This window comes from Ylistrum balloti, unplaced genomic scaffold (genome assembly GCF_031769215.1).
Source record: "Ylistrum balloti isolate Yb309-2 unplaced genomic scaffold, AGI_CSIRO_Ybal_v1 Utg369712, whole genome shotgun sequence".
In the NCBI taxonomy this organism is placed as follows: domain Eukaryota; kingdom Metazoa; phylum Mollusca; class Bivalvia; order Pectinida; family Pectinidae; genus Ylistrum; species Ylistrum balloti.
Genome location: NW_026781937.1, coordinates 758,806 through 830,894, shown reverse-complemented (window position 1 = coordinate 830,894; position 72,089 = coordinate 758,806). Strand labels below are relative to the sequence as shown.

The 72,089-nt window shown below is 34.0% G+C and overlaps 3 protein-coding genes across 3 annotated transcripts in view; all 3 read right to left on the bottom strand.

Annotated features, from left to right (window-relative positions):
* LOC132565307 (fibropellin-1-like) overlaps positions 1 to 2,647 on the bottom strand; it is a 43,335-nt gene extending 40,688 nt beyond the window's left edge. The window contains exons 1-2 of the mRNA XM_060229945.1: positions 2,582 to 2,647; positions 2,293 to 2,352 (exon numbers count right to left, since the gene is read on the bottom strand). Of these exons, the coding sequence (XP_060085928.1) occupies positions 2,293 to 2,352; positions 2,582 to 2,647 (126 nt within the window). The remainder of the gene's footprint in view (positions 1 to 2,292; positions 2,353 to 2,581) is intronic.
* A 29,049-nt stretch (positions 2,648 to 31,696) lies between these two features.
* On the bottom strand, positions 31,697 to 48,843 carry LOC132565319 (uncharacterized). The gene is made up of 9 exons (XM_060229958.1): positions 48,779 to 48,843; positions 45,439 to 45,565; positions 40,742 to 40,874; positions 40,227 to 40,299; positions 38,615 to 38,708; positions 37,517 to 37,635; positions 36,046 to 36,230; positions 35,458 to 35,534; positions 31,697 to 33,187 (listed from the first exon to the last, which is right to left on the bottom strand). Exons 2-9 carry the CDS (start codon positions 45,556 to 45,558, stop codon positions 32,954 to 32,956), a joined length of 1,035 nt encoding a protein of 344 aa, XP_060085941.1. The 5' UTR covers positions 45,559 to 45,565; positions 48,779 to 48,843; the 3' UTR covers positions 31,697 to 32,953.
* A 9,592-nt stretch (positions 48,844 to 58,435) lies between these two features.
* LOC132565306 (collagen alpha-1(I) chain-like) lies at positions 58,436 to 62,733 on the bottom strand. Its single transcript, XM_060229944.1, has 2 exons — positions 62,628 to 62,733; positions 58,436 to 58,764 (listed from the first exon to the last, which is right to left on the bottom strand). The coding sequence occupies exons 1-2, from the start codon at positions 62,731 to 62,733 to the stop codon at positions 58,436 to 58,438; spliced, it is 435 nt and encodes a 144-aa protein (XP_060085927.1).
* Positions 62,734 to 72,089: the final 9,356 nt, after the last annotated feature.

Below are 72,089 nucleotides of genomic sequence, written 5' to 3'. Positions count from 1 at the left end.
CCGATCGATGGCCGAATGAAAAATGGACTATGCAATTTTGCTCCTATAGTGCCACCTAATACATATATACCATTTTTCACGAAAATCAGACAATATCTAAAATTTGACCAAATTTTGACCACAGATGACCGATCGATGGCCGAATGAAAAACGGACAACGCCATTTTGCTCCTATAGTGCCACCTAATACATCTATACCAATTTTCACGAAAATCAGACAATATCTAAAATTTGGCCAAATTTTGACCACAGCTGACCGCTCAGATGACCGATCGATGGCCGAATGAAAAATGGACTACGCCATTTTGCTCCTATATTCCCACCTAATACATAAATAATAATGTTCACGAAATATCGGATAATATTTAAAATTTGGCCAAATTTTGACCACAGCTGACCGATCAGATGGCCGAATGAAAAATGGACTATGCCATTTTGCTCCTATAGTGCCACCTAATACATCTATACCAATTTTCACGAAAGTCGGATAATATCTATAATTTGGCCAAATTTTGACCACAGCTGACCGCTCAGATGACCGATCGATGGCCGAATGAAAAATGGACCATGCCATTTTGCTCCTATAGTGCCACCTAATACATCTATACCAATTTTCACGAAAATCAGACAATATCTAAAATTTGGCCAAATTTTGACCACAGCTGACCGCTCAGATGACCGATCGATGGCCGAATGAAAAATGGACTATGCCATTTTGCTCCTATAGTGCCACCTAATACATATATACCATTTTTCACGAAAATCAGACAATATCTAAAATTTGACCAAATTTTGACCACAGATGACCGATCGATGGCCGAATGAAAAACGGACAACGCCATTTTGCTCCTATAGTGAAAATCGGACAATATCTAAAATTTGGCCAAATTTTCACTACAGTTGACCGCTCAGATGGCCGAATGAAAAATGGACTATGTCATTTTGCTCCTATAGTGCCACCTAATACATATATACTAATTTTCACGAAAATCGGATAATATCTAAAATTTGGCCAAATTTTGACCACAGCTGACCGTTCAGATGACCGATCGATGGCCGAATGAAAAATGGACCATGCCATTTTGCTCCTATAGTGCCACCTAATACATCTATACCAATTTTCACGAAAATCGGATAATATCTAAAATTTGGCCAAATTTTGACCACAGCTGACCGTTCAGATGACCGATCGATGGCCGAATGAAAAACGGACAACGCCATTTTGCTCCTATAGTGCCACCTGATACATATATACAAATTTTCACGAAAATCGGATAATATCTAAAACTTTGGACAAATTTAGACCACAGCTGACCGATCAGATGACCGATCGATGGCCGAATGAAAAATGGACAACACCATTTTGCTCCTATAGTGCCACCTAATACATATATACAAATTTTCACGAAAATCGGACAATATCTAAAATTTGGCCAAATTTTCACTACAGTTGACCGCTCAGATGGCCGAATATAATATTAAAGATGATCAAATTTATACATTTTTCTGTCTTGTCTATCTTTGTAAGCTGAGAGACACAATCTGTGTCAAAGGCAAAAGTTTGTTTGAACGATTTGTATTTCTCTTATCTTTTAAGATGAATGATCTCATTTTGATCGAGCTGTAAATGCCTTTTTGCAATTTAAAATTCGTGTACTTACTTAATTGGGTGTCATCGTATGGGATTGTGAGACCCCATGGTCTTTCTTCTGTATGAAATAGTCTCTTACTGTGGCTTCCTGTGATCTCCTTGTAAATTTACGAAAAAAAAGCATTATTATCATGGATAAAAATTATTACACAGAAAAACAAAATCATTTTGGGCTAATACGTGCACTAAGCGATTACAAAAAGTACTAGTTGACGTGGAAATTTGTCCATGTGGTTTGTATCTAAAGCGGAAAATTCAAAATTGTAAATAGAAGATGATGTTGATATTACATCAATATTTCTTGGTGACTTAGTTTATTGGAGACAAAGAGTCAAATGGTTAAATGCTGTATGAAAATATAATTAAAACAAGCAACAAGTTCTTATAGGGCAACATTTTCTCCCGGTAGGTATATATCAAAAGAACAGAATTTCTTATATTGCAATCTGAAAGAAAACTACGTGTGACACTGTCAGCGTTATGAGACGAATGACAAGTACTAACCGTATCAGGATATATCAGAACAAATCGACAGGACTTTCGGCTGTATCATAAGCAAATGTACACTAAGGTAGAAAATAGTGTAACGAATTGGCAATACGATTAACGCAAAATATCGAATATGGCAACTTCATACGTACCTTTTTCGGTATATGCTCATCTTTGAATTGTGGATCCGAGCCAAAATTATACTTGACTGCCTTGATAAAAAAAGCAGAACATAAATGATTTTTACGTAAAATTGTAACGTCAGCAACGAAATCGTTCGATACATTTGAAATGTATTTTCACAGTCAAAGAAACATTGATATCGGTTTCATTAGAGACAAAAATGAACAGCGAATAGCAACTCTATATAAAATCCAACATGCATCATTAAATCTAGAACTTTAGTCATAATAATATCATCGAAGAAGGGAAGAAACATACCTTATGGCACTTTTCATCCTTACATACCAGCTCACTTTTCAACTTGTTAATCTCCGTGTCATTCATCTGGACAGAATATGGGTCAAAAATTGCCTTTAATGATTTCATACAAAACCACGATCAAAAATTTTAATAACAAATATTTCAATTCCTTGGTGACAGAAAAGACAACTTCAGTTTCAAAACTTTTTAAAGATCATTCTTTTTTACAAGATTTATCTTGATTAGAACTAGGTTATACCTCAAATCATATAAATTACAAGCAATGGAAAAAGGCGTGTTTTGTTTCATAAACATAAAAGCCATCACCTGTTCAATGGTGGGTATTTCTGAATTCATCGATCTTTCCATCATGATATTCTCAATGGCTTCTTCAAGTTCTCGTTCAACGTTCCGTAATTCTACTTAAAAGGAAAATGGTTTATAAAACAACACAAAAAGTAGCAGATATTAAAAGAGGAAGAAAATTCTCTGGAGACATTAACCCTACAATAACATACACAGAGTAAAAGCATGACATGATCTCTACAGTAACACAAGCAGAGTAAAGATAAGGTTAACGCTACAGTAACATCAACAGCGTCAACAACAGTAAATTTAACACTACAGTAGTACGACGTAATACAAAATAACACATACGTGAATTTAACCCTACAGTAACACCAAAAAAAAAAAAACAAAAACAAAAACCGCTAACCCTACAGTAACAACAACAAAAACAAAAAAGTAACGCTAACCCTACAGGATCACCAACAAAATAACAAAACGTGACTTTAACCCTACAGTAACACCAACAAAATAACAAAAAAGTGACTTTAATCCTACAGTAACACCAACAAAATAACAAAAAAGTGACTTTAACCCTACAGTATCACCAACAAAATAACAAAAAGTGACTTTAATCCTACAGTGACACCAACAAAATAACAAAAAGTGACTTTAATCCTACAGTAACACCAACAAAATAACAAAAAGTGACTTTAATCCTACAGTAACACCAACAAAATAACAAAAAGTGACTTTAACCCTACAGTTACACCAACAAAATAACTAAAAAGTGACTTTAATCCTACAGTAACACCAACAAAATAACAAAAAGTGACTTTAATCCTACAGTAACACCAACAAAATAACAAAAAAGTGACTTTAATCCTACAGTAACACCAACAAAATAACAAAAAAGTGACTTTAACCCTACAGTATCACCAACAAAATAACAAAAAGTGACTTTAACAACAACAATAACAAAAAGTGACTTTAATCCTACAGTAACACACCAACAAAATAACAAAAAGTGACAAAATAACAAAAAAATAACAAAAAAGTGACTTTAATCCTACAGTAACACCAACAAAATAACAAAAAAGTGACTTTAATCCTACAGTAACACCAACAAAATAACAAAAAAGTGACTTTAATCCTACAGTAACACCAACAAAATAACAAAAAAGTGACTTTAATCCTACAGTAACACCAACAAAATAACAAAAAAGTGACTTTAATCCTACAGTAACACCAACAAAATAACAAAAAAGTGACTTTAACCCTACAGTAACACCAACAAAATAACAAAAAAGTGACTTTAATCCTACAATAACACCAACAAAATAACAAAAAAGTGACTTTAACCCTACAGTAACACCAACAAAATAACAAAAAAGTGACTTTAATCCTACAGTAACACCAACAAACTAACAAAAAAGTGACTTTAACCCTACAGTAACACCAACAAAATAACAAAAAAGTGACTTTAACCCTACAGTAACACCAACAAAATAACAAAAAAGTGACTTTAACCCTACAGTAACACTAATAAAATAACAAAAAAAGTGACTTTAATCCTACAGTAACACCAACAAAATAACAAAAAGTGACTTTAACTACAGTTACACCAACAAAATAACAAAAAAGTGACTTTAACCCTACAGTAACACCAACAAAATAACAAAAAGTGACTTTAACCTACAGTAACACCAACAAAATAACAAAAAACACCAACAAAATAACAAAAAAGACTTTAACCTACAGTAACACCAACAAAATAACAAAAAAGTGACTTTAACTCTACAGTAACACCAACAAAATAACAAACAATTGAATTTAATCATACAGTAACACCAACAAAATAACAAAAAGTGACACCAACAAAATAACAAAAAGTGACTTTAACACACCAACAAAATAACAAAAAGGGACTTTAACCCTACAGTAACACCAACAAAATAACTAAAAAGTGACTTTAACTCTACAGTTACACCAACAAAATAACAAAAAAGTGACTTTAACCCTAGAGTATCACCAACAATATTACAAAAAGTGACTTTAACACCAACAATATACAAAAAGTGACTAACTCTACAGTTACACCAACAAAATAACAAAAAGTGACTTTAACCCTACAGTAACACCAACAAAATAACTAAAAAGTGACTTTAACTCTACAGTTACACCAACAAAATAACAAAAAAGTGACTTTAACCCTAGAGTATCACCAACAATATTAATAAAAAGTGACTTTAACTCTACAGTTACACCAACAAAATAACAAAAAGGGACTTTAACCCTACAGTAACACCAACAAAATTTAAAAATCTTACACCAACAAAATAACAAAAAGGGACTTTAACCCTACAGTAACACCAACAAAATAACTAAAAAGTGACTTTAACTCTACAGTTACACCAACAAAATAACAAAAAGGGACTTTAACCCTACAGTATCACCAACAAAATAACAAAAAGTGACTTTAACTCTACAGTTACACCAACAAAATAACAAAAAGGGACTTTAACCCTACAGTAACACCAACAAAATAACTAAAAAGTGACTTTAACTCTACAGTTACACCAACAAAATAACAAAAAAGTGACTTTAACCCTACAACCCTACAGTCAACAAAATACTTTAACCCTACAAAAACAAAATAACAAAAAGTGACTTTAATCCTCCAGTAACACCATAAAATAACAAAAAAGTGACTTTAATCCTACAGTAACACCAACAAAATAACAAAAAAGTGACTTTAACCCTACAGTAACACCAACAAAATAACAAAAAAGTGACTTTAACCCTACAGTAACACCAACAAAATAACAAAAAAGTGACTTTAACCCTACAGTAACACCAACAAAATAACAAAAAAGTGCCTTTAATCCTACAGTAACACCAACAAAATAACAAAAAAAAAGTGACTTTAACTCTACAGTAACACCAACAAAATAACAAAAAAGTGACTTTAACCCTACAGTTACATCAACAAAATAACAAAAAGTGACTTTAACCCTACAGTAACACTAATAAAATAACAAAAAAAGTGACTTTAACCCTACAGTAACACTAATAAAATAACAAAAAAGTGACTTTAATCCTACAGTAACACCAACAAAATAACAAAAAAAGTGACTTTAACCCTAGAGTATCACCAACAAAATAACAAAAAAGTGACTTTAACCCTACAGTAACACCAACAAGATAACAAAAAAGTGACTTTAACTCTACAGTTACACCAACAAAATAACAAAAAGGGACTTTAACCCTACAGTATCACCAACAAAATAACAAAAAGTGACTTTAACCCTACAGTAACACTAATAAAATAACAAAAAAAGTGACTTTAACCCTACAGTAACACCAACAAGATAACAAAAAAGTGACTTTAACCCTACAGTAACACCAACAAAATAACAAAAAAAGTGACTTTAACCCTAGAGTATCACCAACAAAATAACAAAAAAGTGACTTTAATCCTACAGTAACACCAACAAAATAACAAAAAAGTGACTTTAACCCTACAGTAACACTAATAAAATAACAAAAAAAGTGACTTTAACCCTACAGTAACACTAATAAAATAACAAAAAAGTGACTTTAATCCTACAGTAACACCAACAAAATAACAAAAAAGTAACACCAACAAAATAACAAAAGTGACTTTAACCCTACAGTAACACCAACAAGATAACAAAAAAGTGACTTTAATCCTACAGTTACACCAACAAAATAACAAAAAGTGACTTTAATCCTACAGTAACACCAACAAGATAACAAAAAAGTGACTTTAATCCTACAGTAACACCAACAAAATAACAAAAAAGTGACTTTAACCCTACAGTAACACCAACAAAATAACAAAAAAGTGACTTTAATCCTACAGTAACACCAACAAAATAACAAAAAAGTGACTTTAATCCTACAGTAACACCAACAAAATAACAAAAAAGTGACTTTAACCCTACAGTTACATCAACAAAATAACAAAAAGTGACTTTAATCCTACAGTAACACCAACAAAATAACAAAAAAGTGACTTTAATCCTACAGTTACACCAACAAAATAACAAAAAGTGACTTTAATCCTACAGTAACACCAACAAAATAACAAAAAAGTGACTTTAATCCTACAGTTACACCAACAAAATAACAAAAAGTGACTTTAATCCTACAGTAACACCAACAAAATAACAAAAAGTGACTTTAATCCTACAGTAACACCAACAAAATAACAAAAAAGTGACTTTAATCCTACAGTAACACCAACAAAATAACAAAAAAGTGACTTTAATCCTACAGTAACACCAACAAAATAACAAAAAAGTGACTTTAATCCTACAGTTACACCAACAAAATAACAAAAAGTGACTTTAATCCTACAGTAACACCAACAAAATAACAAAAAGTGACTTTAATCCTACAGTAACACCAACAAAATAACAAAAAGTGACTTTAATCCTACAGTAACACCAACAAAATAACAAAAAAGTAACAAAAAGTGACTTTAATCCTACAGTTACACCAACAAAATAACAAAAAGGGACTTTAACCCTACAGTAACACCAACAAAATAACTAAAAAGTGACTTTAACTCTACAGTTACACCAACAAAATAACAAAAAGTGACTTTAACCCTACAGTAACACCAACAAAATAACAAAAAGTGACTTTAATCCTACAGTAACACCAAAAAAATAACAAAAAGTGACTTTAACCCTACAGTAACACCAATACAATATCAAAAAGTTACTTTAACCCTACAGTATCAGCAATTTAAATAACACAATTACGGAAAACAGTGAAGTTTAAGCACGCCAGGGGCTCGCCTCTTTTCATTCTTAACCCTTGCCATATTACTTTTTTTTTTTTTAGATATTGATAGTGCATTCTCTGTATATTTGCCTAATGATACACAAGCTTTATATAAGGCGTCAGGTTTAATTCTGTCGAGTTCCACATTTCCTTAATATAACTTTAATGAGAGATTGGGGATTTCTTATTTATCTTTTATCATTTCAACTTAAATCTTTAAATCAAATACAGCTTTTCATGTCATGACCATCAATATCTATAATCCAATGAAAAGCAATTTGGTATTAACCATTGGAGTCAACATGATGCATTTGAATAAATGTTTTATATATAAAGTATAGAAGGGTTTTGTTTAAATTACTATAATATACTAGAATGTATACAACTTTATACAATAACGAAATCGTCATGTAAGAGTTTACAAACAGCGATAAAATATTTGCGAACTCTTTTGTCTTGTTGTATTTGCTATACTCTAAACATACCATTGTTAGCTGCTGTTTGGTGAGATAAAACAAAGTTCAGAACTACCAGTAAGTTACGGATAAACATTGAATAAAACAAAAATAGTGGCATTGATAACGTTATCTGTTTTGCTTCGCAGTTACCAAAGAACAATGATATTTCGCTTGAAGTCGTTTTACAAGTACAGATATGATTTTTTTCAAATTCATTATTCATTTGTTTTCTCATTATTCATCTGTTTGTTTTCTTAGCTTGTCCGCTTTCTATTTTTAACTGCAGACAAACAATGTAAAAGAATAATACTGTGTAATAGCCGTACACAATATCAGGTTACCAAGGTTACATCATCAACAGAAGACTTGTGTGTACCTATCAAAACGTCTTAGAAATATTGACTACCTTGTAGTGAGTTTTAATTGTCATGTTTATTTTAACCGTCTTTGATGTATGTTTTGTCTTAATTTTCTTAAGTGTCTTAATCGACTTAATTTGTTTTGTCTGAATTGCCTATACTGTCTTAATTGTTAATTGTAAATCAATGATTATCCAAAGATGACATAAAAAAAATATATTATAATGTTCCATAGCTATCAGACTAACTGATATATATCAGTGTATGATATGCAAATAAATGTGTAACTTCAAATATGATTGGACGTAAACTATTAAGTGTTTTGGGTTTTTTTTCTCGGACGATAATGATTCGAAGACGGCACAACAGAGCACGGAGCACTTACCTGCATTCAATGTACATTAACATAAATGGATTTAACCTCTGTGTCCCTAAAAACTAACATATTGCCCTAAAAACTAACATATTGCCGCAAGGTGATATATGTTGTACATTTTAATATCGAGATCCTGTTTACTTGTATATCAATACATTATCTATGTACCAGAACGCGAAAGGCAAAGAGAAATAAATCCCACTTTCCTTTTTTTAACAGAAAACGACAATGTCATTATCAAAACAACATCATCGTCCTATTTTATACAGCTGCTAATTGAAACTTTGGCCATGAGAACAGTAGGCCAATAGAAATTATTAAAAGGAAAGGAATTCAACTATAACTATTATAATATGTATACTTTCCCTATTACCTGCACACTTAGAAACTATTATAATGTACATAATTTATCTATTATCTGTAATAGTAATAACTATATTACAGTGTGTGTATATTTTCTGTTACCTGCACACGTGATAACTATTATAATTTGTAGACTGTCCCTGTTACCTGAACACGCGTTAACTATTATAATTTGTAGACTGTCCCTGTTACCTGTGCACGTGATAACTTTATAATGTGTACACTTTCCCTGTTACCTGCGCAGGTGATAACTTTATAAAGAGTATACTTTCCCTCTTACCTGCGCACGTGATAAATATTATAATGTGTATACTTTCCCTGTTACCTGCGCACGTGATAACTTTATAAAGAGTATACTTTCCCTCTTACCTGCGCACGTGATAACTTTATAATGTGTATACTTTCCCTCTTACCTGCTCACGTGATAACTATTTAAATGTCTACACTTTCCCTTTTACCTGCGCTCATGATAACTTTATAATGTGTATACTTTCCATATTACCTATTATAGCGTGTATATATTTTCTTGTTATATGAGCAATCGATAGGGAAAATATACACATTATAGTTATCATGTAATCACTTAATAGAAAAAGTATACTCATATTAACTCCATAACTGTATGTTTACAAAAGCATGTTTTCTAAACGTAACTAACACCAATAGATAAATGGAGAAATCGATGCTTTGATACGTAAGAAATAAATACATGCCAAGGTCATTTGGTGCTAGTGACTCACTTCTTGTAAGATCGTTTTATTTCAAACAAAGGTAATATTGTTTTTCCTAATGAATTCACACAGAAAATTAAAAGAAAAACAGTTGTATTAAAAAAAACAAAAACAAAACAAAACAAAAAAAGACAAAAAAAAAAAAAAAAACAAAACAAAAAAACAAGATTGAAAAAGAAACAAAATATTATCATATCACTTTGATGATTGGATCTCGCGTAGGGTACCGACCCGGCGAAGACCGATATACGTTTGTCTGTGTAGTTTTCGGAGCTCAATGAACTATAGTGTACCGACTACATTAAACCTTATATCAATCACAATACCATTTAATTTTTAGACCGGAGTCACTGTTAGAAGTTTCAGAAATGTTTTGTTCACTTGTTCATCTGTCATGTCATTTTTCTAACTTAAAAGTAATCAACAACGGTAACCGCAGTTATGTAGAGGCATTGTGAAGATATCTGTCAAAGTAACATCTTTAAAATACTACAAAAGTTATGATAAATCATAAATTATTGTGAACCGAGAGGATATCAAGAATGTTTTAAAAAGATAATTTGAGATTAAAAATTTGTATAATCTACAGTTTTCTATGGAGAAAAATGTAAGTTTCAGATAATTCATGCCTTCAATTTCCATTTATGTAGATGTATTTCACACACGGAACGGTTAGCATTATAATGCATTAAGATGTTGTTTGTTAAATCGATACATGGGTAGACATCTTGGTCATTTAATGGCGCCTCGTACCAACAGATCTGGACACATGTATTTAAGCAAATGCTTTTGAACCTGTGGTGTTAGCTTTTAATGTTTTGATCTTGCAAAGACTGAAATTGAAATGTAGCTTATTAAAGCCTCATGAATATACATGTGTACCTGATGTTTTATTTGATTTCATTCAGTATTGATTGAATATTCTGAATCTAATTGCATTATTTGAGGAACACCCCCCCTCCCCCTTCCAATTAGTGTTTGATCCATTCCACTTCTTTAATATATCTTACTTGTCTCCTGAGATTTATCGATTTAGGCTATGATCCTCAATGACGCGTCCCAGAATGACGAAACAACTTTATAGTGTAATCCATTTAACTCTATTGTAATTGATTCTAGATTTAGGTCCTTAGCATCAATGACGCGTTATGTGTCGATATTGAAGGAAAACATATTTTTATGTAGTAGCACATTTATTTGTACAGAATGCGTTTTGTTTTAGCTACAAAATAGAAAATCATTTAGGAAAGATTCCTCGTGACGGCAAGCATAAGAAATAATACAATAAAGACATTATCTTTTTTGCCATATGTTTATTGATGCCACTCAAGATATGTCCTTATGTACATAGAATGTCTTAGGGTCTCAGTTCCTTAGGCGAAATAGACACATTCAGCTTAATTTGTGCGTAAGTGTCTCAAGAAAAGATGTGCAAATTATTTTATTAATGCTAATGTGCGTACAGTCTTTAAAGTTTTAAATATAGCGAGGGTTTTTAGTGTAGATTCAAACCGTTGTTGTAGGGGAAATGTCACTTGGTTGCGCAGGTGACCCTTTTCGCGTCGATTTAGTGCATTGAATCCCGTATTTTAAGTTCACGACGAGCACGCTAACACATCACAACTTCTCTGGCGTTTACCTACTGTATTTAAGTGGTTTATCAAGAAAACAAATGGGGCAAAGCCACCATTGGCCGGGTTGCGGGATGAGTGCAATGTTATATATCGTGCTCAAAACAACGTTTCAGCCAATAAGAGGCTATCGCGCTCAAAAACAATATCTCAACCAATAAGAGGCAAAGGCTGCCATCTTGGATTTTCCACGCTAGACTTTTGAAAATGACTAAGTTCCAAAGCCCAGAAAAACAAAATAAAAACGTTCGGAATGAATCCTAAATTAATAGGTGCACATCTTCAACATATATGTAAATATCCTACAAAGTTTCAAGCTTCCATGTCAAAAACTCTAGGAGGAGTTGATTCTACAAAACTGGTACCCCTTTTCCCTGCCACACTGCAGAAAATGACTAAGTTCCAAAGCCCGGAAAATCAAGAAAAATGTCCGGAATGAACCCATAATAGGAGGTGCACATGTGCAACATATATTTATATATTATACAAAGTTTCAATTTTCTACGTCAAAAACTCTAGGAGGAGTTGATTCTACAAAACTGGTACCCCTTTTCCCGCCCGCCCGACATTCACCATACTATAATCCTTATTTGCACTATGTGCAACCCGACTTATTAAATTTTACGTTGATACCTTTACCAAATGTAAAATGTGTGAATATTTAAAGTGAATCATATTTTTGTATATAATGTAATGTTTACATAATGATGTATCATAGCGAAATGAAGTGTTTTTCCCTTTTTTATTTTGAAATGGAAGTCATAACGAGACACGAGTGGTCAAAATAGTAGGCGTATTTAAATATATTTTTTAAAAAAAACATTCATCAAGTGTAATACATGTAGCAAAATCCTCAACGTTGTGCCTAAGTTCACATTTTTCTGTTTAAAGCCATTCATATTATTTCAAGAAAACAAAGTTATTTGAAAATTAAGATTTAAAACTGGTGAGGTCAATTTTTGAAGTATTGGATTACGTTGTGTTTGGTTTCATCTCAGGAAATTGATAAAACCACACAAAGATGTAAATTGAATAAATAAATAAGCAAAATGTAGGTTTGATCTTTGAAATATAGTTCTGGCGAAAAAGGAAAAGAAAACTTACCTCCCTTGTTTTCGTGTGATATCGGCGACCCTTGTACTACAAACAGCACACAGACACATGTTACCAAGAACATGTTGATCTTTCCACGGTCGTGCATTGGTCTCGCGGAAAGTGACCACGCTACCCGTTCCCATGCCTTAATAAAGCGGTTCTATCTTTTAATTTACGTCACTAAAGGCGTGAGCTTCATTTTGATTGGTGTAAAAAACAAATGTTTTAACTGTTTTGCCGATTTTAAGGAATCATGCTTCACTGATTTAATAAAAAGTATCTATATCAACAACTTGGAATTACCAGTAATGGAAGATGGACGGAATAACACCACCTGACTGTATAAGAACTAGACGCTATCTTTATAATCAGGCTTTCTCTTTAAAACTCCGCATAGAGTATTTTCTAATTAATTACATGGATTTCTAGTCTAGAGTATCTGAGAGTGAAAACTACACAGACATATCTACAGGACGATAATTAAAACTCGGCTTTATTGAAACTAAGACAAACAATGAAGAAATGAAAGATTTACGTGAAGATCCTTAATAAACAAAATAAAAGGATAAGATAGTATTGGACAGGTCTTTTTAAAGTCATCAATTAATTTTAACAGAACATTCTGCTTGATCATCGTCCCGAATATCTTAGTTTTTGTGAGGGACAGATTATTTTTCATTCTTTATTATATACAGACAATGTTTATATAAAAGGACAGAAAACACACCTAAATCCGTGCGAGCATTCAAGCATGAATCTATTTTTCAATGAGAAATATTCTTTCAGCGATACGAAGCTGGACGTGTTTGCTTGTTTAAACATATCTTATTGCCGTTAAGCAAAAGGATTGGGCACAAGTTACAATAACATCATTAACGGCCTTTCCTTTAGAAGAAAAAAACAATTACATATACACATTTCAAGATGGGTCAAAATAATGACATACATAGCATTTTTAATTAAAAGAGAGAGAGAGAGAGAGAGAGATTTACTCAAATTTCATGGCTAAATAAATACATTCTTACAAAATACATCTTAAATATATCTTACGCTATATTTTACATTTAACCGCACCAACCGAATCATGTTATCACACAACACAAGCATTCTCGCAAGCCATGAAAATTCGGACACCAAATCAAATCAGACTGATTGAAAAGAAATTATTGTGCAATTTCATATAAAGACACAAGAACATGGAACGTGGTCTATCAAAACAGGCGAGTACTCAATATGTACTGTTGGACATATATAAATAAATCCTTATTATCATCACTTGAGTAGTCTTCATGGTCAAATAATAATTTATCTAAACTACATTTATGAAGGTTTCTGAAAATGGCCAGACGTTGGTCGTTATATCTACCACATGCAAAGAAGAAATGATAAGCATTTTCACAAGGATATCCACATGCACAAGAAGGAGAGTCGATCAGATTACTGTTGAAGAGATCTTCATTTAAAAGGATGCATTTATGGCGAAGTTTGGTTAATAAAATATTTAGCTTACGATCTCCAACTAGGTAGTAATCAGGTATATCAAATGTTTCATTTTGTTGAGAGACGGTCTTTGAAGATCTTAAACCAGGTCGCAGTTTTAATATTAGTGTCTAGAGCATTCCACAACCTTAACATAGAAGGTATAAAAGAATTGAGTGTAAATTGTAAACAAAAATTAGGAATGGAATAATTTTCAGAGTTTCTCAAGTGGTATTGAGTTAATGAAGGTACTAATGGGGGAAGAAGGTCTGTTAAATATGAGGGAATCATATTGTGAATTTTATAGAAAAGTTGAAGTTTGCGGCGAGTGCGTCGTTTAGATAAGACTTCCCAGCCAGTTTCAAAATAAATAACAAATTATGACAGACCAGTGAAAATACACTCCGCTTCAAGCTGTAGGTTTTCCAGTTTTTCAGCATCCGCAATCGTAAATCCGTCCAAAACTTCACAATATTCGAGTCGAGGCATGTTAAAAGTAAAATAGATTTTATTTCTTTAAGTCTTGCGATTCAAAGTATATTTTAACTTACGAAGTATCCCAATATGCTTCGTGACATTTTTTACAAATATTATCAATATGATGAGTCCATTCAAAACCAACATCTAGGAAAATTGCCTTAATGTTTATGATCTTCAATAAAATCGTTACCAACATTATTAAAAACTAAATTTATGTCAAGTTCCGTACTGGTATTTGAAATAAGAAGTGCATCCGTTTTATCGGGATTAAACTTTACAAGCCAATTTTCTGCCCAGTTTTGAATTGTTTCAAGATTTCTGTTAGTGGTGGTCTCCAGTTCGATTGGGGGTGGGAAAAGATAGAAAGGGAAGTATCATCAGCAAATTGACGGGAAAAACTGTCAACATTATCCGTTATATCATTTATATATAAAAGAAAAAGAATTGGAAATAAGACAGAACCCTGTGGTACACCAGCATTTGTTGGTTTAATACGAGAAGTCACATTATAAATAAAACCTTTTTGGGGACGATTATGAACGTAATCAGATAGCCAGTTTAAGAGGGTTTTAGTGATTCCATAGCTTTTTTATATATGTACCAGACCTGCATGTCAAATACGATCAAGACAGGTATGTTTACGGTTTCTAAATTTTGACATACATTATGATAAATTTCAATAAGTTGATAAACTGTTGAATGACCTGGCTGGAATTCAGATTGGTATTTATATATTAATGAATTGTCTATTAAATAATAGTCTAATAATTAATTTGATACGCCTTAACGTTAGTGTAATAAATTAATTCTGCTATTTTTCTCGCCAAGATGTTTTCAGCGTGTCGACGTTATATGATGCTTCAATGATATTTTTTATTTTGACGTGTATAAAAAAGTTTGACTTTATTTTGCTCGGGTGCGTTGAAGTCATTCTTGATATTTTTATTTTGACGTATATAAAAAGTTACGCTTTAATGTTAATGTAAATCCACGTAGTACCAAGCACTTCGATATATCCTTTCATTTTCAAAATGTCAACATCTTTTAAATCTATGAAAACATCTTTATAAAATTAACAGGAAACATAAGTGAAAACTTTACAAGATGTTTATCAACGACAAATTGACATGAACGGTGATCAGTTGGTGAATAATGACAACTTATAGATAAATGGCAGGAAAGTTAAGTGTCACTCCGGGCAGTGGCGGAACACATGGCGACCTAAGTAAGTTCCTTTATATAAATGAATGACCGTCATTGCGAAAGCATTCGCTCATACTAGACGAATTTAAAATACCTTACACGAGGAAAGGGTCCATTTTCATATACATTGAATGCAGTGATCCGTGTCGACCCGTTACAACGAATGGACGGCGTCCACATCTTAATACTATTAACCAGGGTCATAACCATTCATGCTATTTTTATCTCAACACGTTTACAAAGAATGATGTCAAGAGATATACAACAGCTTTTAAAATTAAATTGTATTAAAGAGATTTAAAGAACCTGGTTTAAATATTTACTCCATAATTCGACGAGACACCATCGATTTTTTTTAAATGAAGGTACATTCTTTAAAAAAAAAAAGGATTCGTTTCATTGATAAAACAATGTGTCGAAAAATTAATTTCGACGATAAGCGACTTCCTTCATTTCCTAATGCAGAGCATTCCAATATATTATGTTATTCGTCTTCTTTGTCTCTTTCATTATAATTTTTTAATGGAAAGTCAACAATTATTCAATGTCTACTTTTGATACGCTCAGTCAATGCAGTTGAATCATAATTTTCTTCAGTTATGATAGTTACTAGTTTAAAGAGTTAATTAAACTCTTTAACCTCTGTTAACTTTTTCCAATGAATGTCGATATCATGAAAATGTCTACTGACATCTCCATACACCATTAAATCGGGAGAAGAGGACTAAAGATTAAGTGACAACTTTAAATGTACCATTTAATCTGGAGGTGAGGACTTCAGATAAAATAACAACTTCAAATGCACTATTAAATTGGGAGTAGAGGACTTAAGATAAAGTGGCAACTTTAATGTACCATTAGATTGGAAGTAGAGGATTTTGAAATGAAGTAACAACTTCAATGTACCATTAGATCAGGAGGTGAGGACTTAAGATAAAGTGACAACTTTAAATGTGCCATTAAATCGGGAGTAGAGGACTTAAGATAAGGTGGCAATTTCAATGTACCATTAAATCGGGAGTAGAGGATTTAAGATAAAGTGACAACTTTAATGTACCATTAGATTGGGAGTCGAGGATTTAAAATGAAGTAACAACTTCAATGTGCCATTAAATCGGGAGTAAAAGACTTAAGATAAGGTGACAATTTCAATGTACCATTAAATCGGGAGAAGAGGACTTAAGATAAGGTGACAACTTTAATGTACCATTAAATCGGGAGTAGAGGATTTAAGATAAAGTGACAACTTTAATGTACCATTAGATTGGGAGTAGAGGATTTAAAATGAAGTAACAACTTCAATGTGCCATTAAATCGGGAGTAGAGGACTTAAGATAAGGTGACAACTTTAATGTACTATTAAATCGGGAGTAGAGGATTTAAGATAAAGTGACAACTTTAATGTACCATTAGATTGGGAGTAGAGGATTTAAAATGAAGTAAAAACTTCAATGAGCCATTAAATCGGGAGTAGAGGACTTAAGATAAGGTGACAATTTCAATGTACCATTAAATCGGGAGTAGAGGACTTAAGATAAGGTGACAACTTTAATGTACTATTAAATCGGGAGTAGAGGATTTAAGATAAAGTGACAACTTTAATGTACCATTAGATTGGGAGTAGAGGATTTAAAATGAAGTAACAACTTCGTTGTACCATTAAATCGGGAGTAGAGGACTTAAGATGTACTATTCACGTTCGTTTGTGTAATCAACCTTTTTAAATACTTCACACAAAACTTGTGTTACTATTTAAGTTGACACTGAGTTGTTAGGTTATGTAATCAACCTTTTAAATACTTTCAGCTCTTAAAACACTACCTGACTGAAAGAATAAAGTACCTTGGTAACTAAGATATTTCACGATATCTATGGCCTTACGATCGAAATTGAATTTCAAATTACCTATAGTATTCTTTGGTTTAAACAATATTTCATTTTCAGATTTTCATTTACAACATACACATACACAAATTATAAAATTGAAAATTGATCTGGCAACAAGATTATAAATCTTATATTAAGCCATCTCCAAATAGTATTCTTTGCCGACGAAATATCTTTGCATTTGATTTTTGTACATTTACAATCAAATTCTTCTTGTTGCAGTATTTTCTGAAATTATTTTGTTTTGTAGATCATGTGAGCTTTCAGCTAAGAATTCAATAGCATATAGTAGATGGAATGACTTTGAGTGCATTCTAAGGTTGTCTCCCAGTTACTTAGATTTGTAGTAATAAACACCTATTGTTCTTTAGAAAAACTATAAATAGAAAAGAAATGATGACAGATTTTCACTTTGCCTTTCCACATTTTCACACTTACAGAAGTTTGCAGTTTCTCCATTTTGAATTTACGGTATACTTATTAACAATAATTGTATGCATGTTCACATCAGCATTGATTACAAATAATTCATCATAATACCTCACGCCTAACGGTATCCAATGCCTTCTCAAAAACAATGAAGGAACAATATATATATTTTTTATTAGATTTCATCAATTTAAATAGAATAGTTATAAATAAGATGCTGTCATTAGTAGAATGTTCCACTCCTTCAATTGCACATGTTGGTAAAACAGAAATGTCATACATAATTTTTGGTAGGATCTTTAGGTAAAATGAAATGTTAACATATATGATATTGTCTAAAGTACATAATCAGGTAATTGTTAGGTGTGTATGTAAACTTGTTTGTTATTGTCTGATGTATTTGTATGTAACGAGAAATTATTGTGTGTATATGTAAACGTGTATGCTGCAGAGTGTATTGTTTATTTGTGTATATGAACTGACTAGAAATTTATATGAACTAATTAAGTAGTATATTATAAAAAAAAAATGTCCTTTTTTATTGTTTGAGTAGATGTATTTGTTCATATTTGTGATTGTGTGAGTTTTGAATGAAAGGGAGACGAATGTATGTGATGTGTAATGTAGTTTATAAAAAAGGAATGGAATGGAGATATAAAAGGAATGGAATGGAGATAGTAGTAAAGTTTATGGTTTGTTTATATTGTCAGTGTGAATGGCAAGTGTGACGAGTGAGAGCCCTCCTGTGTGGGTATGTGTTGTAATGTTAATGTTTATTTTGTCAATAAAATTTGTAAAAAAAAAAAAAAAATGTTCCACTCCAAAACCCTGCTTGACTTTCATCACACAGAAATTCTCGAAGAGACTGGGTAACCTGTTGGTAAGAATAGGCATAAATACTTAAACAACTCACAGTGGTTATAGGACGATAATTTATTGGATCTGATAATAGTAATATTAACTTCTACCAAAATAATTAGGGACGTCTTTTATTGAAAACAAAAATCGAAAAAAAGTTTTTTATTTAACGTTAACATGACATCTTTGGTAGCTTTAATGTATTTATTTTAAATATGGTCATTTGTTGGATTTATAAAACTATCATACACTTTTCTATTTCAGAATATTGTCTCAATAAGTCTTAGTTGATCTTTTACAAACCATGACCTCCGAGCACCTGTCATCCTATGTTATTTCAAGGACATGCCCATTTCAGAGATTTTATTACTATCACTTCGTGTTATTTAAACATCTGTAATGTGTGGCAAAACATCAAATTCCGTAACGCCAGATTTACTTCTTTTTTTAAGGTTTAGTTTTCTCACAAGCCGAAAGGCACAAAATGATACAAATGTATTTTACGTCAACAAACTTTCGAGACGGTTATCAAATAAAACACTATGATAGATACATTATAATTCCTGTCGCGAGAATCTTAATATTGACATTTGTAAAATCAATGGTTTTAGTAAACACATTAACTAAATAACATATCCGCAGGATAAAACATGATGATTTCTCCCGAGTAGACAGGGATAGTGTTTTCAGATAACTCAGTCACGTTCTACGTAATCAACAAGTACAAGTTCAAATGGGTTTAACCTGCCTTCTCGATAACTTCAACACCACCATGTTTCTGCACGTACAATGTCCAGCTCTGCAACACTGGTCATTCTTCTGTCCACGACAACGTCTCAGGAATGAAAGAAACTACCTAATTTCTTCTCCAATTGCATTCCTTAATGGTACATTGTCTCCATCCCTCCTTTGTGCCCTGGAAGTCTTGCATTTACTGTGATCTGGTGATATGGAACTGTATCCCGGTCCTTTATGTACTAGTTCGTCGTCTTCGTCTATATTTTCTAATGCAGAGAGTATTTTTGCATTTGTTCATCTTAATATTCAAAGTCTTAAACAAAAAACTTGACATACTTTACACCGAGTTAAATAACATAACGATTTTAACCTTTACCGAAACATGGTTACTCTGACCCCTTCTGCTATTGTCATCCTGAACATCCTGGGGCGGGGGAGGTATATCTATATCTGTTTCTGTTAAAAGTTCCATTTCTGTTAAGCAGACATCAGACTTAGAACTAAATACTATTGAATATTATATGGTACGTTTTATAGACCTCCAAATTCTCCTGTCCAGTTATGGTCACATTTTTCACATTCTATTGAAAGTGCCTGCAATACAGATATTTCTAGCATTGTTTTAACAGGTGACTTCAATGCTAATATCCTAGTTGGTCATCAATCCTCTCACCTGCGTGACGTTCCTATTTGTTTTTATCTATCTCAACTTGTAGAATCCCCATTATTTTACACGAAAGCGTCTGGGTCATTGTTAGATATCATTTGCGCAAGCACATACACCATTATTAATAATTATTATGTCGATAAAAGTTTGCTAAACCAACCAAAAAATATCACTGTCCGATCCACTGTTATTTCAACATTTCTAAACCAGTACAGCAAGTATTTAAGCGAAATATTTAACTATGATTTATTTGGGAAAAATTAAGTTCAATTAACTGGAATACATTTAATGATATTAACGAAGCAGTCGCGGACAATTCTCAGGTATTATGCTTAACACTGCCAAATCATGTATTCCTAATAAAGAAATTTTTATTGGATCAAACGAAACTCATTGGCTATCTAATGATATACGAACACTTATCCGTAAACGTAGCAAGCTCACCAAAAAGCTAAACACACCTCTTCTAAACTGGGCTAGTTTTCTACAACTTTGTAACAGGTGTGTTAACGCAATTAAGCATACTAAATTAACCTTCTTCTCTAACCTATGTAGCGATCTTCGGAAACCTTCTAACTTAACAGATAAACAGTAAAAGTTCTACTTCCCAACTCTGGTAAATTCTCTACACCAACGCTACGTCACAATAACAATGTAATATCTGACGAATTAGAGAAAGTTTGTTTATTTAACGAATTTTTCTGTGCTTAGTCTACAGTTGAAGTCTCTAATATAAACCTTCCTATCATTGAAGAAAATGCAATACCTATCTCTCAGATGTTAATATCACTATAGATGATGCCATGGATGCCATGCAAACTATGGATCATTCTAAGGCCATCGGCTCTGATTTAATTAATCCTCGTCTGTTAAAAGAATCTATTGACATGAAATACAACCCTCTGAAAAATTTATTTAACATGTTAATTAACTGTGGGGTGTTCCCATCCACATGGAAATTAGCTAAAGTCTCCCCCGTTCACACAAAAGATAACAAGGCTATATTAACTACCTTTAGAACTATTTCATTGCTATCAGTCATCGGTAATTTAGTGGAAAGATGCGTCTTTAGAAATGTATATATCACCTTGCACACCGATTCCCTCTTTTCTCCTAACAAGTCGGGCTTAATGCATGGCGGCTCACCAACGAATCATCTCCTTTAGATCATTCATGAAGTATATGTAGCCTTATATAATGGAAAAGGTAAACGTAAGATTTTCTTTGACATTAGTAAAACTATCGACCGAGTTTGGCATAAATGTTTTCTTTGTAAATTATCGTGTTATAGATTCGGAATTCTCTGTTGGTCTAGTTTGAAAATTATCTATCCAATCGTATGCAAAGAGATATCATCAACAGTAAAAAATCAATCTGGTTAACTATTAAGGCCGGTGTTTCCAAGGGCTCAATTCTTGGTCCTCTTTTGTTTGTAATTTATATAAAAAATATTGATAAAGACATAGAGACTGAAATCAAGCTATTTGTTGATGACACCTCTCTTTACGTAACTGTGGACACATCCAGAATTAGCGCCTAAATCCTAAATCAAGATCTGAATAAAATTTTTAAGTGTTCGCAGAGAAGGTTCGTTGACTGTTACCACTCCAAAACTGAGACCCTACTCATTAGAAAAAAAAACATCAAAACTTTTTTGGCCTAGGTTAGAATACGGTGATACGATATGGGATTGTCGTACCAAAGTCCAAACGGAATTATTAGAAAATATCCAATTAGAAGCAGCCAGGAAAGTCACTGGAGGCGCCAGACAAACAAGTAGGGTAAGGTTGTATATTGAAACAGGGTGGGTACCCTCGTGGAAAGACGGAAACATCACAAGCTTATACCATTTTTTAAAGAAAAAAAGGGTGTACAGTTTAGCCCCACAATATCTCTTACCCAGTATTCTTACCCAGCGTAATCAAATTATCATAACCATGATACTCGTATTAGAAATAATTTTCGTCCCCTGATGAGCCATACAAGTTTCTTTAGCAAGTCCTTCTTACCATCTGTCATTTCTAGTTGGAATTCTTTGCCAGGTCTTGTCAAGAACAACCCCACTATTTATAAACTTTAAAAAAATCTACGGATGACCGCCCAAACAATTCCAATTTACTTATACATTGGAACCAGAATTGGTCAGATACATCACACTAGACTACGTATGGTGTGTAGTTTCTTTAAGTTTTATTTGCACAGAAGAAATCTTATTGATAATTCTCTCTCGTGTATGGGAGCAAATGAAACTAATGAACACATTTATTACATTGTCGTCTCTTCTTTCAACTGCGTTTATAAATATTCAATGGAATCCATAATTCACTCACAACTGACCTACTATTGCTCGGGAACGAAGAGCTTACTGCTAAAGAAAATTGTGCACAAAATTTCATCCTTCGGTCTGAAAGGTTGGCTAACTTAGAACTTTGTTTGAGTGCGTGAACTATCAAAGATATCAGATCTTCTTTATATAAATTGGCATGGACAACATGTCCCCCTCCCTCCCCACTATCTACCTGTTCTCATATTATTCCATACCGTATTAAGATGTCTCATGTTTATCCTATAGTATTTACGAAAGCGTGTCGTCATGCCTTTATTTAATTAACTACGAACTCCAGAAAACGAATTTATATAAATCAATGATTTGTTTCCAAACTTATTCCAGATATGTCTTATATCTATTGTCTTGTGAGCATCACATGATGGAATGAAATAAAGTTTGTACTGAACACGAAAATACATATATGTCAACATTAAGGTAATAAAAAGTTTAAATTTATAAAACTAAGGCAAAATAAGACCAAAACATAAATATGCAAAGACAGTCATGGAATAGTAAATTTAGAATAAGACCAGGTGTTCCAGAAGAGTAAGCGTCCATTGCTTCAACCTCCATGTAAATCTTTGGCAGTCCGCTCCGTCTTTCTAGGCCTCATCACACATGCTTATTATGCCATTGTGGTATTTTGTCCCCGGATCATTTTACCATGCTGCACATTACCATGCCACACCGGAGGAAGGACGCTAGCTGTTTTACTTAGTAATTTGGTTGTTTGACATAGTAATGTCGCCATCTTACCTACATCTCTTAAAAGGAAATATGGAGGAAGCGATACCTGTGATTTTAACTCTTTCATTCCAGTATAGGTTGATGTATCGATACGCCGACTAGGTTGTTGTGCGGGAGTTGTCTCCCTTATATTCATTTCACTACGTATTTGGCTCTAAAATGATACATTTTCATTAATCCACCTTTATTGAATAATTTGACATGTTGTAAAAGTATTTTCATAGTTTGGATTCAGTGTCATTAGATGGATTTGATATGGAGCTATTTGGCTGTTGTCTTGTCATAATTAAATTAATTTATTGATCAACAGTTACTATTAGTTACACATTATTTAGTAAGCAAATAATAGTTTCTATTTGTCTCTTGTGTATTTGGATAAGAAGTATTCTGGTCCTCAGATCACTAACGAATGAGAATGTTGACATGTCATCCGTCGACTAGTGCTGGCTTAATTTGAAATAGTATTGATTCTGTAATCTATATTTCGCTGAAAGGAAAAATCCCAAAATCCAAACGGATTTTTTCTTAGATTTATATCGAAATGGTCTGTTGTTCCTTTGTTTTCATTTGACAAAACTATTAAAATACATACGGAAACGGGTTTGACGGGTTTGCTTTTAGTAATCATAGTACGTTGTTAGGAAGTATTTTATTGTATGGACATTGGACTCTTCGTAAACTACATATTTGAAAGATAATAAACCATTATGCTTTCAAATGTAATATTATACAGTTATTGACTGGGGTGAGGGCAACAGATGATCTATTAGACCCGAAGGCAAACTGTTGCCCAAGGCCGAAGGCCGAGGGAAACAGTTTGCTGAGGGTTCAACATATCATCTGAGCCCTCAACCCCAGTCAATAACTGTTTTGTTATATCCTTCACAAAGATGACGTAAAAGTACTACAACACAAACCATATTTCACGATCGTCTAAGATTCGCTGTATTTCCTCCTCCGATGCCAGACCGAATCTGTTTGCGTCACTAGGCCTACTGGTTGTCATTTTGTTGTGCAGACGATGAGAGAAGATAACTCTAATGTAAACAAAACATCGTGATCACTCGGGCGTACTCGTATGTTTCCGTAAAGCGGTCAACAGTCGATTTTAATAGTCCATTTGGACTGGTGAACAAAACAGTTAAACTTTTGACATTTCTTTCTCTATATGAATATATAGGAACTGAATCTACAGGGTATAACGAAATAAATTTATTACAAGAGTACATCAATTAATATCCAAATATAAGTATACCATATATATTCTAAAATATACAAGATGTTTTATCATTACATGTGTCTATATCATATTAAATATTGATAAATATAGATAACATAGAGACAAGGATTGACCAAAAACATTACAAATCTAAAGCTAGTGACAGAGACCTCTATATCAATTGACAATAGTGTCGCTGTCCGACATATTTCCATTTTTGTGTAAAAATGTCATCAGTTAATTGTGTACAACTCGGTATGGTAAAGAAAGAGACCAGGTTTCATTATGTACGTAAGTACAGTATCCGGGAACATTTATAACAAACAATTAAACGATATCTCAAGCCTATTATTTGACTTTCTTATAATATACCATGATTAAAGGACAAGGGCGGTATTTAAAAACAAAACAAAAAGTCTAATCTATTAAATGAGTAGGTTCACGTGTTGTTGTTTCTTTTCTTTTTGTAGCAAAATGCTTTAAAAAACTATCATTTATCAATCTGTGAGTTATTTAACCATGTTTTAGTAAATGACAAAATATTGCATCTTTGCTGTTCAGTAATAGATAGATCCAGCTAAAGTCAAAGACTCTGAGCAGTGAACATGATGATTAGCGATTCTAATAGGGTCAATACAACTAGGACAAAATATAAACAAAAGAAAGATTTACACGGAGACTCATGAAAAAGTACAACGAGAATAAGAGCAGGTTTTCCAGGTGTTCGCCCTTTCGTTACTTACTTGGATTAGCCAAGGCTTACATGGTCGGTATCGTCGATAAAGTAGAAGACGCTCACTATTCCAGAACACTTGGTCTTATTCTCCTTGTATATCTTCAATTATAGATAAGTTGACATGCTGGTTTTCTCTCTGTGTGTTTCGTTAATATCGCTCCATAGTGATCAATGCAAAGATGATACATATGATGTCGGTAGATTGGTGTTACAGACAATGTATAACTACATTGATGCAGTTTTCAGAGTTCTTTTGTTTTTGTATGCATGATTTAAATAACATATTACCTTAACCTGAATAAAATACAGTTTTAACTAACTTAACTTTAACTTTAAATATGTACAGAAGGAATAATGTACTAATATGTATGATCTACTTTAAGGTGACGATGAAGATGAACATTGTATATTGCAAATGGCTTTGCAGGCGAGGGGGATGGCGAGCTTTGACGAAATACTTCTTCGTGAGATGGGTATTCTACACACTTACAACATTTTGTTCAATCGGAGAAATGAAAATATGCAAGCTCGGCAATAATCATTGACCACACTGTAACTGAAATTACATTTTAACATAGCTGTTCTTTTGAGGTTGAACTCCTTACCGACACAGGACCATAGTCTTCTTTTTAAAATTCTCACATTATAATTATGCTTTCCTGAACCAGATATGAAGTGTTTTCCTACAATGCTAAAACAATATTTAATATCCAACAAGGAACTACTACATATCATGTTGTGTTTTACAGATATGGGTTATAGGCCGGTCCTATACTGATAGGTGAAGGCTGCGAGTTGTCTCGATCTGACTGCTATAATGGTGTGCTTGTGGACAGAGATAGACCAGGATCGTGTGCTAATGCTGGGCAACAAGTATACAGGCCTTAGAAAGAATAAAGTTTGGAAAAATCACATTGTAATTTCCAAACAATGGTGAACACAAGTATTATCAAAGTTAACGCGAGTGATCGTCCGGAGTACGATTCAATGGTCTTGTATCAAGTGACAATGATACTATCAGTCACAAATTGATACGTTTCTTTTCTATTGTCAGTGTAGAATTAAATATGAAAAAACACATAATTGTATCATATACAAATTACACAATATCAAAACTATTCAACGATGTTCATAAATAAAACAAAATTGTACCATTTCAAAAGATGAAAAAACGTCGTATCTATAAATTCCAAAGACTACGAAAGGTTAAGAAAACAACAAAGAAAATGTCAATATAATCTAAACTCAAACTCGACAAAATTATGGCACAATAATAGCAAATTAATTGTACGGAAAGTCCTGGACGAACAAGACCAGGTGTTCGGGAAGGGTACGCGTCTTTTTATCTGCATTGGCAACACATGCCATGAAAGTCTTAGTCAATCCAAGTAAGTAATGTCACGTTCTCAAATGTGAATCAGGTAAACAACAAAGGAACCACCAAGTATACTAACAAACATCAAACAAGTTCAATTTCTTACCGGAAATATTTTCCATACGATCATTACATCGACAAAATCATCTACGGCATGTAAACAAAAAAGGTAACGACTACAGAAATGTTATTCAGAATTGAAAAATTGAAATAGGGAAACGTGAGCTTGTGTTTTTGTACAGTTCTTAAAACGGTGTGATTTTTTGGTAGTTATATACGTATTTCAATTATTGCTTTGGTATTTTTTACATCTTTGAAAAGTTATTGTGGTGTAGGATATACTATATCAGTATAAGGCGTATTTATTGTAACCTAGCCCAGTTACTTAAGGGACTTTTAGGTAAACAAGGGCCGTCTGAGACAGGTTATGCTCCCCGAAAGGGACAAAATATACGTATGAAAAATAACAAAGGGCAATAACTCTCTCTTCAACTTCTCATGAGGATCTATCTACATATGAAGTCTTATGTTGATAACGCTTATGGTTTTGTTCTTTTAGTTATGCTCCGGACAAAATTTTGACGGACGGACAGGGCGGCGACTACATGCTTTCCTTACCAGGAGTATCAAAAACTAAAAGATGTTCATATCTATTATTCATATGATGTCAGTGTTAAACGACAACTAGCATGTCCATAGTTAATCGATTGTCGACTTCATTAAAATTCAACCCAGGAATCAAAATAATATTTTATTCAAGTTAAGATATATCTAAACATAACAAAATGCACAATTAAGAAATGAAAAAATGTATACCTCTCATAGTAAGTACATCTACATCGTTATTGCTTGTATCTAACACCAAAGATACACTTAATCGATCTTAAACCACAGTGACCCCTTCTTAACGCACTGTCTCTATGATATCATACCTATTCCTTAATAGTAAACAGCATAATTAATTTGAGTAAATGAGTCAAAAGGACCACTTAGAATAAACTACAAAAATATATGCAAGACACCAAATGCAACTATGCGGAAGGTATAAACTTTACTTGTATACAACTTTAGAAATGTCTCAACAGTTATTTTTTCTACTCCATCCTTAGGAATGTTTTTTTCATCGAGTCTGATTTCATTATAAAAGTTCACGAATAGGACAGAGCTTCAGTTTTTATTAGGTTGTCCAAAACTTAAATATGTTATTTTAAGAGAAATGATGCGTAACTTTTGATGTCAAGTAACCGGATTAAACAAAAAAATGACTTACTGGTATAAAGATGAAAATCGAAACACAAGTAATCAATACAGTCTTCTGTAAAGGCTTTTTCTTCAACATAATCACTGAAGCGTTAACATGGAGTTAGAGACTAGGTTCAAAAGGATATGAGACATTAGATTTGATATCCGTTGTAAGCATTATCAATATCAATAAACATTTAATACACAATATACATTATTCATATTTATTTACAACAAATATTAAAATAGTCTTGCTAAAGAAATAAAAAATCTTACATAAATTAAATGTTAAGACTGTTCTAATTCAATTTACTATAAACAGAAATTAACACATAAACAAATATTACAAATCTATCAACAATTTATACTGAAATAATCATACATCGAAAATACTTCCATACAAACTATCTCAAAAGCATTTCGTTTCGTTTCATTTGTTTTAATATGCATAGATCTATTACGGACATTTTATGGATAGTCAAGAGGTGTAGTAGTTATGCACTCGCATTTCACAAAGCCGTTCTAGGAATCGATTCTCTGAACGAACAGGAAAAGGTATAAGGTCACCTGCCAGTCAACATGGTTCCCCCCACCGCCGAATATTCTGTTATTTTTCGCTAACTATAAGACCCCTCGCGCGCTCCCATCAGTGCCAGCATGAGCGATTATTATCAGTTGAAATACCTTTATTGCATTTATGTTATGTGATTTAAGTTTGACTTAAATGTTAATTAATTATCTTCAAAGATAAATATCATTAGTTACAGACGCTACTTTGTCCTATTACAAAAAGTTAATACTGTCAGAAAATAATATAGCAAATAAAACATATTCACTGTTGAAAGAACAATAAAATTCAGTTTTCAAACACGACGGCTGTCATTTAACTGAAATCCATATCCAACTGAAGTACCCAATTCGTATTTATTGTTAGATTTCATAACGTATATGGTAAGACACCATGTGGTAATTTCATGCATCATTGTTCCACAAATAAAAAAAATACATGATATTCCATAATAACGCAAATTATTTCACAGTAATCTCAAAAAATACAAACAAACAAACAAAACATCAAAAACACTGATTCACTGAATTCATCGAATTACCGCATCAACCTTTTCATAGAGCTTGTTAAACTCATCGACTCCCTAGATACAGAAGAACACTTAAATACAAAGATGATTGTTCTGTGTCTGCCACAAACGTTATCATTTGGAAACGAAGAAGAAACTACTGATAGTGTATGTTGAACGTAAATACGATATGGAAGTCCTCGTGTTAAAAATGGGACGGATATTCCCCAAGATCGTATACACTGACTGAAAAACCAACTTTGTAGCATGGACTTGTTTGGGTTGTTTATTTACAATTTTATCTTATTGGCTGTATAACATCATACAATATACCAAGTTATTGAGGTTTCATTAAAACTACTGAAAAGATGTTACGCTAAGTAATTAAAGTTCCACGTGCACATGTAAACACAGATTTTTTAAAATACAGCTCATGCTTTGTTCATATCACATTTTTCCATCTGGTCTTCTGAACATCCATGAATCGCTCAACATCGCCATTCCTTAGCAGAAATGCTCTCTCACCAACATTTGATCTTATCCGAATCACCCTGGGATGCAATGCTTAGTAAACTTCTACATTAGTCTAGTCATATCAAAATACATTGCACGCATATATCAAAACCACTATTCTGAATGGCCTACATACTAGGGTCATCAAATTAAGATATTCGGAAAATGAGGAAAGTAAAACAACTGGATAAGTTTTGAAAGACTGAAGTCCAGATGAAATTTCTGAATGTCGAGATAAAAAATCTTTATAAGATAACTGGGCTACCAGATTAGTAAAATCAATATATTGGGCGACAACATTCGCAAGACGATGATATTAGTTGGTTAGGTTTGTATGGTGGCCAATTTAGTTGGCGAAATATCGTTAGGTGACCAGATTAGTCGGAGCAAGAAAGTGGGGTGACCAGTTATTATTTCAAGCAGATTGGGGGAGAGGCGAAATTAGTGGCAACAAGATATTGTGGAGACTAGGTCAGTAGCTACTGAGTGTTTTTGAAGTTTAATTAGGTAAGCTCATCCTACAAGTAACCTTCACCATTAAACGTCACATAATTCATAAACAAATGCATCTAATTTCTGTCATACTTTCCTTATAAATTGATTCTAACATCGACTAATCATTAAACATACTTTTAAAAAGTCCAGACTATCAGGAAAACACATAGGCGGTATTATTGTAAACAGCAACATGTATACGATGAAATTCTGCTGCTCACAGCAATACATTTAGTAACAAGAGATCCCAGAGGGATCTAGTCTCTCACCATTGTTTGATCTTTATATGCTCTTTGAAAGTTGGATTTTTCCCTTCTTTTCTATTCTCATCTCTGTTTTTGCTCTTAATGATAAGACATTCCTTTGCAGAAGAAGCAATGACAATCTTTACCTGCCAAATCTAAAATGGCCGCCTGGAATAAATTTCATTTCTTCTGATCAGTCCCAAAATCACACGAGCACAAGGAGAGACCAAAAGAAACATACTTGTGAAATTTGAGAGACATTCATTCTGTACTTGTTAAGAAATAGCAATAGCAGTCTTTTCCAGGTAAAATCAAAGATGGCAGCCTGAAAGCCATTTTGTTTTCCAGATCAGTCCCAAACTCAAACAGACACAAATAGGGACCTACAGGAACCTACACATGAAATTTTAGAAATATCTATAGAGTAGTTCTCAAGAAATAGTGTTGATAACAAACTTCCGAAGTCAAAATCAAAGCTTGCCGCCTTTCGGCCATTTTGTTTTTCGGATCAGACCCAAAACCGAAAGGGCACAATTACGGGAAAAGGGGTACTCACATATGATATTTAAGAAAGATCCATTCAGTTCTTCTGTAGAAAAGCGATAACCAACTTTAAAAGTTTAAATCCAAGATGGCCACCTTTCTAATCAGTCCCAAAATTAGATGGGATCAACCAGGGAACAAAATGATTTTTTTTGAATTTGAGAAAGATCTATACAATAGTTCTCAAGATGTATCGATAACAAACTTGCAAAGTAAAAATCCAAGAGGCCGTCAGTCAGCCATTTTGTTTTCTGAACAGAGCCTAAATCAAATGGGCACAACACTAAGGACCAAGGGGGAACCTACATATTAAATTTGAGAGAGATCCTTCAAGAAATAGCGATAACAATCATTTAAAATCAAACTCCAAGATGGCCACCTTTCGGCCATTTGGTTCTTCTGATCAGTCCCAAAATTACAACACGAGACTAAGGGGAACCTGAATATGAAATTTGAGAGGGATCCATCTCTTACTTTTCAAGAAATAGCGAAAACAAACCTCATTGAAAAAACCCAAGATGGCTGCCTATCGGCCATTTTGTTTTCTGATCAGTCCAAAAATCAAACTGGCACACTTACGTACCAAGGGAACCTATACATGCAATTTGAGAAAGATCCATCAAGTACTTCTCTTGAGGGTGTGAGTGTATTACATTATATGAACAATAACTAAACATATTTTGAAAATAAATGCAGTTGAAACCAAAATGTAACAAATACATCTCTAAACACAAAAATAAAGAAATTTGGCATAGAAATTTAATTGACTTTAAAAAAATTCATCCTCAGCATGACAGACAAGACAAATCAAATAAAAATTACGACCTGTAAAACAGTGTTTTAGTTTTACAACTGCTAATCGTACAGATTAACTTTTTTCTATTTGAAAGAGCTATTTTCGGCTTTTAAATGGATATAATATTAATACCAAAGATTACAACTATATAAAATATACTGACAAATACTTGTAGGTTCCTTCATTTCATAAATGCAGCGAACTAATACTTCTTGCTTCAAACTTATAGAAAGCTGTTATAAATTGAACCAAGAAAAACAACCTGTGTAATCATAGACAGCAATTGCGTGTTAAGGACGTAAGATTTGTTTTGTCAACAGAATGGCATCATTCTGAAGACAGAGGGAAATACGAAATCTTGAAATATTAACATTCTCTAGTATATACACCTGTAAATCAGACATCGTTATGTTTTTATGAAACTTTTGCAAAAAATTTAACAAAGCTTTTATAGATCAATTTCCATATTTTAAATGTACATATATAACACAATACAACGATCTTATTTTCCACATACTACACTATATATAAAACGATTCAACGTGAATAATCCATAAAGGAACATATGAGTATCAGTATTGCTAATCTATATTTTCAACAGGCTACTCTTGCACACCACGACATAAAAATATCAAAACAAAATTACATCTATAAATATTATGTTGTATCTCAAAAAGATTTTGCGAATTTTTAATTTTGTTTTTGCGTTTGTTCTTTCATATATTTCCTTGAAAGATGCATTAGGACAATAAACAAGAACATTTTTCCCGATAAGACGATTGTACAATAGGCACAAAAGTGAATGTTGGATACAGTGGAATCAAATAATTAAATAAAATGTGCCATAAGGCTGTTTCATCCTTGTCAGTATAATGTTGAAGGACATAGGAAGATATTTGAAACAAGGAACGTTCTGCTTGGTGAATTAATTAGAATATATCTAGTTTTTGTGACTTACAATGTAATATGCAGTATTAAAATATGAGTATCATAAATTTTTGATGACTATGTAAATGAGGGGTATATTAAATTGTGTGATGAACTGTATAAACGGATATTTTCGTGGGCTCAAATTTCTTGATTTTGCAACAAAAACTAACTATTTCGCGCACACTTAATTTCAATGATAAATCTTGCTCAATAAATCTGATCGGACTATTTTTAAAAGGTTCTAAAATGGGTTGATGGTCCTGTATATTTGATGCCTGAAGATAAATACACTAGCAGTAAGGCATCAAATCATACCCCATCAGCATCTCAGCAATAGGATCTCGTAATGACAGCAACTTAAATGGTTTATTTTCACATATAGATTTTGCATGTGGTAGCGAATCCGTTATCCAGAAGTTCTCAAATTTAACATCGTCCTGCATGAACTTCTCCCAGGACTTGTTTGGGAAAACTGCATGTGTTACGTAAGCACTTACACATTTGGCCCCCTTCTCCAGCAGCGCCTGAAAATTACGAATCATCTCGTAACATATTTCTTAAACAATACTCATACGTAGCCAGTACATAGCCTTTAAATCAACATTGTAAGGGTGAGCTAGATAAAAAACAAACAAGGACCGTCAGAGACAGGTAATTTTCACCAATTGGGACAAAATTTAAGTATGAAAAAAGGGGCTGATATGACTCTTGTGCACTGCCCTCCTACTCATTGAAATCTATTTACCTAGGATGTTTCATGTTAATACTTCTCATAATTTTAGTGTAATGCTCCAGACAAAATTTAAGTAGGAAAATTAACAAAGGGCAATAACTCCTTACTTATGCAAAAGAGAGTGATGGTTCTTGTGCACTGCACTTCTCCTTGTTGATATCTATCTACCTATAAAGTTTCATGTTGATACCTCAAATGATTTTAGTGTACAAAATTTAAGTATAAAAATTAACAAAGGGTAATCATATCTAAATTATGCAAAATTATGACGCATGAACGGACGGACGGACGGAGAAGCAGCGTCTATATGCTCTCCCTTCAATGCTTCTGATACAATCTAGTCATGTCTCAATGCTTCTGACACAAACCAATCATGTCTCAATGCTTCCGATACAAACTAGTCATGTCCCAATGCTTCTGATACAAACTAGTCATGTCTCAACGATTGTGACACAAACTAGTCATGCCTCAATGCTTCTGATACAAACTAGTCATGTATCAACGATTGTGACACAAACTAGTCATGCCTCAATGCTTCTGATACAAACTAGTCATGTATCAACGATTGTGACACAAACTAGTCATGCCTCAATGCTTCTGATATAAACTAATCATGTCTCAACGATTGTGACACAAACTCGTCATGTCTCAATATTTCTGACACAAACAAGTCATGTCTCAATGCTTCTGACACAAACTAGTCATGTCTCATTGCTTCTGACACAAACTAGTCATGTCTCAATGCTTCTGACACAAACTAGTCATGCCTCAATACTTCTGATACAAACTAATCATGTCTCAACGATTGTGACACAAACCTGTCATGTCTCAATATTTCTGACACAAACTAGTCATGTCTCAATGCTTCTGACACAAACTAGTCATGTCTCAATGCTTCTGACACAAACTAGTCATGCCTCAATACTTCTGATACAAACTAATCATGTCTCAACGATTGTGACACAAACCTGTCATGTCTCAACATTTCTGACACAAACTAGTCATGTCTCAATGCTTCTGACACAAACCAATCATGTCTCAATGCTTCCGATACAAACTAGTCATGTCTCAATGCTTCTGATACAAACTAGTCATGTCTTAACGATTGTGACACAAACTAGTCATGCCTCAATGCTTCTGATACAAACTAGTCATGTATCAACGATTGTGACACAAACTAGTCATGCCTCAATGCTTCTGATATAAACTAATCATGTCTCAACGATTGTGACACAAACTTGTCATGTCTCAATATTTCTGACACAAACAAGTCATGTCTCAATGCTTCTGACACAAACTAGTCATGTCTCAATGCTTCTGACACAAACTAGTCATGCCTCAATACTTCTGATACAAACTAATCATGTCTCAACGATTGTGACACAAACCTGTCATGTCTCAATGCTTCTGACACAAACTAGTCATGTCTCAATGCTTCTGACACAAACTAGTCATGTCTCAATGCTTCTGACACAAACTAGTCATGTCTCAATGCTTCTGACACAAACTAGTCATGCCTCAATACTTCTGATACAAACTAATCATGTCTCAACGATTGTGACACAAACCTGTCATGTCTCAACATTTCTGACACAAACTAGTCATGTCTCAATGCTTCTGACACAAACTAGTCATGTCTCAATGCTTCTGACACAAACTAGTCATGTCTCAATTCTTTCTCAAAAATACTACTTTCTTACATATCACTTATGCAGAGGAAATTCAAAGAAAAGATCTGCTGGAGATCGATAATAAAATATCTCATTTTGTACCCTCTCCATCAAAGAACAGATAACCATGCTAGCCTTGATAATAAAGCTTGTACTGTCATGAATAAATGTGAATGGTCGGAAATTACAAACGTTGGTATAATTACAATTACAATGAGCACACAAAAATGTCAAAGCTAAAAAGAGAAAATTACATATGTTGATTGAAGTTTTATCAATACTGATTGTCTCTACATTTGCTATAATGATTTTCAAAACTATGAAGGCATGTAAAAACCTGAAGAGGATTGACTGTAACAGTCCGTTATAAATGTTAAAAGATAAGACTTACTCGACCACATTCCTTCAATGTTCCACCAGTTTGTACCAGATCATCAATAATAATCACGTGCTTCCCCTCAGGATTTCCTGATAAAGAAAATTCAAACATTGTTATTTTTCTTCAAACTTAAAAGAGTATTTCATTTAACATCCAGAAATAGACTAGTCTGTACTGACATGGTTTTGTTCATTGGCAAGACATTAACCTAATTCCTTAGGTTGGCATGCGACAGGCCTTCTGTATCTTGTTCAGCGAGGTAGCATCCAGTTACTATAAGGAAACTCCCCTCACAATGACCTTGACTGCTTACAGGGCAAAAAACCCAGCAAACAAACTTAAGTCTTATCAATAGTAAAAATTATGAAGATACCTGTATTATATTATCATAATGTATTTTCAAGTGTGACCTTTGACCCTTCAATACTAACACATCAATAGCAATATTTTTTGAGATGCTGAACTTTATATTCAAATTGTTTGAATACTACAGTGTGAATTTTGACTGAATCCTTTAAAATGTTGATGGAATATGTTTATACTTATGATTAATTTGTTCTTGGAATAAGTCAATTGCACAAAGTCATGACTTTGACTCACCATCTTTAACCTTCACTATTCGTTTTTTGCCATCCCTGATCTTAACACAGGTAATGGAGTTCTCCTCTGGGAAAAAATGGTGGAATCTTTTGAAGGCACCATCATCTGGGAAGGCATATACAACATTACCTACATCCGGAAGTTTACATGTTTCATTCTTAAGCAATGGAACAGCTGATTCCAACCTGGATAAGCATGTATAAATGGCATTTCAAGTATGGAGCATATGGTACAATTCCTAATATTTACAGGGGATTAAAATTTTACAATATACGTGGTCATCAAAGATAGCACAAAAGTGAATATTCTGCGGGCGTGGAAGAAAGAATCAAATGTAAAGAAATGTATGTTATTATAGCCTGTAAACAGGGGTTTATTGGATTTTTCCGTGAAGTGAAAGAAAATATACAAAAGCATGAATCACATGTGTAGCTGAAGAATGATGCAGTTTACTTCATCATTTGGTTGTACTCTATCTCATAATAAATTACTATTGAATGATGCTGTGTGAATTTTGTACAATTTTCCAGAGTATCATACATTTTGCCTCAGTCAATATACACAAATAAACAACGAATACTACATAGAGAACTGTCAGCATTATCCACATAGCAAAATATATTATTCTATCTTGAAAAATAATATTTGTTGACCCTGCCATATTCAATAAGTTACTGAAGGATGACACAAAAAAGTGCCATCCTAACACTCATTATGTCAAAAATGCACTAGCGTTTCTCTATAGATCCACAAGGGATTAAGGTAAGTTCCTTACACCTTCAGAACAGCTTTGTAACCACTAGATGTCTAATCCTGATGACGGCGGAATAGTTGAGCCGAAAACATAAGGACAACAAGTAAACATTACTTTTTCATATGTCAGGTTGTAGGATGTTGATATTCTATCCACGGGGTCACATAATGTCATAAAACCTGTGGCTTTGCCAAGGGTTTCACCACACTTTCTGAACTTGAAGATAAAATATCTAATCCCTCAACCTGAAATATCAAAGATTCAATTTCGCTCATTCCTCATTTTATAATATTGAAAATATATTATTTTCAGATGTCAACAATGTAATATAAAGGATGCCATATTAGACAAAAATCATATTTGTTTATGCAATTAATTGACAAATTGACATCGAAAATGCATTCCCCATACTCAGATTTGGAAAACAAAGTTTGACCTAGAAAACTGACGAAAAAAATATAAACAGTCTCCACAAATAACTATTTGAACACATGTCTGTATACATGTAGATTGTATCAGGCAATAATTGGGAAGGAATATGTCATATTACTTTAAGCCCGTATTACATGGGTAGGTGTGGAATACACGAACAGCCAACCTTGCTGTACTGCCCTGGACAGACAAGTATTACACAGGTAGAATTGAGAGAAAAAGTTGTTTTTAGGTGTAAAAGTATTTTCCTATTTTTCTTTGTGTTATATAAAAGTACATAGAAACCTTGGGATGATGTTGTCCGAGAAATAAAATCTTTCCTGTAGAGCATGTATGTCAAAGATACATATCTGGGCTGGACCTTTGGTTGTCAAGGGAATGGCAGAGAGAAGAGTGGCTAGTGTCTGTAACAAAAATCATTTTTTTCAATATGTTGCTAGATACAGCTGATCCTAAAATAACTATACCTTACAGACCTTATTTCATGAGGATATAAGATCCTGTTTAGCCTAATCTTCCACATGGTCCTCTTGTTAGTAAAACATGGCATATGTTTAATTGCATGATTGTTCACGACATAATTATAAGATTTTCATACATTTATCAAAGCTTCATCATTAGGAATATCACAGAATGCACAAAAGTTTGCACAAATGTTTTTTATCATAAAAAAAAAATTTGTCTATTATACATACATTCTGATATAGTAAAGTGTAAAAGTTGGCATAGTTATACATTAATATAACCTAGAGTAAAACATAGCTGTATTTGAAAGAAAATTTAAATAGCTTGTTAAGAGATTAAGTAATAGCACACTAGTTTTTGTTTGAACATAGAAAAAGATGTTTCAGTTTTGATTTCATTTGGAAGTTTGTTCCACTCCTGACAGCCAGATACATAGAAATGTTAAGAATAATAAGTTGTCCTGTGTTTTGGAACCAATACCTTTTCACTAGATATCTGCCTTGTAATTTGCTGATGAACATTTTCAGCCAAAATAAAATCACTGGAAAGATACTGTGGCACCATACCATTTATACATTTATATGTCATAATTGACTTTATGAACTTAAAATAGTTTTGAAGTGGCATCCATTTCAAAATTTTAAACATTTTTGCTGAAGAAACATCATATGATTTCTCTAAAATCAATCTGGCAGCACACTTTTGAGCTTTTGACAGTTAAGTCTAGAGAAGCTTCTGTACTTCTAGGCCAGACAGTATAGGCAAGGATATTGAGCCAACATTTTATATATAAAGTATCCACAAAAAATCAAAGTAATTTTCCATCAAGATTACAATATTACTTAACAGGCATAAAAAGAAACATACAGCTTCAATAGAAACTCAGTGTAATTAGATCACACAATATAGAATTCATGCCTTGGCTGTGGCGATCTGTCCCTCTGTATCCACACGCTCCATAGTTCCAGTTGGGAAGTAAGGGAGGATGAAATGAAAGGAACGAGCAAGGTATCTACCAAAAAAATAAGAGATTTGAATATAATATATATCCCATAATAAGCTGATGAGAGCTTTAGAAACATATCTGATTCAAAGTAAAGAAGAAGAATTAAAACAAGCTCTGCTGATTTTCCCTTCCCATGTGTAATATAAATGTGTATTATTGATGAATATCATAAAAAATTTATTGTTTAAACTATGTAGAGGATAATTCTTATCAGAGAACAATAAAATAACATGAAAATACAAGTAGAACAAGCCAGGTGTTCCTGAAGAGTAAGCGTCTTCTGCTTCAACGAAGACTTCAGCCACTAAAATCTTGGTCAAACCAAGTATGTAATGTCACACCTCAAATGAGAACAAGTAAACAACAATGGAACCAACAGGCAACTAACAAGCATCAAATGGTCCAACTTCATATCGCACAAAATTCCTCATAATTTTCATTAACCTGCATCTTTTGAAACCCTGTGTTACAAGTTAGTCCATCAGTTGACAACTTCCTGCATGAAGATCGGTATAATGGAACATGCTGTGGTCCTTTATTATCAAAACAACTGTGACATGTTAAACATCATAGGTTGAGGATCCAGGAATCAATCTAGCTATCCAGAAATGGAAAATTCACAAAAGGAAAATTGAAATCATCATGTTTATCATAAGCATGGTGGAAAGCTGTGACATGTAAACATCATAGGTTGAGGATGCTGGAATTTAACTATCCAGAAATGGAAAATTTACAAGAGGGAAATTGAAATCATCATGTTTATCATAAGCCTTGTGGAAAGCTGTGACATGTAAACATCATAGATTGAGGATGCTGGAATTTAGCTATCCAGAAATGGAAAATTTACAATAGGAAAATTGAAATCATCATGTTTATCATAAGCATGGTGGAAAGCTGGCCATATTGGTCTCATTGTACGAAAAGATTGAAATAAATGACTGAGGTAGAAGATATAGGGTTTGTAGGAATATTTGAAGAGCTGAGTAAGAGTGGACATAATACCAAGTATGTGATCCCATATTGCAAAAAAATTATACATAGATATAGAATCTGGTTGACAATTATATGTTTTGAAAAATTCATCATTCAAAAAATACCTTCATTATATCTATAACAATGAAAAGGGTATCAAACTACAAGCATGGTGCTTAAAATAGTCATATCAATTTGATACGAGAACCTTAGTAATTACTTTTGTTTATTGATGAGGTCAAAGGTCACTGGACTAGAATTTAGTACTTACTTCTGATAAGTAAAGTAGTAGAAATAGCTCCCTTCAGGAGCATATTGTTAAATTTCATTATAGAAAATTGCCATTGAATGTTTTCACTGTGCTTAATTTTTCAGAAACAGATTATAAGCCAATCATGATTTGAATAAAAACTCTCATCAAAAAGCTAATGCATCATACTTTAAATCTTGACAAAAAATCATGAACAACACTCCTTTGGTTAAAGTCCCAACCGTTCTCAAATTCTGGTAATTTTGTAGACATGTTGATATGTTGAAGCAAAATACTGTTACCGTGGAAACATGTAGAGCAGAGACAGCTGCTCAAAGATGATGTCTGGTGAGTGGAAACTCCCGATGAAAATCACTACAACAAAAATCATTCTAAAGATTTTTAAAGCCAAAACATTCTGTATCATAAACATCTTTGTTTATCAACACATAAAGACTTTTTTCTTGTCTTTCATTTTGGTGCATTTCAATTACAATTAATTCTTTGTCACAACTTTTGATATTAAGTACAGTGAACTGAAGTGTCACCAAGGAGGTGAGAAGTGTACCTTCTAGTCACCAAGGGGGTGACAAGTTTACCTTCTAGTCACAAAGGGGGTGACAAGTATACCGTCTAGTCACCAAAGGGGTTACAAGTATACCGTCAAGTCACAAAGGGGGTGACAAGTATACCCTCTAAGTCACTGAGGGGATGAGGAGTATTTCCTCAAATTTATCAGATTTGTCATTTACATCACATAATACATTAGTAAAGAAGTAAAGAATACATGAGAGAAGGGAAATAAGAAAATAGTTACCATCTCTGCCTTGCATATCTTTTACATCATCTATAAAAATATTGGGAAAACCATCGTTGAATTTCTTCCATTGAATGTTTCTGTACTGGACACCTCGAGGCGCACTTGGGGAAAATGATAAAGATCGTTTCATCTGGAAAAGTATGGTTTTTCTCTGATTATTATTGAGAAAAAAAACATCAAGAAAATACTAGCATGGCAACATTTTCACAATAAAAGCAATATCATTCCTTGGAATGTAGGCTCTCTATAACCCTGGTATTATCAATCACAACTTTAAAAACATTTCTTTTTGTTGTGTTTGCTTAATGAAATAAAAAGATGATAATCAGTACATAGGTTTCAGGTTATAATTTTGATGAGGGTTGACAGAATCAAAATTCAAGAAAAAAATTCATTACATGTGGAAAATAACAATGTAAAAAAAGGACAGGCAGTGAAAACAACATCCAACACTTTTCTAATGTGAAAACAGATATTATCTATCACTCAACGCAAAGCAGGAGATAGATAAGGCTTATTAGAGACCATCTTAGATGTAAAAGAAACACATTCAGTACTAAAAAATCTACTGTATAGTTCATGTATTTATAAAATCACTACTTTTTTTACATGCAATAAAACCATCTTAGATATGAACATTTTTTTTTACGTTTTCCTGGAGTACATCTTCTTATAAACCGACTTAAAACAATTTTTGATCTTGACTAAAAGGTAACTAAATCTAGACTTTTAGGTATCTGAATGGGAGTGGGGTACTGTTGGGGATATGGGCAGTTATTGGGTCAAATAAGGTAAATGATATCAACCATGAGAAATCCTAAAACAGTAAAAATTAATATTCCCTCAATATCAAAAAATATACGGCTTGATCAGAGATTTAAAGGGAAAATTTAGTAAAATGAGTTTTTTCCTCTCTGTTATGTTAAGTCTTTCTTTATAGGGTTCTGATCAATTCATAGATAAATTTAACAAAAGCCGCAGGGTTTTGATATATCTTTATTAACCTGATAATTACAAATTAAAAGAAATCTATAATTATCTGTTTGGACATTTTAAAGTTTGTTTACAAAAAAACAAAACAATAGTTTCTCATTGTGATGTTGAAGCTGATCTGACATATGGATGCTTTTTAAAATGTACAATGTACATGTTGTTTCCCTTTATGTCTATGGTTCTTTATTTTAGAAAAATTTGCTACATTCAAACAAAGTTTTCGGTCATCAACACAAATAAATATGATGACTGGTTTTTATAAACAGATATTTTTTCATTAAGGTTTTATGTCCAAATGTTGTTATTTCCTTTTATCGTTGCCTTCAGACCAAAGAAATAAAACCACAGGATACAACGGACATATAAACTAAAATTCAGAGACATGAGTATTATATCATCAATGCTGTAATCTCTCATAGTGAGTGACAGGTTTTCAGTGAAACGTGGACTTATATTCTCAGTTACATTCCCAAAATTTAAGTCATGCATACAGTTATGGCACTGATTAAAAGACAGTGAATACCTACTTTGTTTGCATGGCATTATTTAATTGCTTTTAGCTATCACAAAAAAAATCAAACTACAACAAAATATATAACTACAAGACACTTAGATGCTCTCTATGAAATTTGGTCACTTAAAAAACTAAACTGAATACATTTTTCAGTTATCGCCCTTGAATAATCATTCTAACCAATCTTTGCAATTACCTCTCATTGTTAGGGTCACTATGAATTCTGTATAATCTAGCAAGTGTGAAAGTCTCTGCAAAAATGTGGATAAGCATTAGGTTTTTTCCTGTCTTTTGGAGTACAAGACAACAAAAACTATATGATCAAACTTGTTCAAATTTATGTTGTACTTTGTGGTATTAAATTGAACCCCTTCTCATAAAAAAATATCAACAGAATCTAGATACTAATCTACTAATCTAGATACTAATCTACTAATCTGCTAATCTAGATACTAATCTACTAATCTGCTAATCTAGATACTAATCTACTAATCTACATACTAATCTAGATACTAATCTACTGATCTACATACTAATCTGCTAATCTAGATGCTAATCTACTAATCTACATACTAATCTAGATACTAATCTACTAATCTAGATACTAATCTGCTAATCTAGATACTAATCTACTAATCTGCTAATCTAGATACTAATCTAGATACTAATCTGCTAATCTAGATAATTTAGATGCTAATCTACTAATCTAGATACTAATCTACATACTAATCTAGATACTAATCTACTGATCTACATACTAATCTGCTAATCTAGATGCTAATCTACTAATCTACATACTAATCTAGATACTAATCTACTAATCTAGATACTAATCTACTAATCTACATACTAATCTAGATACTAATCTACTGATCTACATACTAATCTGCTAATCTAGATGCTAATCTACTAATCTACATACTAATCTAGATACTAATCTACTAATCTAGATACTAATCTACTAATCTAATCTACTAATCTAGATACTAATCTACTAATCTACATACTAATCTAGATACTAATCTGATCTACATACTAATCTGCTAATCTAGATGCTAATCTACTAATCTACATACTAATCTACATACTAATCTGCTAATCTAGATGCTAATCTACTAATCTAGATAATCTACTAATCTAGATACTAATCTAGATACTAATCTACTCTACATACTAATCTGCTAATCTACTATCTACTAATCTGCTAATCTAGATACTACTAATCTAGATACTAATCTAGATACTAATCTAGATACTAATCTACTAATCTACATACTAATCTAGATACTAATCTACTAATCTACATACTAATCTAGATACTAATCTACTAATCTACATACTAAAACAAAAGATGAATAGTTTGGAACAAAAACAAATGAGCAGAGCCTTCAACATATTTGTCATACACACATATCAGTAACAGGTACAATGACGACACTATGTATATACTGCATTTAATGAAAAAGGGTGCAAGAAAATCCTTTATTTGAAAGGAAAGTTTCGAAAAATTCTTTTCTAAAGAAATATACAAAAAAGAGGGAAGCGATTTTTGGTATTTATTTCAGCTCAATTTTTTTCTTTTTATTATCTTTCACATTAATTTAAGAAGTAAAGTAGAAATTCTACAAAGCACAGGAAAAACCCTGATGTGCAAATGTAAATACAATTATCTATGGTATATGTATAGGCTGGTCAGAATATATATACACACTTACCAGGTCCTGGCAATATGAAAATAAGGTAAACATTGATATGATGCATGAATGAAGCTTCACAGAACATTAAGCAACACACAAATGCAGCTGGTTACTCAAATGTCAAACAAGTGTTTGATATCAATATTCATCATGTAGCCATGCAAACATAAAGTTTTGTGATTTTCTCTACAGTAATAAAGTCCGCCATGCAACAAAATGTCCCCTATTTCATGGTAATTGTAATTTCATTGATAATTTTTATTGTATCTGATACAATATGGATTTCTGTTCATGTCTAGTCTACTTATACAAATATTTTATTTATATACATTAACCATTTTTGTCAACTTTTGTGAAACAAGCTATAAGTTTTACTCTTGTTGGCCTGGACAGAAGTGTGTAAGGGGTTTTACTTTGGAAGGAAACCAGAATACTCTGAGCATGCCCAGATGGCCCAGAAGGTGACCCCCTTTCCATCTTAACTATGGAAATTAAACCTCAGACATCTAGGTAAAAGTTGAGTGCATAAACACATTGCTCTCTGAACACATCCCATACATAATTCTTATTTTATGTTTGCCCTAATTGACAAAAAAAATCTGAGATTGGTTCAAAGAAAAAAATAAATATCTGTGTCTCCTCATTGACAGATACTATGCATACTGTACTGGTACATGTACATAGATACAACAAGGGGTCCAGGGGGCCTATTGCTCACCAAGCCAAGAATGCAAAGATTAACATTTGTTGAGAAGGAAAATATTTTAAAGAAGGTGACAGATCTGCTTTATTGGGGACCACCCGAGAGGGCGGAGACCCACAGTTTATGCAAACTGATTCCACTTCACCCAAACTTCAGAACAAATATGGATAACATCCTGCATTTACAAATAATTGGTTCCCGTTTCCCCAAGAATGTTTCAGACCAAATTTGATTAAAATCCGCTCAGTCATTCATGAATTGTTGCAATATATGTTAAAAGTTGACAGACAATGGACAACAGACATTGGACGACAGACGACGGATGCAGTGGTATCCCAATAGCTCACTTGGCCCTTTTGGCCAGGTGAGCTGAAAATCTAAGGTATAAGTAATCGATTGTCTTATAGAAACAATCAGATCATGCAACACTGATTAAGGTAAATTGTATAATAATGTCTGTACATGCAAGTTTTTGCACCAAGAAACATTCTTCATTTCATTTCAAAATATTCTATTGTCAATACATATACATCACAATAATTGAATTTACAAAAAAGAAAGTACAGTATACATGTATTAACAAGAGTAATTGGACAACAGGCTTATAGCTTATATAAACATTCTTCATCCTTATATATACTTTAAGATATACTTATAGGCTATGAATTCTCCATCCATGAATACATGGTTCATAAAAACATGCATTTGTTAGAAAATGTCATTAGCACATCAATTTACTTGAAGCAGAGACGTGATATATAGTCTCTGTAAAGTTTCATTGACTTACACTTCTTTTTGGTCCCTCGGTCAGATTCATGAGTTCCTCACATCTACTGACAATCTCCTGAGCCAGTGAGGCCATGGTTGGGTGGGCATACACCATCACTGGGCTGTCGTCTCCATTCATCTTGAACCTAATCATTTTAGAATGGTAGTAACTAAGGAAACAACATGAGCATTGTTTCAGTTTATCACAAACACAAAAGACCATATGAATTAATTAATATTAATAGATAAATATGTTGCTAGATGGAGTCTTGCTAGGGTCAGAACATAATTTTTGTTACATGTACTTGATATTATATGATGTTTATGTAAACTTCTGAAAAAAAAAAAAGTCGGTGTCAGAAGGTAATTAAATATGTTGAGTGATGTTAAATGTTCCACTGTATAAATTCATTTTATAATCAAACATCCCATGTTGATGAGAAAGCAAATCAAGACTTCATAATTACATTGATCTCAATTCAAAATAGTTTTTTTTAGCTTTATATACCTTATGCACACTTCACATGTAACAGAAGAGTCCCTACAATGGGCGTCAATTCGATTCGATTTTGGAGAGGGATGGCGAAGTGGGCGAACCCATTATCGCCAGTCACATATGTGTTGGTATATTCATGTTAATTATCATGTTACCCACATGATGATTTATAGATCATGGGAGGGCGATTGAATGACAGTGAAGAAAAAACGAAATGAAATTTTAACATTTACTTTTAGAATATATCATGTGGGAATTTTCTAAAAAAGAAAAAAAAAATCAGAAAAATAACATATGTATTAAAATTTCATGAATGATTGCGTTGTGTTGATTTTTATCGAGGTCTGTGTTGTGGGTGATGTGTTGTACCCCGGGATCTGACTCACCAGTTACTCCTGACAGAAGAGTGTCAATGTTACTGAGATCATTTTATATTTCAATGTCTTCGCTTGAATTAGGACCTAGGATCCCTGCCTTGTTGTACAGGTAACTTGTACAGGTAGATCAGATAATCAAGTTCTGATAACTGTTCAGAAATCTGTTCATAACTGTGCAATAAAGGAATCAAATATAAAACTGTTCCAATCCCAAGCTGTTCAATGGGAAATGTATAAAATCTCAGTACATTTTGGAGAATAATTATGTTTCAATCTGCACTTTGAAGCATCATTTTCACATTGCTTGATTTATTACTTGACTTTTGTCACATATATAAGTTAATCTTGTTCTTTTTTCAGCGTAGTGTAAAGTGTGTTTAATTTGAGTGATATTATTATATGTGTATTTTGATACAAATACAGGATGACTGACGCTCAGATCAACGTTAAGTGCATCACAAACAGATGAGGCGGGCAGAACCTTTCGCATAATGGATTCATCTACGGACAGATTCGAAGGAACAGCTCCAGGACATTCTGAAGATGTTCAGCATCTCTCTCGATAGTAGACAACATACCAGCTTACTTTTGAAGACATCCACACAACCATACCTCAGACCCAGATAGCGGGATATCGAACAACCTGGGACCACTTCTCGACAGAGGGACCCTGGACTACCAACTATCTTGAAGCGTGGCAAGGGAAACTGAAGAAGAAGGTACTGCATGCCCACCCCAACATCTACACCATAATCCAGACGCTTAAGGATATACAGAACACGAATGACATCAGCCGGATTCAGGGAGATGCAGCATGCACCATTCAACACAGGAGAAGAAATACACCAACATTGACAGACGCCTGGCCACCTTGAAGGACCGTTATCAAACTGGAATGATCGATCTGATGACCTGTGCTGATTCAACATCCATCTTGGATAGATTGTTTTGTGTTTTCTAGCAGAGACTTATCAAGTACTTGACAATCAAAGGTTGCAAAAGGACATGATATCTCGATAAGTGATAATGTATTGTCAATGCTAATTCAGCTCCATTTAGGGGTTAACTGTTTATTTTAAATAATAGTTTATTTTAGTGCTAAAATGTGCCTAGCGATTTACTATTACACGTATAAATATAAAAATTCAATTGCAGACATCAGTATATCAAGGTGACTTATTGAATTTCTTAAACATAATCTTTCATGATAATCATTGAATAATGAATAATATTGATATTTAATAACAATTTTATAATACTTTTATATGCTAAAAATTGTGTTACAATTATGTAAAACAAATAGAAACTTTTTATCTATTTCATTATTGATATGTAAGTATCCTATTTACAACATAAGTTGACGTTCTTAGTTGAAACAGACTATAACTTTAGCTTCAAAGGATTCCCTATATAAACACCTTCCTTTCAAGTTGGCAGAGTTAATGTTTGGGGAATGAGTCGTTTACATATTGGTCTGTACTATACTGATTTGTCTGGCATAGAAATAACACCACAAATGTAAAATAGATCCATGTGAAGAAGTCAACTGTAAAATAAATAATTTATGTCATCTAACGTTATATGTTTTTCTGTTTTTGCTTATGGGAGAAAGAAAAAATGCAACATTTCAAGCATGATAACCTATAGGTATTAAAAGCTGCCGAAAATAATGGCAAGGCCTGTCTTGACAAGAAAATAAAATCTGTGCACCGGGCGCCATTTCAGAAACAAGTTATGCTGGCTCAGCTGAGGCCCTGTACATTTGTATCTTTGGCACAGTAGTTCAGACCCTTTAGAATTATTTTCCGTTGACTATGGAAAATTGATGAAACTGCCACCAGGCAAAAACATAAATGACTCGAAATGCTTACATACTATAAGATTTATTTAAAAACTGGTTGGTGAAATACCAGTATTTTTCTAAACTCATATTTGCTCACCTGAAATGATCGACATGTGTATTGGACATGTGACTGCATTTCATTCTGTTTCTGATGACTTCACTAAATCACAGAGATGCTTGAGTTAGTTCAATGTGACCCAGAAGTACATGTTTTACGGTCTACAACTCGCTATTTAAATAAAATCGGAAATGAGTTGTCAAAGTGATAATTTATAAATCATCATTTTTACAATATAAGACATGTAAGTTTGGACTTCCGTAGCCAAAAAGTTGCGAGGAAGTGTGGCCTATTAGTATTATTCATGGACGATTTTTATTCACATGGCAGACCAATACGAAACATCGGCATATAAGAGGATGTTTGACATGGAAAAATGTGTCCTATGAATAGTTTATGTGATACGGCTCGACAAAATGTCCGTTCCGTAAATACATAACGGCCCGGAACCGATGTCTAGACGGTACCTGCGCACTGTCATCTGTTCTTATGACTGTATTAATGTTCACCGATGTTACACCAAGGAAGAGGTCGAAAGTTCAAATTATAACTTCTTATTGTTTACCTGACATAGTAAAGTATTACCTGAACTAAAGTATATGTTCTTCACTGATTGATACTGCGCCCTCCAAGAACGCTGTCAGTGTCAATCCGAAAGTAGGCAAGGAAGTATTGGTAAACAACTGAAGAGTGACATAAAGGGAGGAAACTCCGTCATCTGGGATTGCGTTCGATTACAAGCAAATTTAAACCAAAGGAAATTTCTATCAGTACACTAAAACTCATTAACATTTTTTAGCATAAAACTCAAATTTTGATAAGAACTGAAATTTCCAACAATAGATATAGATGTGTTGTTAAACGGTAACGCAAAATGTTATGTTTACATGGTTATGGTTATGCAGAGCTAAATAATACGTTAAATTGATTAAAACATCTCTACATACAATGTATTAGATTCTGCAAGTATGTAAATAATGTATGTTTTTGCATAATACACTATAATGAATGTGTTTATTGTGTATAAGAATGTCTCTGTATGAGTGTTTATGGATGTATGTCAGTATTAAATATGTGTAGTGTGCTTATACGTGAACCACAATACATTTGTAAATCACTAAATGATTGATACAGTAAATTGATTTATATTATAATGCAAATTAAAAGTAGAAAATTAAAAAAAAAAAATGTTTGAAAAATCTGACACACAGATGACTATGATAATCGAAGGAAGTGCAAAGTAGAATGTACGATAAAAACACAATTTGAATTAATATTATTGACGAAGAAAAAGATATGCCCGTATCATGTATTTTTCAAAGATACTATCAAAACATGAAAAAATCAACTTTATTGAAGACATAATTGATCCATGAGAAAAAGTGACATTTAGTTTTTTCAAATTACCGCGAACACGTACGACAGAAGCGATTTTTAAACATTAGCGTTTCAATACGGTAATTTACAATATTTTCGGAAAAGTGAAAATACTTTTTTTTCAGAGTTGAAAAACTATTTGTTTTGTGAGACAAATTTTGAGATTTAAGAATAAATGTACTACCTCCGCTATCTAAGAGTAATATAATTTCAAAGAAACTGAAGAGGCTATTAAAATCGTTGTATTATTATATAACAAAATATGAAAACAAGAAAATATTATCGGATAAAATTAAGTCCGTTGAATTTCTTAATTGACCATTAATCATTGTTACATTGCATTGTATTTGAATTTACAAAGCCTCGGAGACAATTAAGTTTTTAAACTAAATGGCTGATAATCTCTGAAGATATCAAAAGGTAATGAAGTTGTAACGAAATAAACATGCCTTAACAATTTCAAATCGATCAAAGTGCTATTCATATAGACAAAGGAAAAATTACCAGGAGTCACGAAACAACACGACGTGTTCCGAACTAGTTAGCATTATTTGATTCATCGACAAAAGTATAATTATGTTTTCAAATGAGAATCAGGTTTATAAAAACTTTACAGATAGACATACTTGTGTTTAATGAACACATCTAAACTGTATCTTTATATCGTGTAAGAAAATGAAATATTTTATTTAGATATCATGATGTCGACGCTAAACTTTCTTCTTAACTAATCTGCGTCGCCAACATCTCTGTGTTGTACGTGAATACCTGTCCTCTGTCGACATCTGTTTCGGATATCTATTACTTGCAACAAGTCCTTGAATATAAAATCAAATGCGACATGTAAAATTCTGTAGTTTGGGAAAGCAAGGTTGATACCATCTAGAAATGGAAACTGGGGGAAATCATCCGGATGGAAAGTTATCTCTGTTAGAGGTGTTGACATACGTGATGGTTAAGATAAGCGGCTGATTTAGAACAATTCTAGATTTGTTGTGTTTTGATTTCCATTCTTGTTGGTATGTAAGATGAACCAGGTCAATTCATTTCCTGCTGTTTAGTTTTATCATCAATATATCAGAATGTCAAAAATTAAAGATTTGACATGACTTTGTGACCTTCTTTGATAAATTCAGCTTCGTATGAAGATATAAAAGTCAGCCTTGACAGGGGCACGGTTTTCTTCAATAGTTTGCCAATAGATATTTTACCACCAAACCAGTCAAAGATATTTTCAATATGGAACCAACAATTCATACGAATTCATCCTCAACCTATATTTATAAAATCTTCGCTTTAGACGCACTTCTCAACCGTTTCTACATATGGACAGAGAAAGCCACCATGATCAGAGAATAATGGTGCTCATCTAGGTTAGAATTGGATTTAGCATTGTAAACAGTGGAGAAATCAAATATTCTTTCAGAATATTGTTTTAAGGAATGGATATTGAACGTTAGTCAAATTATCTTTGGTGTTATTTTAAACTCTACATTCCTCGAATCCTACTTCAGGAATAAAAATACATTCTATAACCAGAAGTATAAAGACACTATGATCCATGTCACGATCGTGTGTATCCTTACTTGTTATTTCCGTGTTTTGTGGTATTTCCGTGTTTTGTGTCGCGTTAAGTATGGTAGTGTGGCGCTCGCGGGTGTCCGTAGAGTGGACAGGTGAGTTGGCACTGGAGGACGCACGAGTAGGAGCCATGACTGGGCTCTATCGGGCCGTGTCGCCGATGTAATATATTATACAGGATTCTAATACGGTCACAGAATTTATACAGACTGTGGTAAGTATTGTCGTTAGTATTTGTATCTTGGTAACTTTCTATTTTGTGTTTATTTGTCTATATACATTTGGAATGTTAGTCAGGCATTGTAAGATTGTGCGGTCGTGCGTAACGAAATGTATAGGATTGCTGTATCTGTTTGTATTTGTTTTATACTTATCATTTAAATTGTACTTCCAAATACACATAGAGGCAGTTGGTAGTTATATGTATTTGGAAGGTATCTAGGTTATTTTATGTATGTAAATAACTTTCTATAGTTGAGGTGCTAATGGAACTTGATTGTATGGAAGCCCATTAGGATCAGCGTTTTAAGTTGTTGGAATTCTTGTCAGCACGAAACCAGAGCACTTTCATAGGTTAGGAAATTGTAAATTCTTACGATATTGTTCAGTTTCTATGGCCAAAATATGATTAATGTGGATGAGATTGAATTTGTTTTGTTAGAATAATAATGTGGAGAAAGTTCATAAATTTATACTTTGAAATAATTTCCTAAAGTTTGTGGCAATGTTGACCGTGTCTATTGAGAGTGTTTGCTTCTATGTAGCATTCTAATGCGGATCAGATGATGGAGAAAGCTGCGTCGTCATACAGGGCCAGACGATTAGCATTGACACAGACGCAATGCATATGTTGAGGTGGACCTGCAGCACCTAAGTCTACCTGTTGAACCCAGGGCTTTATACCCAGATTTCAGCCTTGTGTTATTGGCTGTGCTGACAGACTTTTACCGGTGGTCTGTATTGTCTCCGTGTGAAACGGAATTGCAAGTGAACCTTGAGACTGTGATGTTATTGCTACATCTCATTCAGTGGAGGCGGTGTTTAGCGGCCGGGCCCATGTGAATTGACTTAACGGTTGTGTGGAAGTGGTGTGAAAGTTGTGTGGGTGATATAATTCTACCTTGTAAATAATATCTATTATGTGGTTTTGATTTTGTGTACATAAACTTTGAATTGTTAAGTTGTGTCTGTTGTCTTCTTTTCCTATCAAAGACTTCCTCACCAATCCCACGTTACAGAACCAAAAGTATAAAGACACTATGATACTAGAACCAGAATTAAAAGACACTATGATCCCAGAGCCAGAGGTAAAAAACATTATGATGCTATAACCAGAAGTATAAAGACACTATGATACTAGAACCAGAATTAAAAGACACTATGATCCCAGAGCCAGAGGTAAAAAACATTATGATGCTATAACCAGAAGTATAAAGACACTATGATACTAGAACCAGAATTAAAAGACACTATGATCCCAGAACCAGAAGTATAAAGACACTATGATCCCAGAACCAGAAGTAAAAAGACACCATGATTCCAGAACCAGAAGAAAAAAAGACAATATGATACTAGAACCAGAAGTATATACTAGTAGACACTATGACCCCAGAACCAGAAGAAAAAAAGACAATATGATACTATAACCAGAAGTATAAAGACACTATGATACTAGAACCAGAAGTATAAAGACACTATGATTCTATAACCAGAAGTATAAAGACACTACGATACTAGAACCAGAAGTATAAAGACACTATGATTCTATAACCAGAAGTATAAAGACACTATGACCCCAGAACCAGAAGTATAAAGACACTATGATTCTATAACCAGAAGTATAAAGACACTATGATCGCAGAACCAGAAGTAAAAAGACACTATGATATTAGAATCATAATTAAAAAGACACTATGATGGTAGAATCAGTATTAAAAGACACTATGATTCTATAACCAGAAGTATAAAGACACTATGACCCCAGAACCAGAAGTATAAAGACACTATGATTCTATAACCAGAAGTATAAAGACACTATGATCGCAGAACCAGAAGTAAAAAGACACTATGATATTAAAATCATAATTAAAAAGACACTATGATGGTAGTTCAGTATTAAAAGACACTATGATTCTATAACCAGAAGTATAAAGACACTATGATTCTATAACCAGAAGTATAAAGACACTACTATACTAGAACCAGAAGTATAAAGACACTATGATTCTATAACCAGAAGTATAAAGACACTACGATACTAGAACCAGAAGTATAAAGACACTATGATTCTATAACCAGAGGTGAAAAAACACTATGATATTATAACCAGAAGTATACAGACACTATGATACTAGAACCAGAAGTATAAAGACAACATGACCCCAGAACCAGAAGAAAAAAGACAATATGATACTATAACCAGAAGTATAAAGACACTATGATCCCAAAATCAGAAGTAAAAAGACACTATGATATTAGTATCAGAATTAAGAAGACACTATGATAGTAGAATCAGTATTAAAAGACACTATGATACTAGCATCAGACGCTATGATACTAGCACCAGCCGCTATGATACTAGCATCAGCCACTATGATACTAGCATCAGACACTATGATACTAGCATCAGACACTATGATACTAGAACCAGAAGCAAAAAGACAATATGATACCTGAATCGGAGTTAAAGAAACTATGATGCTAGAACCAGACACTATGATATATGCACTAGACCATTGTAGACACTATGCTACTACCATCAATACGATAATTTTCAGTGGGAAAAAGAGAACTACTGCTGGGATTTTTTGTGTGGAGGGAGGAAATCAAATATACGTTATATTAACATTGTCCTGGAATATGATAATGTTTAGTTGATACCTATTTTCGGTATCTCCATTTCGCCTATTTCAACTGAAATAATAACCATGAATTTCAACTAGCAATATCAACACACTTGTGTATTTCCATTTAAAACAATATAAATATACTGTATCTTTGGGTGATTTTTTCTTTCATATCATAATCTTAATATATTGCAACTGATTATTGTGATGTTTTTCTATCATATGAACGTTAAAGCCCAACACACAATATACAACGATAGGATCCCCTTCAACATAGTGTATTGACAATTTCCTCTCTCCTCGCAACGGTCCCTTAGTCACCTTTTTCTGCTTGTTTGTCCAAACGTCTCGCATGATTTCTTCAAATCTCCTTTTCAATCCTCACAATGTTTTACCAACAAAATTCCTCTATTTATTACTTTCATTACTTATAAAATTTTCAATGCAGTAGATATATGGTAGGCATTTCCTTATTCCTAATAATATCGGTGATGTTGACTAAAGATGAATGAAACGTGTACAGATGACAGCAAATCAGACGTTTAAAATTGTACTGTGTTGAAATGTTCTCTCCTTGTTTTGTTTTCAAGTCTCACATACAAATACAGTATTTTTCTCTTTTTGTATAACGATTTTCATATATTTCATCTCACAATGTTCGTGTATTATATTTCACTAGATGGGTACCTAGTTATGAATCCCTAACAAGTTGATAACAAACCGATCTCTACCTCAAAGTTGTCATTATTTTGTTTTTCTGGTCAAGGTATAGATGTATTAGTCCCAGAACAACGAGGTAATTAATTACTTCACTGAAGCAAGCATTTGTCAGAATAAATGCCATCTTGTTTGATTTATTTGATGTAGTTTGCATTCTTATGTACATTTAGGAATGTCTCCGTTGCGTATGAGAAATGTAAGCACGTGGTATGTTGGTACGGTTTTCTTATAACAGTAAACTGAGCTGACGCCATCAGTATTAATAGCACTTTTCAAAGAAATTCTCCAGCCATATTATACTGACAAAGGAGCTTGTTTTTGAGATTTATGTTGAACATATAGTAGAGAATAGTAACTTCCATTTAAAAGACTTTGGTATAAGGGCAAGAATTCGCTAATGAAATTTTAGAGTCAAAGTAGTTTATCCAATAAAAAACAAACAAAATCATGTAAGTATGGAGAATAAACATTGTTTATATATTAAAGTTGGTTTATTTTTATCGTCATATGAAAAAAACAAATTGATCTAACTGATTAAATAACAAGGAAGCAGCACAAGTTGTACGCCGCCAGTGGATAAATTACAGGCAAAAAGTGTGACATTTCTGCAGAAACTCCGAGTCGTATTTATTAAATGCCTGAAGAATTGTGGTGCTGTAAAAGTTGTTAATCAACTGCAAAATGATCGGTCTATCGATAAATACACTTGTTTTATGCAGGATTTGATTAATGCTGCAAAAAAATAGGATTGAAAATAAACCAATGTGGGAACTTTTAGCGTCAACAAACGTTACGTGCACGTTTCCCTCAGTAAATGTTTGGAAACGCATTATCGACACGGCATTTGCAAATTTACGAAGTGTCAACACAAGGTACGATATGATTGTCGTAATTTTCATCAATCAAATGGAGTTCGGAAAATATATCAGGTAATAAATATAATTAATTTTCGTGTCCAAACTACCCTAAAAATACCCCCTCTCTTTGGAACAGTTGTATTTCTGTAACAGATCGCGTAACGATAATGTTTTTTGCGACATTTCGACCCGCTCCCAGTAACGTTAACACGTGACTATGCAGTTTTCCAAAATAGCGTCTATCGGTGTAGAGGAACTCAAGGAGACAACGGAATCTGGTAATTTTGATCACGTATTGAAGCGTTACGCACACATTCGGAGTAAAATATGATCTTTGATAATGTTGTGTGATTTTTTCTTTGTATTTTTCAACAACAAAAAAAAAAAAAAAAACCCAGTAGATCTAGTATTTGAAACAGGTTTGACCTCACGATAGCGATTTTTTGGTGGGAACGATTTCCGTACGTATCCTTGAACCGAAAATAAATAGTTGCACGTTTTTGGTGTCAATGTTACATGCGACTACTTAAACGATATTATATTTGAGATATGTGGGAGTATAATCATAATTTACATACAGATCGTGTATTGGGGGGCTTTTTATATGTTTTAATAGCATTTCTGGAATGCTTTATGATTCATATTTTTTGTGTCCATGTTACATGCAACATATATGTAACTACTTTATTACTGAAATGAAAAGGTTGCAAAAATATTGATAGAACTTTCTTTATACGACAATAACACAATGAAAAAATGACTTTTCTTGTTTACCAAGAACATAATTCTAATGATATCTGTCTCTTAATAATTGCATGTAACATTGACAAAGCAATAAGAGGAAACCTGTTTTTATAGAATTTTTTAAATACATGATAAATTTGAAAAATGCAATTTTTTAAGTCGAGATGATGGACAATGTTTTGAGATAAACAAACCTAATACTAAACTTTAAACTGGTCAAAGAACCACCAATCTCAGTTTGGGAATAGTGTCAATGCTACATGCTCTAAATTCATTAATTCTCTTTTTTCTTAACTGAAGTAAGATTCAAAATGATTTTTTTTGTTACACATAGAAAGACACCATTTACAGTTATACTTCAAACAAAATTTGTAGGCTTATGAATATTTCTGTTTTTTCTTGCAGTGTCACACTTAGGGTTACATTAGCTAATTTTTGCCCATATCCCAACCTTAGATCAGAACTCATTGCCTTCCTATGTATAGGGAAAGCAAGCGATTGTTAAAAAGAAGGAAGAAAATGCGAAAATCCCACATGTTGCAACGTGTATAGCTTTGGACATATTAGTTTAACAACGATAAATGATCATATGAATATGATATAACATATAGCATGCCTCTGTATTTTTATCGGCCTTAGCCATAAACCAATCCTGAAGAGAGAAATCCTGTTGTGCTTGCGGGGTGTCTATTTATAGTAAATAATTTGTGAAGTAAAAATGCCTGCACTAAACGATTGACAACGCGACTTCAAAATTGAACAAAAGACAGAGGACAAAATGTATTTTTAATTGTTTATAGTTTGAAAGCCTTGGCCATGTCAGTGGCTACCTTTTAGTACCTATTTACGAGTCTGACGAAATTGTTTTGTAATGAGCTGTTAAAACAGAATTTGAAAATGTTTCTATTTAAGAAATAGAATTGGACGAAATCTAGGATGACATTTACGAGGTTTGGACACTCGTTCAAGTAAATACTTCTACCAATAGACCAACACAGTCTGTCTCTAAAACATGACTTTAACATCAATATTCATATTTATTAGACATTCTTTTTAAAGGTTCTTCGTAATATAACTAATAGACATTGACTGGTAAAGTGGGGGGTCTGAAACTCATCACGGATGAAGTGAGAAGAATTAACCGTAACTAGGGCGAATCTCCTCATAATATTACGAATTAATATATCACAGATGAAGTGAGAAAAATTAACCGTAACTAGGATGAATCTCCTCATAATATTACGAATTAATATCTCAAAGATGAAGTGAGAAAAATTAACCGTAACTAGGGTGAATCTCCTCATAATATTACCAATTAATATCTCAAAGATGAAGTGAGAAAAATTAACCGTAACTAGGGTGAATCTCCTCATAATATTACGAATTAATATCTCAAAGATGAAGTGAGAAAAATTAACCGTAACTAGGGCGAATCTCCTCATAATATTACGAATTAATATCTCAAAGATGAAGTGAGAAAAATTAACCGTAACTAGGGCGAATCTCCTCATAATATTACCAATTAATATCTCACAGATGAAGTGAGAAAAATTAACCGTAACTAGGGCGAATCTCCTCAAAATGTTACGAATTGATATGTCACAGATGAAATGAGAATTCTAGCCCTTACTTGAGGGATGTTTCTTTTTAAAATGTATCTGCTGGTATAAATTATCGGCGGGATGTTTTAATTTTGGTTGAATTCTTTATAAATTATGAAATATAACTTCATATTGAATATCTGTTTGAACGTTACAATTCTAAAGCCTTAAATATTTCTTTCTTTCCAATTCTCCAATATAACATTTGATTACGTAAATGGATATGCATATACAAATGTGAATGGCGATTTTTAATTGGAATATCTTGAATAAGAACATAATGAGTAGATTCCTGGATGCGTAAGTTAATTTACTGCAAAAAAGCAGATATATATAGAATTCATAGCGGTTCAGACCTACATTTGACTAATTAAACATAAAACAATACTCAATAGTGTAATCTTGTAATTTAATTAATAATGTGTTTCCATGCAACAAATCGCATACCATTAAACGCAAAAGATGGAAACGCACTGTCATTTCTGGCCACAGAAAGCTGTAACAAGAAGAAAGCTGTTATCCGGTTGGACCTGTGACACCGGTAGCACCTGTGGCACCGGTAGCACCTGTGGCACCGGTAGCACCTGTGGCACCGGTAACACCTGTGGCACCGGCAACACCTGAGGCACCGGTAGCACCTGTAGCTCCGGTAGCACCTGTGACACCGGTAGCACCTGCTGGACCGGTAACCCCTGGCCCGGTAGCACCTGTTGGACCGGTAGCACCAGTGACTCCTGTAGCACCAGTGGGGCCAGTAGGACCAGTTACTCCAGTAACACCGGTACTTCCTGGCGGACCAGGGGGACCCTCGAGTATATCAGTTCCAAAGATCACAGCAATAACCGCTGAAAATGATAAAACGTATTACAATAATTTTCCAGTCGTAAATATCCTTGGTATCAGGTGTCAGATTCAGGTACTGCGAAAAGATAAACAAGTTGTAAACGAACATGACATTCACTGTAACATTCTAATGTACGACTGTACATCCTAACACGACCGTCACCGTAACGTTCTCATGTCCGACTTAAAAAAAACCCTGACACGACCATCACTGTACCGTTCTTCGTTCCGTCTGTACACCCTAACAAGACCATGACTGTAACGTTCTCCGGTCAGATTGTACACCCTAACACGACAATTATCATAACGTTCTTCTTTCCGTCATTACACCCTAACACGACATTCATCATAACGTTCTTCTTTCCGTCAGTACACCCTAACACGACATTCATCATAACGTTCTTCTTTCCGTCAGTACACCCTAACACGACAATCATCATAACGTTCTTCCTTTCGTCTGTACACCCTAACACAACCGTCACTGTAACGTTCTCCAGTCCGTCTGTACACCCTAACACAACCATCACCGTAACGTTCACCAGTCCGACTGTACACCTTACACAGCCAACACCGTAACGTTCTCCTGTCCGACTGTACACCCGAACACAACCGTCACTGTAACGTTCTTCTTTCCGTCTGTACACCCAAACACAACCAACACTGTAACGTTCTCCTGTCCTACTGTACACCCAAACACGACCGTCACTGTAACGTTCTCCAGTCCGTCTGTACACCCTAACACGACATTCATCATAACGTTCTTCTTTCCGTCATTACACCCTAACACGACATTCATCATAACGTTCTTCTTTCCGTCATTACACCCTAACACGACATTCATCATAACGTTCTTCTTTCCGTCAGTACACCCTAACACGACATTCATCATAACGTTCTTCTTTCCGTCAGTACACCCTAACACGACAATCATCATAACGTTCTTCCTTTCGTCTGTACACCCTAACACAACCGTCACTGTAACGTTCTCCAGTCCGTCTGTACACCCTAACACAACCATCACCGTAACGTTCACCAGTCCGACTGTACACCTTACACAGCCAACACCGTAACGTTCTCCTGTCCGACTGTACACCCGAACACAACCGTCACTGTAACGTTCTTCTTTCCGTCTGTACACCCAAACACAACCAACACTGTAACGTTCTCCAGTCCGACTGTACACCCAAATACGACCGTCACCGTAACGTTCACCACTCCGACTGTACACCCAAACACGACCGTCACTGTAACGTTTTCCTGTCCTACTGTAAACCCAAATACGACCGTCACCGTAACGTTCTCCAGTCCGTCTGTACACCCAAACACGACAATCACCGTAACGTTCTCCTGTCCTACTGTATACCCAAATACGACCGTCACCGTAACGTTCTCCAGTCCGTCTGTACACCCAAACACGACAATCACCGTAACGTTCACCAGTCCGACTGTACACCCAAACACGACCGTCACTGTAACGTTCTCCAGTCCGACTGTACACCCTAACACGACAGCCATCATCGAATCAAAACTCGTCTATCAATAGCACATTGTGGTTGTCTCCTGCTTCATGACACGCGCAATTTTGTGATATCGAAGCAAAACAGAACGGATAACTGGACATCGTGGGCGGTATGTGGTCTCTGGCAATCTGTTCTGTTAGGTTCTGGAAGTGATACGTCTAAGTCCTAGAATTGTTTTAGTAGTCAATAAAGAGAGCTGAAACTGATTATGCAAATGCGACGTTTGTTTGTGGGTATCTTGTCGATTTGACGTCATACGCGCACGCCCTGTTCGTGGGTGCCCCCGTACCTTGTTCGTTTGCTGATAATGCCTCTACAAAGCATTCGTCGTATTGATGGTCGGTCATTTTTCTAAGATAGCCTAGACCCTAGCATGCCAATGGCGCATAAACATTCATTTTCGACCATATATTGAATGTTTCTGGCAATGTCTGATAGATTACTTCTCATAAACAAAATAATTTTGAGTGTTCTTTATGTATGCATTGCCTGTGCTTTAATCATGATATCAAACTGGGCTGACCATTCTGATTTCTTTTATTATGTTTTTAAAGTATGCTGTTTTCATTTAAGTTTAACAATAATGTTATTACGTAGACCAAATAATTGATCCTAAAGGTACATACTGACGAGTTTTCATAATTTCTTATTTAAGTCTAAAATTATTTATTATAATGATTTTGTATATAGTCCGCTGGACTCTAGTCACACTAACGACAGCGAGAACTGGTCCGTCCCCCTTTACCTTATCTGGTTAATATGAGTGTTTTTAGAGATGATCATACATTCCAGGAATGTTCTGCAAACAGATAACAATGTGAGACTCTGTTGTGGCGTGTAAATGATGTACAATTTCAAAACAAATACAGAATTTCTACCAAGATGCCCCATAAGCTACAATCATAAAGCTGTGTCATTCTTCTATTGGACTGTGACGATAAGAAGCGACACTGTTAATACTGGACACTGGAGAAATGCAGTTTAAAAAAACAGATTGAAATGTGCACTAAAATAGCAATAAATCATTTCCCCTTCATATGAGATTGTATGAAACCAAGTCTTTTCCATATGAAATGAAAACAAATTGGAGTTACCTTTTATTACATATTTCAGAAAAGTGACTTTTTTACAGTTTTAAACGAAAAATATAGATGACAAAATTCAAACGAAGGCAACTATTCTGTTGCCCTGTATCAAATTCATGACCCAAACTCCTTATCCTGTATCGTGATACTACCATCGATATCTAACATACGCAACCATTGAAAAACTCTCCGGTGAATATTTCATTAGAGACATCAACAAAGAAATATTAAGTGTAAACAATTGACGAAATGAGAGTGACAGAAAATTATAAATAATACAATTTGAACAAAAATTGATATCCGTGAATCACCTTTATACACTGAAAATTTCTTGAAATAAAAAATTGGTTTCACAAACTTTGGCAGCAAAGATATTATTTCAAACGGAATTATTTTTAAAACGTAAACATGTTAAAACTAATCCAAATAATATCGCCATTGCAAGGTTTGTATAGGCATAACGGTAACGTTTTTATTAATGTAGTTCTTACCTGTACTAGATTCACCTGTTCATACCTATGTAGTTACAATGTACTCACCTTTTTTAGATTTACCTGTTCATACTTATGTAGTAACACTGTACTAACCTTTACTAGGTTTACCTGTCCATACTTATGTAGTTACAATGTACTAACCTTTACTAGGTTTATCTGTTCCTACTTATGTAGTTACAATGTACCCACCTTTTTTAGATTTACCTGTTCATACTTATGTAGTAACACTGTACTAGCCTTTACTAGGTTTACCTGTCCATACTTATGTAGTTACAATGTACTAACCTTTACTAGGTTTATCTGTTCCTACTTATGTAGTTACAATGTACTCACCTTTTTTAGATTTACCTGTTCATACTTATGTAGTAACACTGTACTAGCCTTTACTAGGTTTACCTGTCCATACTTATGTAGTTACAATGTACTAACCTTTACTAGGTTTTCCTGTCCATACTTATGTAGTTACAATGTACTTAACACGTATTTTGATACGGACTATAGTTGTTCGTTCATTTCCTTATAAACACAGGATCAGTACTCGGGCATTACTATTGTTGTTGACACCAATAATCCTTTGTTCAGTCAAACTTGATGACTTTTCTATGTCCATAACTAAGTAGGAAATTGTTTACATAAGCTTTGAGCTTTCGCCAAGTCCTCTTCTTGGTATTTCAATTTTTGTAATACTATTTTAATGTTGAAACTTGGATAGAATATTGTTTACTCTGAACTAGATGAATAAAATAACAATGAAAACGTTGTATACCTGCAAAGATCGCTAAGAGAGCGAACAGTGGACTATTGATTAATGGGGTAGCTGCTCCAAATCCGAGGCCAAAGGCTCCTGCCGGAATAACTCCTGTATCCGCCATGTCTAAAAAGAAGTTCGATTATCAATGAAAATGCGATATAATCTTGTTCAGAAGTTTTCAATGGCATGGAAAATGGTTTTTTTTTTTTTTTTTTTCGTTTTAGTATTGAAAGAGACATTTTTGGAGTGAACAGATTCAAAATACAAATATTCCAAATGAGCCTTCAATAGCAAAACAATGTATTTACACAAATTAAAAGTTAGATCGAAATATACTCTATCCAATGATAATTCAATGATATTTATGATATTGTAAGATATTGTTTAAATTGCTAAAGTAATATCATTTTTAATTTCCCGTGGTTTCAAAATTATGACGTGTATATGTAAATTTGTTAACGTTTGGTATCTCTAGAATGTTTCATTTAAACAGGATATCTTGTATGTAGCACCAAAGTAACATGTTCATGTCTGATTTGCAATGGAGTCAGTTAATAAAATTATTAATTCAGATCCTACATCCAATAATTGCTGTCCGAAATCATCTCGGATCTGTTTTTGTACAGCTGTAAACCTTTATTGAAGAGAAATGTACTAGAGTTAGGAATTAAAGTTTAGTTCTGTCATTAATAAAGAAAGAGCAATGACGTTATCGTTGAACGTATCAAACAAATATATCCCTGTCATGTTTTCGATGCAAACGTAATTTCAAACTCATGGAATTGGAACAATAACAAACAAATAAATTTTTAAAACACAAATATTTAGTATGAAATATTTTGGAGAATGGTTCATGATCCGTGTTTCAAAGTGTATACTTACCTAAACGCTGCTAAGGGTTCGGTGTACAAATACACGACACTTGGACATCTGGGAGCCTATTTATATGAGCATTAAAAAACCGCAAATATTGCCCAGCGGTATTCATTCAGCCAATCATTTTCTATGTAACCATCGCGTGTGTTTTAATGTTTCGTAGACCACTCCTTTCATCATAAATCTGACTCAGCTGACGAATATCGTGGACTGAATTTTTTTTTTTTTTTTTGTGATTATTATTTATTATTATTATTATTTTTTTTTTTTTTTTAATTATTTTTTTTTATTTGACAAGTTTTTACATATTACACAATACACATTATACAAGAGAATCCACACAAAAACATACACACACACACACTCACACTTGTGTGTTAAGACTTGAATACGTCTTACACATGCACATGCACATGCATCATCATCGTCATCATCGTCTTTATCATCATGCACATGTATCTACTACTTCCTGCATACAAACTCACTCATCAACATTCACACCCACTTACACTCACATAGCAAACTTACGTGTTCTTAACAAAATACTCACAAACACAAACACACACACACACACAATATCATATCACTTACACTTATCAAAGATATTTCCTCACACACACATACTCACTCATGAATACATATTTTAAAGAAACATTGTACATCCTAAACAGAGAGCGAGAGAGAGAATTGGGAGGGTTATAATCATTATTAAATAAAAATAGCACTAATTTTGTGGAAATTAAATAAATTTAAAGTCAGTTTGGTAAAGTCAAGGCCATGGCCATTACGAACAGACTTGTTAGAATACATACTATAGTTCTAAAATGGGCATCCATTCTTTACAATTATTCTCAAATTTTGTTTTCATAATAGTGTTTTTGCTAGAAATGTACTTTTGAACATGGAAATGACCTTAATCTTTTTTATAAGAGCATTTATTTTAAGAGATTTTTGTAGACATCTTGACATATAAACATAGAATTTAATGAGAATTAAAATTTCGTTACCTACAGTATTAGCATTAGGATGGATAATTCCAAATAAATATGTTTCTTTCTTTATCCAAAAAGGAATCGGAAGAATATCAAGAAGAGATTCAAATCTCCCCAATAGAGTCTGTACCTCTATACACTCCCATAGACAGTGAACGATAGTTTCTCTTTCAATATTACACAGTTGACATAAAGGGCTAGGAATTAGATTAATATTGAAAAGAAAGGAGTTCGTAACCAGAATGTGATGTACAATCCTTACTTGAAACCACGGTAGCTTAGAGCTTTTCGTAATAGTAAATGGAATTATTAATATATATTTTCACTTCTGACCATCAAAGTCAAATTCATCACTCCGTTTTGGAATACCAGTAGGGGTTGGTTCTGGTTTAGTAATAGAATTGTAGAAATCTTTGGAACCTATTTTACTTTTATAAAAAAAATTCAAATAGAAGTGGTATAAAAGGCTGAAATGGTCCTAATAGATGGTAGTAATGTTTTCTCCAGAAACACTTGACGGCTGTAATCAAGCCACGATACTGTAAACAGTTGGTATTGATTGAAAATTTATGAAGAAACTCATCAAAGGAGAAAAATGACAAATGATCAGAATTTTTGATTAGGTCATTGATGGTATATATACCAGCATTAAACCATACAGGATAGAAGATATATCTATTGCCCACTTGAATGTCATTATTGTACCATAAAGGGCTTTTTCAAAATTGACTCAGGCTTACTTTGCCTCGAAGGAAAAAGGAATTATTCAATATAACCCAACTTTTAAAAATATTTTTCCCGAATACATTGCTACAATCGTTGTCTAACTATATTTTGTTATATATTGGGGAAAGGGTGTTTCATAAGTTGTAATAACTTGTACCTAATCCTGTTGTAATAATTTTTTTTCAATAAAATAAAATATGTTTAATTCAATTCAACCGTTACTACATGACTTAACATACTAGGAATCTCAAAAGATAAATTTATGTATATAACACATAAATGGTTTTCGCGCTGATCGGCAGGTTTTGGTAAGGGGGACTACACTGTAGGTTACAGCTGAGGACGACAATCCAGAGTTGTCGTCCGTAGCTGGGCACTACGCATGCGTTAGTTCAGAAACAAATATCACTGGGCGCCATTAATTTACACTCGTGGGTCAGTGCTAAATTGTGAACAAAGACAGAAAAGACTAGGTAAACAACATTTTCCGATATCACGATGCTTGTCATATCGTGAGAGCAGTGTTTCTAGAACTATTCAATACAGTGCAGTCCACGTTTCTGATTTTCTGGCGAGTATTGACAAGACTAACGTGTGGTTGTTTGTCAACACTATCCCCCATCCCAGCCAACATGTCTACATTGATGACGGTTAGACGATTTACAGGATCGGGCAAAATCAGGGTAGAATAGTGCCGTTTTAATGATTTTCATAAATTTATTTTGCATTGATATCATCATATGGTAAAAATTATGAATAGTTTTTAAGGAAAAATGAAGACGTATTACATAAAACTGTAACGTGCCGAGCGGGGGTGTGGTGTCCGCGACCAAGTTATACTTGGGTCCCTGTATGGTAGTAACACTACTGCAATATATAAGCCGAAATCAGCTTTATACAGTATAAGACAGTATCTATCTGAAACAATGACAACCATAAACAGTATATAGAATATAAGTGCAGAGTTACCTTTCACATGCACATAAAAGCACAAACGAGACTGATGAGATCTATATCAACTTAGGACATCTACTGCCAATACTGTATACAACACAGCTACCTACTGTTAACACTGGTACTTCTAACAGTAGTATCTAGCCTAATGCCATATAGCTCAGGGCAACGTGTACTCTAGAATTACTCTAACCTTGCTTGCGACCTATGTTGTGAGCAGTACCCCGAACTCTGTAACTAGTCGTAATATTCAGTATTGACATAGATCAAGGCAAGGTTTACTCAGCCACTTCTGTCTCTCTATGCCAATACCTACCAATGGTGTCTGCGGACCGAAAGACGATTTACAGGATCGGGAAGAATCGGGCGGTTTATATGTAGAATTTGGGCATTAAATTGTTCTTAGTTTTAATATTTTGTTTTTAAATGACCATTATTCAAACAATTAAGTTTCAAATTGACCAAAAATGGCGAAAATATTGTATTTTTCTCGCAGAACGTACTGTGTCGGGCAAGACTTAAAGACGATTTACAGGATCGGGCAGAATCGGGGTAGAATAGTGCCGTTCTATTCATTTTAATGAATTACTTTTGCATTAATACCTTCATATGTTAAACATTATGATCAATTTTCAAGGACAAACGGAAACGTATTACATAAAAAGGAAAAATGATGACGTATTACAAAAAACACTCAAATCTGTTTTGATCGCGCAAAACCGAAAGACGATTTGCAGGATCAGGCAGTTTATATGTAGAATTTGGACATCAAATTGTTGTTAGTGTAATTATTGTAGTGTTAAATGATCTCAGTTAAAACATTATAATTTCATATTGATCAAAAACGGCCAAAAAAGATATGTTTTTTCAACATAACCACCCCATCCTCATTTTGGGATATCTCTGATTGGATAACATTAAGTACAGTTGATTAATGTACTGTTAATGAACAGGAAATTGTAATTGTCATATTTTCTGTCGTCATTTGTTATTTTTAATAAATGGCATATTTCAATTTCAATCAGTCTGGTTTTGTGTATTTAGAATCAGTATAACCCAGGTTACAAACAGAGCACATCCTTTGTTCGGTGCAGCGCTAAAGTAAACTTATTATTGTCCCAGAGAAGGTTCAATTCTGGAAGGAAAGAATCAACACTATATTTTTTGCTTCCTATCCAAATTACCTGTGTTTTACTTGTGTTAATATGTAAACCTGACATTCTAGCAAAAAAGTTAGTTCAATAATTCCTTGAGTGAGCTCTCTGACCCATGAAGTAAAAGACCAGTGTCATCTGCATACTGTATATTAAGAATAGATACATTATCAATTTGTATATCATGTATATTGTTATTAGTCCTGATTTTTGCTGCTGAAATTTCAACGTACAAAATAAAAGTGTATGGGAAAATAGGGTTGCCTTGACGACAACCACGATGGATGTCAACAGAGGCAGAAATATTACCTCCCTGATTAATTGAGGAGTAAATATTAGTATGGAAAATTTTTACCTATTTTCTAATATCCCGACCAAAATTGAAATAATCAAGAATTTTATGAATAAAATCCCATGAAACAGAATAAAAAGCTTTTTCGAAATCGACCATAAGGAGCATTCCTGGAATATCTAAATCTTCAGCATAAGACATTACGTCATAAAGAGTACGAATATTTTCGCCGATATAGAGACCAGATAAGAAACCTGTCTGATCTCATTGATAAGCTTTCCTAGAACTGATTTTATCCTATGAGAAAGTATTCCTGAAGCTATTTGTAGGAAATGCTTAACAAAGAGATAGATCCAGTTCTTTTTAAGAAATGACGTGGTTTATCTATCTTTGGAATACAGGTTATTATGACATGTCTCTGAGTGAGAGAAAGCTGACCAACAGCAAAAATATAATTTATTGAACGGACAACAAATACTTCTATAAATTTCCAAAAGGTCTTAAAAATTCAGGGGTGAAACCGTCTCATCCAAGACTCTTATCATTGTTCATATCTTTCAAAACTTTACCTGCCTCTTCTATGGTAATCAAACCTTCCAGATTCTTAGCGCTATGTTACTTAATTTTGGTACTCCACAACCTTGCAGATGATCATTCAAATCAACAGCATCAACGTCTTTAAATCTGTATAAATTTTCATAGAATAATCTAACTTCATTTAAGGTTTGTAATAAAATTACCATTATCTGTTTGTAATTTTGGAATTATTTTAGAAGTGAAATTTCGATTTTCCAAATTCAAGAAATAGGAAATGGGCTTTTCCCCTTCCTTACGGAAGGGAATTTTACTAATTTATTTTTTAACTCTTATGATAATGGAATTTGAAGGACATGAAGGTTTATGATATATATCATTTTAAATATCCACCAAGCTTGTGAAATCTGAACAAAATCACTCTCCTAAATTTACTTTATCCTCCACTATAACAAAATCTGGATCATCAGTCCCCTTTTGGGGAAATAACATCAGGATTCCTTGTGATAGGATGCCAAAAACTTCAACTTAATTGTATCTCAACTATCAATACGGGAGATCACCCATTTGTCAAATTTCGCAAAAACAGAAACATCCGAGTGTTAGGTTCGTCTTAGTTTTGCAGGTATTAGTCCGGGTGCAGATACCATCAGGCGCACATCGCGGTTCGTACAATGTTTTTTGCTGCTGTTATATCACTGATGTGTGCTCTTTCAAAATCTGTATGATGCCACTCTGTCATCCTTGGGCAATCCGTACAATATGTACATTAAGGCCGCCATTACCGAAAATCTTGTTTTTATCAGCTTCTCGGTAACAATGAATGGTATCCCTGTGATTGGAGGGGTGAAGAATCACTTTATGGTGAATAGACATATTGGGGTGGCCATTACTGAAAATCTTGTTTATGTCAATATCTCAATAATTACACGTGGTATCAAAATAACGTTTGTGTTCATACCTATGTTCTAAAGGGTAATGCATCGGATTAGGCCATTCCAGTATTGATCACAACTATATTTTCTGCAAAGATTGGACAATCAACTTTAGCGTGTATGTGAATCGGCAAAGAACATTCCAATTACTTGTGTTGATGTACGTTGTCAGTCACCAAACCGTCAGAAACATTGTCGCTGTCAGCAATACGTCGGGTATTCTAATTCTGGCAGTCTACCTCCCCGTGGCATAAACAAAAAATTGTGCACGGTAGATGAGCTTTGTAGCATCCACACATTGAATATCCGTAGCACAACCACACCTTATAATTTCCAGCACCTCCAGTGGAGCAACACTGACGTCTGGTTGCACTGTTACGGGTCAAGTAGCGGGTACGGTCGTCACGTTCCCATCCGAACTGGACAGGTTCCAATGCTGGAGGTTCTGAATCAAGAACAGACTTCCAAATGGCAGTTTGGATATTCACCTGCTTTACATTCTCCTTGAATGCCTCTTGGGAAAGTGGGAGTGACTTGAGCTCTTCAGCCTTTGTTACCTTCTTCTGCCCATCATTCTTGGCCAGAACTCTCCACGGGCCCCAGATATGTTCGACGTAACCGAGACTTTGCCCCGTAGCATGCAGCCAAGAATGTTGTTGCTTCTTCAATTATGTCATCTATGTCCTCCGATAGTACACCCAATTTCTGCAGTGCTATACCATTCTTGAGAACTTTGATGACTGTGCTTTTTCCTATTCCGAATCACTGAGCGACAGTGTCACAGCCTGAAAGGCAGTTGTGAGAGCAAGTGTCCATGTTCATTTGCAGTGGCCCCAATGTCTTTAGTAGTTCGTTCAGCGCTTGATCCTTCCATTGTAAGACAACAGGTCAAGTTCAATCTGGAGGGTTGTGAATCTACCGCTTCTGGCATTTGTAACAATGTTTCCGATGAGAGCGGCTGGTTAGGTGTGGTCCAACTTTGCGGAAAGTTGGGGAGCAATGATAGCAAAGTGGCACAGACACAGTCAAGGGCATGTTCATATTGACTCTGGCATGATACTTCTTTTCATCAACTAATGATTCCTTTACATCAATGACAATCTGGTTGGCAATTTTTTACAGTCCTATCTCATCATCAGTTTCATCACTGCTCGGCACTAGCATCAACAAACTTCATGCTGTACTTCGAAACACAAGAAGACTAGCAACACCTGTGCACTCAGTATGAGCATGAGGTATTCTAACAACCTGGATATTAAAGTTCGACGACTAATGCCTTATTCGCCATTTGACTGGTGTAGGTCGTATAATTCAATGGAATTCCACACTTCCGCTGATTCTGCTCTCAGTGTATTGACTGTCGTTTCAAAAGAAACATCCACCTCCTCTTGACTGCTGCTAGATGCTGCTGAGTCTGACTTCACTGATCGAGATGACAAGAACTTCTTGTAGTAGTTTGTGTTGTATCTATCATCGGCTGCATGCAGATCACGCACTGCCCCAGTCAAACGTCAAACTTCGTGTCCCCAGTTGTCATTACGAGATCTGCAGATATCTGGAAGGGTTTCCTTATAATTTTTCCTCCCCACAGCACGGCCTGCTGTCCTGCATTGAACAACCCTTCTCCACAGATCTGGATGTTGGATCAATGTCGAAGCATTCCTCACCATGGAAAGGCAACGCTGCCTGAAGTTGAACGTTGTCGACCGGAACGACGCAGACGTTTACTGCAAATGTTTCCTCGGAACATTTTGATGAGTTGAGCTTATTGAAGTGCCTCTTGGTGTAAAGTCTGGATGTATATGTAGATACGCAGTCTCTATGACAAAGGACCTCTAAATGTTTGTCTGCGGAAAGTCTAGTTTCGAGATCGTCATGGAGAAAATCACATCACCGTTTACTTAATTCAATGACTGTATCCTATCAGTGCTAGCTACGCTAAGGTCCTTCTTGCTTCCATCTTCATTACAGAAGAAGCAACACCCTTCCATCTCTAAACTCTACTTTGAAGAGTTTTTTTTGTTTTTATTCTGAGTTTGCTGATCAATTACTGAAGGTGAAACAAAGAAGAAGTCTGAACTCAAGTTCTCTAACAAATATCTTTATACGATGTCCGAGTTCTATATACCATCTGAACGACCTGTTTCTCCACCTTCAGTTTATGTAGCTGGGATGACCCTGTCAGCTTGGGTGACTCTGTACACATTGTCGCGGTTCTACGTCTCATCCAAACAACGGTGCTGCACACGTGGACATGGTTTAACGTATCATCGGAACAACGGTGCTGCAGTTCGTCTGCTTCTTCACCTTCATATAGGTTTTTTCAACTCTGTAGACCCTGTCAGTTTTTGTAACTCTGTACACGTGGACACGGTTTAACGTCTCATCCGAACGACGGTGCTGCAGTTCGTCTGTTCCTTCCCTTTCATATCAGTTTAGGCGCTTAACTATCAGAACAGTCTCTGCTTTACATGCTCGTTACAGCTGAGATTATCAGTGATGGAGGTCTTCATTTGCACATTTCGCAGAAAACAGTTTTGTGGTTAATGATGGAATGGCCTAAATCTGTGCCCCTCAAAACCTGGGGTTGAACGTCTATTTTTTTGTTCTTGATACCATGTGATCCTTACTGAAATGACTTAATCCGATTCTTTACCCCTCATAACATGGGGGTAGACATCAAAATCGTTTTGACACCATTTATGGTTACTGAGAAATTGATGAAAGCAAGATTTTCAGTAATGGCCGACTTTATTTGCATATTGTACGGATTTCCCAAGGATGACAGAGTGGCAGCATATATATTCGTGAAGAGCATACTTCAGAGGGTTAGAAAAGGCAAAACAAATTTTGTAAGGACCGCATTGCAAGGTTCTCCATAAATCTTTGGTTAGGCGAAGTCGAGGCAAAGCTGGTGGTACAGTATGTGATGATGATACGTAACATGATAAATACAGTGTTATATATTTATAGCTATATAGGTACAGTGTGTAATGATGGTACCTAACATGATA

Excerpts from the sequence above, each read along its gene's own strand:
- LOC132565319 (XM_060229958.1), bottom strand. The coding sequence starts at position 45,558 with ATGAATGGAGACGACAGCCCAGTGATGGTGTATGCCCACCCAACCATG. Across the intron at positions 37,636-38,614 it reads GACAGATCGCCACAGCCAAG|ACACTAGCCACTCTTCTCTC; the intron begins GCATGAATTCTA and ends TTTTTGTTACAG. Across the intron at positions 35,535-36,045 it reads AATAGTGAAGGTTAAAGATG|GAAATCCTGAGGGGAAGCAC; the intron begins GTGAGTCAAAGT and ends TTTCTTTATCAG.
- LOC132565306 (XM_060229944.1), bottom strand. The coding sequence starts at position 62,733 with ATGGCGGATACAGGAGTTATTCCGGCAGGAGCCTTTGGCCTCGGATTT. Across the intron at positions 58,765-62,627 it reads TCTCTTAGCGATCTTTGCAG|CGGTTATTGCTGTGATCTTT; the intron begins GTATACAACGTT and ends TATCATTTTCAG.